This window comes from Nyctereutes procyonoides, unplaced genomic scaffold (genome assembly GCF_905146905.1).
Source record: "Nyctereutes procyonoides isolate TBG_1078 unplaced genomic scaffold, NYPRO_anot_genome, whole genome shotgun sequence".
Classification (NCBI taxonomy): Eukaryota; Metazoa; Chordata; class Mammalia; order Carnivora; family Canidae; genus Nyctereutes; species Nyctereutes procyonoides.
Window position 1 is genome coordinate 37,988,182 of NW_026575131.1, and position 72,089 is coordinate 38,060,270.

Below are 72,089 nucleotides of genomic sequence, written 5' to 3' on the forward strand. Positions count from 1 at the left end.
CTCAACTCAAAGAAGACAACAAGCGTGGTACAAATGGCACTGAGATGGGAGATGAGATGGTAGGGAGATGGGGGGCCAGTCCAGGGCCATTTTCTCAGTTAAGTGTATAGTAGCATCATCATTTGAAGTCAAAAGATAAAGAAGAAAGACTGCTCAATTGAGGAGAGAAGAAAGAATGTGAGATCTTCAAGTCAAAAAGCAAATTTACAGAGAAGTATTTTGAGAAGTCATAATACCACAGCTATCTGTGGTCCTGAATATGAATCAAAGCCATGCAGTATGATGATTTGTTTTTCTTCAAGGAAATTTAGCTCTTTGGTGCAGGATGAAGGAGGTGAAAGGTTAGGCTCATACAAAGGTGGAGGAAGGGCCAAAGGTGGTAAAATTGTAAGAATCCTCAACAGAGAATGCAATCTGAGCTGGGGACAAGGGTAGCACAACACTGGTAAGGTCAGTCTTTGGGAAGTCCTAATTAGAACTGGATAGATGCAGAAGGATCAATGATTCTAACACAGAGGTTGACAAACTTTCTTCTGTAAAAGGGTCAGATTGTATTTTAGGATTGATGTCAATACAGTCCTTGTCATGACCACTCGCCTGCAGGCCATAGTTTTCTCACCTCTGCCCTAAAGCATAGAAAGCAAAAGTCAGAGTCCAAAGTGATTGAAATCAGTATTATTGTTGCTATGGTCAGTTATGACATGAACCAGGGCAATGCCACCTGAAGTATGGTGAGCATTTGTTACCACTGAGATTAAGCACAAAGATTGAGATTAAGCACTTAGAAATGTGTATATCAAATTGAAATAGCAATTTTATGTGTGTTCAATCTAACCATTAAAAGCAAACTTTATATTCTGTATATCTTTTCTACTTATTTTTCAAATTCATTTTTATTTTTGTACAAAAGAATTGGTCTATAATGGACTGGAGATTTAAAAAAAGGTACTTCCTTACAGGCAGCTTGAAAAGCAATAATCTCTGATGCAGTTATAAGACTGGGTGATTCAGGTAGGATGGAAGTGAAAATCACTGGAGGTGAGAGGCAGGGGGCTTTGGAGTGTCATCCAGGCAATGTTGAAGGTACTAAGCATGATATCACACATAGGGTGGCAGTGATAGCAGTGAGAGCCCTATTTGTGTTTTGGCACCCTGGAGAAGCTGGTCCTAAGGATGGAGGCCGAGCCGAGTTTCCTTAAGATCATAATGTATGCTATTTCCCAAAGAAAACAGTATCCAAATTAGCACAAAACTTGCAAAACCTCGTGCCCAGTCACCACTAAGGCCAGTGTCCCGAGCATTCTCTGGGCTGTACTCCTCCCAAGAGAGCCAACCAAATGTCTTACTTCTAAATAGAGAGCCAGTGAGTGCAAGCCCCAGCTGGCCTGCAACAGCAGGCTGTCAGAGCATGGATTCAGAAGCAACTCTCATAAGAGGAGGTCCCCAGAGTTTTTGGGAATAAAAAGCCGCCCTCCTTACCACCCAGACAACTGGAAGTTCAGGAGACAAGAATGGTGTCAGTGCCATGGAATGGGAGACTTGGCTCTGGATGTGTGAGGACAACCTCAAGTGGCAGTTTCTAATTTGGATAGAGTCAGGGGTGTATGGCCACTGTCAGTCCAAAACAGGGGTCATACGCACTAAGGAATGGGAGTCGAGGGTGGGATATCTGTCTTTCCCTACATAGAAGAGGGACGGCAGGTTCTTGGGGTCTTTGTGGTATGGGAGTCACTGAGACACACAAAACCTGGTCAGACATTTATTGGGGCAGTGGAGCCAGTTCTCCACCCTATAGTACTTTTAGACTGATAGGATTTCAATGTGGAACTCGGGCAGGTTGGGAACGACTTCATATTGTTCCTGTAGACTATCACTGGTGCGGAAGGTCTGGAAGGTGAAGCAGCCTTCTGGGGCCTGGAGGATGCAGAGAGCGTTGCACATGCGGCAGTAACGTCGATGGCACTGCCACATGCGAACCCAGGACTGGAGCTTGACTGCCGCCTCCTCTTGGATTACATAGATCTTCAACAGGTCCTGCCGCCACTTCAGAACCCGCCTCCACAGGACTGTTCTCCACCAGATCTGAATCATCCAGGCCCTGAGGGCAGCCACCAGCAGGGTGCGACGCACCAGGGTGCCGCGCCACCAGGCCTGGATCTTCCCAGCCGCCTTGGCTCTTGCTCTGCGGCGTTTTTCATGAAGCCGCTAACCAAGCAAAGCAGAGGACACCACGTGAATTTGTCACAGACAACCACAGTCTGGTGCCTGCCACAAAGGAGCTCTGATCTTCTCTCTTAACAACCAGCCTTTCCCCCTGGTGGTTCTGAGGACCCAGGAGTCCAGGGTGGGGTTTTGCCTCTACTATCTTGTCTGTGGCCACAGACACACGGGCTCATCCTCTGAGTCCTGGGTCCTCATCTACAAAATGGGGAAATCCTTGCCCTCTGGTCTTCACAAGTTCGTGGAAATCAATGGAAACACCTTCTGATCCAGAAGACTTGGCATGGGTGTGAGGCGCCAAAGGGTGCTCCGAGGATGAACCTCTGCAATTATGGCCTGTGTCTCAGCCCACATCCCAGCCTGTGATGTTGCCTCCTGATGCTCCACAGCGTGCCATGACCCCTTGAGGCCTTTCCCTTACCTCATTTCTTTTGATTTCCACCACTACCTCTCAGCTACCCCCCATATCCTGCTTATCCTGGGCCACTCCTTCTCCAGCTCTGAGGTGCCCACTGCTATGCCCCAACTTCCAGGGACCTGTTCACATCCCAATTCCTCACCTCTCTGCTGTCTCTCCATACTTAACACAGCTCACTCAGAGGAGGGAGGGGGTTTATGGGGACAGGAGAGCAACACTGAGTTGACTCCTCAGCTGTGGAACCAGAGATGGATCCTCTACTTCCAAGAACTTTGTGGTGGACAATCAGTGATCTCTGGTTGTCTCGTGCTCCTGGGCCCCACCTACCTTCAGTTTCTCTTTCTCTTGTGCATCCTTATCTGGACCAGACTTCTGCAGTCAGAATAGAGGGAGAAAGCATGAGTGAGGGCCAGCTTCTGTGCCAAGTCCTCACAGCCCTACCTCCCCATTCTTTCCGACTCCTTTGAAGTCATCTGGTGCTTCCTTCTGCCCTGGACCAGCTCCCCATCCCCAGGGAAAGGGTGTCTGTCTTACACAGCATTTACTGCCCATTGTTTGGGGGCAGTGTTTCTGGTGTTCACACCCCCTCTGGTTGCTGCTCCATTGGCCCTGGCAGAGGCAGGAAGGGTAGGAGAAGAGGAGTTAGCCATGATGTCACAAGGGCAACTATGACCCAAGGGCCCGGTAGCCTTCTACAGGCTCAAAGTTGTTGGATAATGAGGAAACATCTGCCCACTTCCCTCTTGCCAAGGGTGGACAAATGGCCTTGGTGAAACCACAGCCCTTGTGAATCTGCCCTGTTCCAAGGATGATCTCTACTCGGCCCACCCACAGGACCCTCCCGTTGTCAGCCCCTGAGGAGGGCAGCTTACACAGCACAGAGGAAGGCGTACGGGCTCAGTCTGCTCCCTGTATCCTGCCTTCTCTGCCACCATACCCTTCCTCAGTGTGTGGGGAAGTCTTTTTAATGACCATCACTGGGAGTATGGAGGGTGAGCCAAGGAAGGGTCAGGATGGAGGTACCTCAGTCAATTTCTACTTCCTCCAGCTGCTGTAACCGCCTGTCCTCCTGGAGCTGTTTGGTCCCTAGCAGACCAATAGATGTTTCTTAAAACAAAACAAGCCCTTCCAATTCTGTGTCTGAAACTTAGCAGGCTGGAGGAATTTTCCAAACATGAGTCATTATGTAGAAGAGTGTCCCCCAATATAGTCTCCTCTGGTGGTAGCAGTGGTCCTATTTTAAAGGGTCACTTAGTTATTCAGGCTTGCTTCCAAGACCAGCTGCCTTTGGCTGTCCCCACTCCCATCTCTCAGCCATGCTCACTTCTCTTAACCGACCCTAGATAGCACTCCCTCCAGACCTCAGTAACATGCTGACATGGTCTCTGTCATTTCAAGGTATCAGCTCCCCACCAAAAAAAGATAGGATGTGGCTTTCTGCTCCATCCCAGACAACCCCACTCTTTCTCCCTGCGTCATCTCAGTTAGGTCACTTGCAGTTTAGGTCCCCACTCACAGATTAGTATTTATATTATTGTGACTCTGTGAGTTCCACTGACCACTGTGCTACAGAGCACAACTCTGCTTCCCTACACTTTCCTGCACAACTTCACAAAAAGCTTTTTATCATGAAAACGTTTCAATATATACAAGATTTGACAACAGATCATGAACTCCCCGTGTACTCATGACCCAGCATAACCTGTTCTCCTCTTTGCTCCGCTGCTGAGTCACTCCAGCGGTTCTCTACAGCAGACAGTCCTGTGAGAGGAGCATCTTCCTGCATCTCTGTAGAGCCACGGAAGGCTTTCTCCTGGGGACACACACTAGTGTGACTTGCTGAGTCGCGGGACAGGTGGCTCCTCCATGCTACTATGTGCTGACAGATTGCTCTCCACAGTGGCAGTACCAGTCCAACTTCTGTCAATCACCTCCTAATTTCTGCCAAACTGAAGGATGTGAACTGATGTCACCTTGTTGTTTTAATTTACATTTCTCTGACTAGGTACTCGCGCAGAGCATGAGCTTCAGGGTGGGTAACTTGGCTCCAATCTGGACACAGACGTTTTCTGGCTGTGTGAACTGGAGCAACTCTTTCAGTGGTGTCTGTTTCCTCCTGGGCAAAGTGGAGAGAACAATACAGTGCCTCCTTTAAGGAAATGTGGAAATCCACGCAGGTAGCATCTTAGGAATGACACCTGGCCCTAGTACGGCCGTGCCTTTCAGCTCTCAGGGTTATCTCATCTTGGCCTTCTGTCACCTCTGTGTAGTTGCCTGATCTAGTCCTTGGCCTCTTTTCCCACTGGAATCCCATCATCCTCTTGTATGACTTCTGTGGACAACCCTTTGCTGGATGGAAATGTTGCAAATATCTTCTCCCACACGATCATCTGCCTGGTGACTTTTTTCACATTCCCATCAACACCTGTCTTATTAATTTTCACCATTCTCATCAGTGTGAAGTGGTATCTCATTGTGGTATTTATTTATTTATTTATTTATTTATTTATTTATTTATTTTAAATTTATTTTTTATTGGTGTTCAATTTGCCAACATACAGAATAACACCCAGTGCTCATCCCGTCAAGTGCCCCCCTCAGTGCCCGCCACCCAGTCACCCCCACCCACTGCCCTCCTCCCCTTCCACCACCCCTAGTTCATTGTGGTTTTGATTTGTATTTCCCTGATGTCAAGTGATACAGAGCATTTTTTCATGGCCATATGTATCATACATATGTTGGCCATATGTATGTCTTCTTTGGTGAAATTTCTGTTCATGTCTTTTGCCCATTTCATGATTGGATTGTCTAGAAGAATGGAACTAGACCATTCTCTTACACCATACACAAAGATAAACTCAAAATGGATGAAAGATCTATAGGTGAAACAAGAATCAATCTATGAAGGCAAGGGAAACAAAAGCAAAAATGAACTATTGGGACTTAAGATAAAAAGCTTCTGCACAGCAAAAGAAACAGTCAACAAAACTAAAAGACAACCTACAGAATGGGAGAAGATATTTGCAAATGACATATCAGATAAAGGGTTAGTAGCCAAGATCAATAAAGAACTTATTAAACTCAACACCCAAAAAACAAACAACCCAGTCAAGAAATGGGCAGAAGACATGACATGGTCTCTTTCATTTCAAGGCATCATCTCCCCACCAAAAAAGACATACAAACACATGGCCAACAGACACATGAAAACAGGTTCAACATCACTTGGCATCAGGGAAATACAAATCAAAACCACAATGATATAGTACCTTGCACCAGTCAGAATGGCTAAAATTAACAACTCAGGAAGCAACATATGTTAATGAGTAAGGGGGACACTCTTATACTGTTGATGGGAATGCAAGCTGGTGCAGCCACTCTGGAAAACAGTATGGAGGTTCCTCAAAAAGTTAAAGAGAGAACCACCCTATCACCCAGCAATTGCACTACTGGATATTTACCCCAAAGATACAGATGCAGTGAAACGCCAGGACACCTGCACCCCAGTGTTTATAGCAGCAATGTCCACAATAGCCAAACTTCAGAAGGAATCTCGGTGTCCATTGAAAGATGAATGGACAAAGAAGATGTGGTCTATACATACAATGGAATATTACTCAGCCATTAGAAACAATGAATACCCACCATTTTCTTTGACGTGGATGGAACTGGAGGGTATTATGCTGAGTGAAGTAAGTCAATCGGAGAAGGACAATCATTATATGGTTTCACTCATATGGGGAATATAAGAGATAGTGAAAGGGATTATAGGGGAAAGGAAAGAAAATGAGTGGGAAAAATTAGGGTGACAAAAAACATGAGAGACTCCTAACTCTGGGAAATGAACAGAGGGTAGTGGAAGGGGAGGCAGGTGGGGGCATGGAGTGACTGAGTGATGGGCACTGAGGGGGGCACTTGAAGGTGTTATACTATATGTTGGCAAATCGAACTCCAATATATATGTGTGTGTGTGTGTGTGTGTGTGTGTGTGTGTATACGTGTGTGTGTGTATAAAAACACCCAAGAAACAAATAAAAATCTTTAAAAAATAAAAAATAACTTCTACCTTTCAATTTTTTCAATTTAATACTTATAGAAATCCTACTAGTCAAATCATAGATTGATCTTCTGATTTTCCAATATTTTCTATACAATTTTATTTTATTAAAAAGATTTTATTTATTTGAGCAAAAGAAAGCACATGAGTGGGGGAGGAGCAGAGAGACAGATACAAGCAGACTCTGTGCTTAGCACAGAGCCTGATGTGGGGCTCAATCCCACAACCTTGAGATTATGACCTGAGCTGAAATCAAGAGTTAGACACTTAATCAACTGAGCTACCAAGGCTCCCCTACACTATTTTCTAACTGTCTTTTTATTATACTTTTTGGAAGATTTTCTCCATTTTTAAGGTCTTAACTTTAAAGAGCTCTTTCTTGTCCTGGGACTATTCTCCTTTTATAGCACACTATTCTTGTTTCATTGATTCATCATCTCTTGTTAGGAATATTAGTTATGATTGTTAGTTTGGTTTTAAACCTTTTTCTTTTGTTGCCAGTATTGTCTCTATTTCTTTTAAACCCCTTTTATTCTGTTTTTGTTTTTATCTCAGTCTCTCATGTTAATGATGCTTGGTTGTCTACTCATGTGTATGAGCATGGCACTAGAATGCCAAAGGGAAGCTCAGCATCCAGGGTGGGGCTTATTAACTGGTGCCACTCAGTATAGGTTAATAAGGCAGAGTCGGATTTTGTCTCAATGGGGGACCCTAAATATAAGCATTCATTTGTTTTATTCTTTGGAGCTTATGGTAGATTGCTTTAGTGGACCTGTATTCATACTTTTTCCCCTGGAACTTTGTACTTTCTTCCCATAAGGGGATATCATGTGCCTTGAGTTTGGCAGTGCAATATGCTTTGGTCAGGAGAATAAGGTGGAATGGTGACATGCAAATTTGGGCTTGGCTTTGAACGTCTTTGCCAATTTATGTTTGCTCTTTTACACTTCTGCCATTGCCAACAAGGAAGTGCTCAGGTAGCCTCCTGGTATGAGGAGAAGTATGAGAAATATGTGGAACAGACTTCCCTAACCAAGTGATCCTACCTAAACACAGCCTAGGTCAACATTCTTACTCTTGCATGCCATTGAGGCTTATGGCAGTCTGCTATGCAGCATTTGTGTAGCAATAATTAACTGATGCCCCTGAAAGGTATCCCAGAACCTCAAGCCAAAGAGTAGAATAAAACCTGGCTGCAAGCCTTCAGGAAGGTGAGTTGGCACAGAGGGCTGGAGGCCTCACTGTCCAGTCTACACACTTTCAATTAATCCCTCCATTTTGGTATGGTGCTTCACCTTTGCCTTCAGCCATGACTGAAATCTCTGCATCTAGATGCTCTCTGGTTCAAGTATGCAGAACTATTGTCCAACCGTACACATGAAGGAGGAAAATGGGGTGAAGGGGAAATACAACAAATCATTATTTAAATTTTTATTCCTCATTTTAGATTCTTAGTAGTTTGTGTCTCAATTGTTATTATTACAGTCTTGTGGTATATTTTAATGTGACTAATTGTACTACCTTATAGTCTCTTTTTTCAAAGTTGCCTTGACTAATTGTGGACACTTATTCAATGTGATTTTTTTTTGTATTGGTTTGTCAAGTTCTTAAAGACAAAATTTTTATAGGAATTGAGTTTAACTTATAGACAAACCTGTAGATAATTGATGACTTTACAATGGTAAGTCATTCTATCAATAACTATATGGTATATTTCTCCTTCTATCCAGTTTTCCTTTATATCCTTTGAGCTGTGGACAAAAGTGCCATGTGTAACTTCAAGGATATGCCCTAAAAGAGAAGGAATATGCTTTGCTCCTCCTCTTTCCATCTTGCTGGATGGATTGTGGATGGGAATATTGAAATTGAAGTAGCTGGGGTGCCTGGATGTCTCAGGTGGTTAGGTTCTTGGTCTCAGCTCAGGTCTTGATCTCAGGGTCATGAGTTCAAGTCTCACATTGGGCTCCACCAACATGGAGCCTAGTTAAAAAAACAAAACAACAAGAAAAAGAAATTGAAGAAGCCATTTACAATCATGAAGTGACCTTGGGCTTAGAAACCATATATAGCAGAGCAACAAGTTAGAAGGGCTAGGATTCCTTCCCTGAGAAGTTCCATCCTGGGCATAGACACCTATTTCTGAACTTCTTTGGGAAAGAGAAATTAACCTCCAATTTATTTGAACCTCTGTTACTTCGGTTGTGCTGACATTCACAGTGACCACATAGTTATGCTCTACCCCAGTGGTTCTCAAAATGGGGTTCCTTAGAACAGGAACAGTAGCCACAGCATCACCTGGAAACTTATTAGAAATACCCATTCTTGGGACCCTCTACTGAATCAGAAGTGCTGGATGGGGCCCAGCAGTCTGCTTTAATGAGCCCTCCACATGATTGTGATGTATGCTAAAGTTTGAAAAGCTTTGTTCTATTTCTTTCCTAGGTCCAACACATCCAGTTAGATGTCCATGGGATGACTGCCTACTTTCTTCACGAGGCAGAACTCAGAAGTTATCCTGGAAGTGAAGGCTACAACACATAGATAGACTTTGTATAAGTTGAGTAGAAGGCAAGAGAAGGACGACTATTTTATTTATTCCAATTGAATAATATTTAATAAAATTCAATATTCCAATTGAATTTTATTTATTCCAATTGAATATTCAATTTTGTAGCAATTGCTATAATTGTTTCATGAATGGCTGATGGTTGCCCATGGCTTCCTCCTGCTGACTTGTTGAACTAGGCCAATTAAAAGACTTCATATTTGGCTCATAGGTGACCAATCCATGATTAGATTCATTTCAGGCCATTCTGATTCTAGATAATTAGAAGATTTACCTATTAATCTACGGCAATTTCCCCTTTCACCACACTACACAGCATTACAAGAATATTCTGGTCCTCTGGGCACATTAAGTGAGAGATAATTCCACACTTACTGTCAAGAATTCCCTAGGCATACCTTATGCCAAGTTTCTAATTCAAAAACTAATTTTTGAAAACTACTTTCTAAAAACCAGCTCACATCAAATTCAATTTCTTTTAAGTGTTTATTAATCTATTGAGATCTTCTATTCTTTTGCTATCTGTCTCAGCAAACTGATTTAAGTGAAAATGAGGGTTTATTGGCTCACAAAATAAATTCCCATAATATAGGCAATGGTAGCCTCAGGCATGGCTGGATCCAGAGAGAGGCCCAAAGGAATCCTCAAGATTTAGTCTCTCTCCTGGCACCTGTTAGATACACTTTCCTCTGTGTCAGCTCCATTCTTAGCTATTTCCATGTGGTGCCCACAGCAGCTCTGGTTTCATAGTCTTTATAACTGGCCATCCTAGTTATCCAAAACAGTACCAGAATGAAGACTCATTGCCCTGGCTTGTGTCATGTGCTCATCCCTGAACCATGTGCATAAAGTATTCTGATATTCCTCTAAGTGTTTGCACATCCTAGGCTGAGCCTGGATTAGGTCAATGCCCTGATCATCCAGCAGCAACCATTGTGCCTCCCTTTCATCTTTGTGAGGCTCTCAGGAATAAGGAGTAAGCAGGGCTTAGAAGAGCAGAACTGTATCTGAGGATTGGCAGGTGAAATATTTATGATCTCTACCAGAAATGTACAGATCCAGAAAATCCAGTGAATTGAAAAAACACAAAGAGACATGACATTATGAAATATAGAGAGAGGAAGGATAAGACTGAGGGGGAAAGATACTGAGGAACATAAACAGATAATTATAGCAAAAGACAAAATTATGGAGGATAGGCAGACAGACACAGAGAGATGAAAACCAATAAAGCAGGATCTGTAGATTAAATGGAAAGACAAGAATAGATTCTCCTTCTACCACCCAGTACACACACACACACGTGCGTGCGCACGCACACACAGAAACATTACCAGAGAGAAATAATAATTCAAAGAGCCCAAGAATAGGGATGCCTAGGTGGCTCAATTGGTAAGTGTCTGCCTTCAGCTCAGGTCATGATCTCAAACCCCGCATTGGGCTCCTGGCTCAGGGCGAAGTCTGCTTCTCCCTCTCCCTCTGCTCCTCTCCTTGCATGTGTTCTATCACATAAATAAAGTCTTTAAAAAAAAAGAGCCCAAGAATAACACATCTATTGGGTATGTATGATCTAGGATGGTTGCCTGAGAGATTCATTCAGGGATGGTGGGACAGGTGTTTCTAGAAAGTAGGATGTGAACCATGGTGAAGCCTGGTAGGATCATGTACTCATTCATTATACATCTGCTGGAACCACAAAAAGACAGCCACAACCTAATGAAAAGTTCAAAAACTAGAACAGACTCCCCCAGTGGTGTGCAAATGACCAAAAAGCATTGAAGATGCCCAACATTGTTTATCATGAAGGAAATGCAAATCATACTGCAGTGAAGTACCACTTCCCACACACTGAGTTGACTAGAATTTGAAAAAAAGAAAATAACAAGTGTCATCAAGATTGTAGAAAAATTGGATCCCTGTACATTGTTGGTGAGAATGTAAAATGGTGTAGATGCTAAATATTCATAGTGGCATCATTCACAGTAGCCAAAAGGCAATCCAAATGTCTATCAAAAAATGAATGGATAAACAAGAGCTGGTTTAGCCATACAATGACCAATCAGCTATAATAAGTAATGAAAAATACAGGACACCTGGGTGGCTCAGTCCGTTAAGTGTCCAACTCTTGATTTTGGCTCAGGCCATGATCTCAGGGTCACGAGACTGAGCCCCATGTTGGGCTTCACATTCATCGGGGAGTCTGCTTGAGATTCTCTCCCTCTGCTATGCCCCATGCCCCCACAATTCTCCCTCTAAAATAATAAGTCTTTAAGAAGTAATGAACTGCTGATGCAAGCTACAGTGTGGATGAACCTCAAAAACATATTAAAACCAGATACAAAAGATTTTATTTCATTTATATGAAAAGTCCACAATAGGTAAATATTTTGGAGATGGGCTGAAGATTGGTGGTAGACATTGACTGGAGGATGGGGTACTGGCAAGTGATGGCTGATGGGCACAGGGTTTTCATTTAGGACTATGAAAATGTTTTAGAACTCAATACAGATGATAGTGGTTGTTTGTGACAGCACTAAATGCCACTGAACTGTTAGTCTTACATTTATGGTTAATATTGTGGTTTATCTAAAAATGGTTATATGAATTTTACTTAAATTAGATCCATGTTTTATGCTATTCTATGTGATGGTCTGTCAGATGTGGTCACAAAAAGAATTGAAGCACAAGAAAACAAAATTTATTATACTCCAAGGTCTGAAAAAAGGGGAGGTCACTACATGTCACCCAGGGTCACAGGGGCAGCATCAGGTTTGTTCAGGAGGCAGAAGACAGGACTAAGAAAACAGTTTTTCCCTGACCATTGTTGGAGTGGGAAAGGGAAGGCAGGGTAGGGTAAACAGTTTGGGATTGGATGGTTTGAGTATTTCTGTGACCTCTAAGCTGTTGTGGAGCCCTCAGATGCCTAGTACCTGACTTGGATGATTAAAGCAGAAGACTATGGCTTTCTGGGGTACAGGACAAACAGAGGTATGGCCTTGCATTGGTTAGTCTACAGATGAAAGGCATGCTCTGGGATGAGTCCTTGCTATCTCTAAGAACTGGCTGGCCCCAGGAAGGGCCTCTCCCAATGCAGAAAGGGATATTTTTAAAGATGACATAATAGCATAATACACAGACCCTAAAATATATATACAATAACATATTGGAAAGGGAGAGAGAGGGAGAAGCAGAGAGAACCTACCAACGTAGGTTCTGGGAACAGCATTGAACCCAGAGTCCTTGCTCTCCTGGAGCTCACCCTCTAATGGGGGCAACAGAAAATAGAACATGAGGTAAGAGAAGCTTGAGAAGCTTGATGGAGACTTTGAAGACAGGAAAGCAGAGTCAGGTACCGGAACATACAGTAGGAGGTGGGGAAGCCATTTCCATGAGGTGGTCAAAGAAGGTCTCCCCGAGGAGAGAGCATGGAGCAGAGACACACGTGAGTGGAGGGGGAGCTCCATCTGGAAAGGCTACCTAAGGGGAGGAGACAGTGAGTACAAAGTGCTGAGATGGGAATGTGTGGGGGAGATTTGAAGAGCAGGCTGTCCAGGAGGGACATGGAGAGGGTGACATGGCCAGGGCCAGACCATGCAGGATTAGGAGTCCACAGGAGGGCTTTTGGAATTGTTCTATATTTAGTGAGAAGACCCTGAAGAATTAAGAGCATCAGGTGACACAACCTCCATGTTGCAGAACTACGGGGGCCCCATTTCCAGAGACCACACTGTGAAAGAGTCTCCCTGGAGTTGGCGGAGTTGGCCGCCCTGCAACCCCAACTCTCCTGCCCGTGGCAGTCATTGCTAATCATTTGCAGGCTCTGCTCATCCAGCCCGGGGTGCTCAGAATCCTTCTCCAGAAGGGACCCCACACAACCCCTGCCACTTCCTCAGAGCTGACTGTTCCATGCCCAGTATCTGCCATCATTTTCCCTGCCCCTTTGCTGACACGAGTACCTCCTGAAGCTCGACCGACAGAGATCAGGTGACACAGAGTTGGGAGCAGACCTGATCAGTTCTTTATTGGGAAGGGGATGCAGTCTGTAATCCGACATATCTGTGACCCCAAAAAAATCTCAAGTTCAAGTCCCAGATGGGTTGCCGTGAGGTCATAGCTGCCATGGAAAAAGCCACGGGTGTGGCAATTATGCCAGCGCCAATACACCTGGATGATGCGGACCGCGTGGAGCAACCGGCAGTATTGCTGGCGAGTGAGCCACATGCGGACCAAGGACTGCAGCTTGACCACTGCCCATTCTTGCTGTGCATAAAACTCTAGGGCTGCTCGTTTTCTCTTCTCCAGCAGCTTTGCCAGCATCACCTTCCACCAGTGCTGAATCATACATGCTCTGAGTGCTGCGTGCAGTAATGTCCTGCGCACCAGAGTGCCCCGCCACCAGGCCTGGATCTTTATGGCTTTCTGCTCTCGGTCAGGGAGCTTCTTTTTCTTTGGGGAGAGAGGTTACAAAGATAAAGAAGCGATTCTCACGGAATGTTCCGCACCCACCTCAGCTCCAGGGCAGGCCAAGAAGAGCTTCCTCAGAAGGTCAGGAGCACTGGGCGGGGAGCCAGTAGACCAGATAGGTGTCCTACCCCTGCCCCTCTCTGCTTAATGGACCTGGTCGCGTCACATTGTCCCCTGCATCTCAGGGTCCTCATCTATAAAATGGAGCATTCTGGCACTAGCTATCACACCATTACATGGACCTGGGTGGCCTGTCTGGAACAAGCTCACCGTGTACCATGTTCCACCTGGGCCTGGCCACCTACCTGGGCTTGCATATTCCTTCCCTTCCACCCCTCCCGGAGGCTGGAGAAGTGGCATCCTTTGTTTGCCTTTCCTGCTTGACTCCCGCTCAACCCCACAACCTGCTGTGTCCTTCCGTCAAGTCACAGTATTAGAAGTTTCCCTGCTCCACGCAGTATGGAGTCCTCATTTACTTCTCATTTTCACTTCTTTTGATTCTCACATCTTAAACTTCAGTTAGCATGCATATGCACACATGCACTCACACACACACACACACACACACACACACACACACACACACTTCTATACTCAGTTTTCCCTGTCCATGGCAATGCCTTCCCCAAACACAGCCTCACCGCTCCACTCCCTAGCTTAGCATGGTCTGATTCCCACTTGCCAGGGGTTCCCCTCCCTACAACCAAGTCTCTGTGCCTCAGTCACCCACCTTTCTCTGACCAAGAAGGAACTAGGAGGAGAGGAGAACCAAGGATGAGTTGGATCCCTATTCATTCCAGCCAGTCTGGATAGGGCAACCATTCATCTTGTTTGGCCTGGGACATTCTTGGTTTATGCTTATTGTTCCTGAGGAATCATTTATAGCACTAATTTTGCTCACAAATGGAACCTGGTTCAGATGCCAGATTCCAGGATCATGCCATGCTATGGGGCCCAGAGTCAGAGATGTTGTGAATAAGAGTCCCCCTCAACCTGAGGGCCTCCATTAACCTACCCTAGGCGGAGGGGGTGGAGTTGGAGTTGGAGGTGTGGATGGAGGCTCTGTTTTCTTTTTCTTTCTCTTCTCTTTCTCTTTCAGCAATGTGGTTTCATCAATCTCTTCTATTACGATTTCACAAAACTGGCCATCTTTCTGTAATCAGAGTTTAGAGGGGAAAGGAATCAGTAGGCGTTCTTTATACAGCTGTGTGCCAAGTCCACCACATACTCCACTTCCTGCCTGGCCCTGAATCCCTAGATGTAGAACCCATATCCTGAGTTAACTTTGTAAATCCACCTTCCCCTGCCTGCAACTGTGGGTGGCTCTCTTACACAACACCGAATGCCCATGAGTTGGATATAGGTGGTTCAAATCCCCTCAGGTCTGTAATTCCCCAAATTCCCCATGGTTAGGAGCTCAATGGTTCCATTGCTCCCAGGTCTGTACTCTCCCAGCCGTGGGCTGGCAGGAAGAGAGGAGGAGGAGACAGGGCTATGATGTCATAAGGGCACCTGTGACTCAGGCACCAGGATGCTTCCAGACAGTTGAGTTCTTTTTGGTGAAATGCAGAAGTCCTTGTCCACTCTTTTCCTCACAATTTGGCTTAAAAGGTAGTATGCTGAAAATACTGCCCATGGACACAAAAGTGTATAGAAACAGTCCTTTCAGGTTGGTTGATAAAAACATAAATTTGAGTCAATTTAAACATTTATTAATAGAAATTCAATTAGATGCATTTCTTTTCAAATAATGGAAACAAATACTGATTAGAAAGAATGAGTTTGCAACAAAATCTTAAATAAGGTCTTCACTAAAGATTTATGAATGCCTAGGAAGCACAGGAAGAGATCCCCAACATCATCAGTCATGAGGGAAAGGAAAATCAGAACCACAATACGATACCCCTGGACACCTTAGAGAATGTCTGACATAAAAAATACTGACAACACCAAATATTGGCAAAGACATACAACAGCTGGATCTCTTCTAACACTGCTGGTCAGAAAGTAAGAAACAAACACTTTGGAAAGTGGTTTGGCAGTTCCTAATGAAGTTCAGCATATATTCACCCTATAACTCAGCAGTTCTATGCCTAGATATTTACATAAGAGAAATGAAAACACATGACGGCAAAAAAGTTGTGCATGTTGGGACGCCTGGGTGACTCAGCGGTTGAGCATCTGCCTTCAGCTTAGAGCGTGATCCCAGGTCCTGGGATAAAGTCCCGCATCAGGCTCCCTGCATGGAGCCTAGTGCTTCTCCCTCTGCCTGTGTCTCTGCCTCTCTCTCTCTGTGTCTCTCATGAATAAATAAATAAAATCTTTTTTTTTAAAGTTGTGCATGCATGTTCATAGCAACTTCATTCAAAGAGATCCACATTGGAAATAAATCAAATGTTTACCAACAGGTGATTAGGCAAAGAAATTGTGGTATATTCATTGAATGAGCTAATACACAGTAATAAAAATGGACAAATGACTGACACCCACAATAACATAGGTGAACCTCAAAAACATGCTAAATGAAAGCAACCACACATCAAAAAGCATTATAGGATGATTCCACTTATATAAAGTTAGAAAATAGGCAAAACAAAACTATAGGTAAAATAGTTCATAAACGGGATAAGGTCTGAGAGGTACTGCCAACTAACAGCACAAAGGGAAATTTGCTATATCTTATTTTGAGTGGTGGTTACCAGGGAATACAGAATTACAAAAACTCATTAAATGTCATTAATAAGCACTTGAGGAAGCCACAAAGAAGGGATATATGGAGACAAGGAGGCTATTTAAGGTTGGAGGGTGTTAGTGGGAAGTTAACAGGGTGAGTGGGTGGGGGAGACAGGAGTTGGCTGGAAGATGGGGGACAAGGTGGTTGGGACACATGAAACAGAGAAGGCATGGAAGCATCTGGAGACATTGGTGTTGGACAATCCCCAAATGCCAGGCCTGCATCTGGATTTCTTTCTTTAGATCATAGCCCAGAATTTTTTTTTACTATATTGTTACTTTTTATTTTATTCAAGCAGAAATTAAAAAAATATTTTGATCAGCTTTTCCAGTTAATATCAGCAAAAGGATTAATCCTAATTACTTAGCACCCTATTATCCCAAATGGAAGTCTCTCCCAGATTATATGTGGTTTTTTTTAAAAGCTGAAGTCCAGTTGACACACACGGTTACACTCTTTTCAGGTGTACAACATAGTGATTTGACAAGCTTAACCCCTGCTACATTTTTATGCAACACTTTGTTTTCAACTTTTCATCACATTTTGTTAAAAAAAAAATACAGGCGTCTTCCCCCAGCATTCTTATATTTATTCAAACTCAAAAATCAAAATGTGATTCTTGTACCACTATGGTAAACAAAGCACATACAATCATGGGCAGACCACAGGTAACGGCAAAGAGCAAACTCCCAGGAAACCCTCTAGAACAACAGTCACCCGTAAAGAATTCTGAAGGCCAAGAGCTTCTAACGAAGGAACGTGTTAAGGCCACACTTCCTTTCCCAGACCAGAGGCAGAGCTCGGTGCAGACAGCCCCGGAACCCGGCTCTAGGCCACTCTCAGCTCAGTCCGTGGTGCAATCTCTGGATTGCAGCGCCTTGTGGTTTCACACCATCCTCCCACCAGACAGTGCTGGGAAGCTTGGTTTCTGTGTGTGCGCTCCGGGAAAGGTGCCGGCACCACAGGCTCCCGAGGCAGCGCATCAGCGCAGGAGGGGAAAGCCACAGGACCGTGGGTGGGAGAGAGACAGAACCAGCTCGCAGAGAATATACTTGGGGTAACATGATTTTTCTCTTTTTTTAAAACAGTATTAAATTCAGACGCACACGGGAACACAGAAACAGTAATCCATTATGTTTTATTATTAATACATCTTGGGTTCTTACTCTGCCCTTTTACCAAGGGTATTGATGTTTTGGAAAAAAATCTAAACAACTGACCTATCAATCAACATAATTCTGCAGAATCTTTCCGAAATCACCCAGAGAAGAATCTGAAATGGTGTTCACTGGTCCCAGTGTACGGAGTCTCTGTGCCTTCCCAGAATTCTAGAAATATCCAGTGCAGCCATATCCTGAGGGGATCAATGCAAAATGTTCAGCAGGTTTCCCCACATATCTCAGACAGCTTTCACCATTTATGTGAAATAATCCCCTTCACCTTACAGAAGAGATCCGCTTCAGATTCGGTATCTAGAGATGGAAAGTCCAGGGTGTGGGGCAAAGGCACCGGACAGTCAGTGAGCCCCAGGGAAAGCAGCCTCTGGAGAGAGAAGCTCCGAGGCAGGGCTGCTGGGCTGGGCTTTAGCAGCCCCATTACCCATCTCTGGAGGGCCAGGGTCAATGCTATCCTGGTCCCACCGGGCTAGGAGTAGATGCATGAAAAAAAATCTCGTGGTGATCTTTCCTCTTTAGAATAGCATCTGGGTCATCACCACCGCTGAGGACCTCCCCATCCCCTCCTTGGTCAGCTCAAAGCACCTGTGGGTGACCTGCTGCTACCTGGCCTCCTCGCTCATCATCAGCAACCTGTGGAGGTATATGCCCCTGGCCTGATCCTCCTGGAAGAATCTTTTCACATCTTTGTATGTTTTTGTGTATTTGTGCTTAACAAGGAGCTCACACCACTGATGGTGAACGGCTGCATCCTACTGGGGGAGGTGGTCTGTCGTCTTGAGGCTTTGCAGAGTTCAGGAGTGCAGAGTCTTTTGCTGCAGGAGATGCTCCAGAAGCAAGACAAGCTGCTCTGGGGGGAACTTTTCAAACATATCCTCAGTCTCCCTTTGTTTCTGTTTTCAGGGTCTCCGGTCACTCCTATTCATTTCTCGACTTCAGTGCTCATTTGCCATGTGAGCCTACACTCTGCAATGGCTCACACCCCAACCCCTGCCCCCATCAAGGTGAGGGGGGAGCAGGCCCAGATGGCAGGAGAGTAGGGGGTTCATGGGGCCCCCAACACCTAAGGTGCAGTGCAGGAGGCCGGTGGCAGGGGTGACAAGATATAAGTGTCTTTTGATCCAGCAAGAAAGTCTGTTTTTTATTTTTTTTTTATTTTTATTTTTTTAAATTTTTATTTATTTATGATAGTCACACACAGAGAGAGAGAGAGAGAGGCAGAGACACAGGCAGAGGGAGAAGCAGGCTCCATGCACCGGGCGCCCGACGTGGGACTCGATCCCGGGTCTCCAGGATCGCGCCCTGGGCCAAAGGCAGGCGCCAAACCGCTGCGCCACCCAGGGATCCCCAGAAAGTCTGTTTTTTAATAGATGAATACTGCAAATTCACATTTATCATGATTTCTAATATGCCTGGATTTACTGTGATATTGTTTTATAGCTTATAGCTTCCATGCCTGGTTTTCCCAGGAAGTGGCCAGCAGAAGGGATGAATGCTTCGTCTCTCAGCTCCTGGGGAGGGAGGCAGCAGGCACAGCTGCTGCTCCTCAGCTCCTGCCCTGGCCTTCCCAGCTGCCTCTGGCTATAGCTAGACTCTGTTGTTCTACCCTGAATGAAAGAGATGCCTGGGCAGGGGATGCTGAAGAATAAAGCCCAAGTCCTATTCTCCCTGGGGACAGGCATTAGAGCAGGTTCCCAGTCCCTATTCGCATCTCAGTGAGTCTGAACCCTAGAGTCTATTTTAGAGAGGAGATGTGCCATATCTGTCATCAGGAGCAGGGCCCTCAGGGGGCCTGGACCCAGGCCCACTCTTCTTTTTTTTTAATTTTTTAATTAATTAATTAATTAATTAATTAATTATTTTCGGGTCCCCTCTTCTATGTAACAGATTTCTCTAAGTGGCCATCAGGTTGACTGAGCCTGAGGATCAGCTAGGGTTTCCTACGTCATGGCATTCTCCATTCAAGCCCTAGCTGGCTTTGCAGGCCACACAGATTATAACAGGAATTCTACCAGGAGGGACCTGGTAACATTGTCTGGGGTCCTGAATCTAGCTGCAGCTACAGGTACATTTGCCCCTTGAAAAACGGGCCTCCAAAAGATAACCATGTCAATTCCCTGGAACCTGGGAACATTATTACCTCATACAATAAAAGATAGGATTAAATGAAGGGTCTTGCAAGGAGTAGCTTATCCCGGATTATCTGGGTAAAACCTAAATGCAATCACACACAGGCCTTATCAGAGAGAGGCTGAGGAAGTTTTGAAAGAGACACAGAAGGAAAAGCAATGTAAAGCTGCAGGCAGATATCACAGCAGAAGCTGGAAGAGGCGAGGAAGGAATTCTCTAGAGCTTCTTGGGGGCGTATGCCTCTCCTGATACCTTGATTTCAGACCCCAGCCTACAGAATTGCAAGAGAACAAATTTCTATTGTTTTAAGCTCCCACGTTTGTGGTGATGTGTGCTAGCAGCCAAATAAACTAACACACCCCCTAACTTTTAAGTAGAGCAGTAAAGTCTCTTTTTTGCTTAAATCAAGTCAGTTTTCTGGCATCTGCAACCGAAAGAGTCCTAATTCAGACAGGAGGTGAGAAGAGAGAGAGGCAAAAGAATAGAGTGTTATGGGAGCAGAATGGAGGAGAGAAGAGGGAAAGCTGAAGAAAGGGGCTGATGAGCTCTGCCAACGCGGTGGCAGGGACACTGTCGCAGGAGGGAAAAGACAGGTGACAGCAGTGTGGCAATGCGGATTTTATCCAGGTCACCATGGTGGAAATACTCATTGATGGGACTGTTATGAGGATCAATTACAACATAGGAAACATCCATGCTATATCTCCAACTGTGTGTGTATATGTGTGTGTGAGAGAGACAGACAGTGATCAGAGAGATGAAGCTAATCTGAGATAAAACCCCAGAAGTGCCAACCTAAGCCTGCCTAAAAACCTAAATGAGGTAGCACCAGCTTTGTAAGAGAAGAGGCGGCAAACAGTGATAAGACAAATTCCAATAACTTATAGAGCAAAACTAGGACTTGTTTGTTTTATGCAAAGACAAAAAGTCCTGGCAACATAATAAGAGGACTCAAGCTAATATGAAGTTGGGGGCAGGGGCTAGAAAAAGAATTTGCCCAAGGAAGGAGAAGGAAAAAAGACGGGAAGTGGTCCCTTCTCAAATCCATGAATTTGCCAAATGTGCAGGGATCCTTTATTGGTACATGCAAGGGCAGATTCAGCCTGGGGGATGCCCAGCCATGAAGGGGGGATGTCCAGCTACTGGCAGCACGTGCAGCCATAGGGAGATGTTTACACATTGGGAGAACATCTCGCTACGGTGGGGATGTCTAGCCCTGGGTGGGAACATTCAGCCATAACGAGGATGTCCAGTCTTGGGTGGGGTGTCCAGGAACAGAAAAGAGGTCCTGCCATGGGGCTGATGCTCAGCTGTGATTAGAGATGTCCAACCATGAATAAAGACGCGTCTCAGAAGCTCAGCTGAGCCAGAGAGAGTTGAGAGCTGACAGGTATCAGAGTAGATGTCCTGGCTGTGACCTTGAGGTCCTCAGGGGAAGAAGACAGGAGAGTACTTGAGGCCATTTGAGCCTAAGCCAGGTGCCCTGGCTGGTCCTTGAGGCTTCATGGGTTTTCTGGCCTGTGTGACTTCTGCTCCCCCAGAAGGCTAATAGCTGGTTACCTGGCAGATGGGCCAGACACAGGGGATTCCGCCACAGTGAGGGAGTTTATTGTCACACCAATTCCACTTTCCTCACCAAAGATGACTGCTAAATTTTTATATTTTTATTTCTCTAATCCTCTCCTTTCGAAAATAATGCCTTTATAACACATACATAGGATATGTACCTAGATAGGGACCATATCGTGCAATTGAATTTGTTTTACTTACATCTTCCAGGTCAGTCCACAGAGAACAAACTCATTCTTTGTGGTTTTGTTAAGCGCTTCTTAATGGGATTTGATGAGTTTTCACAATTCTGTATTCCCTGGTAGCCACCAACTCAAAATAAGATACGGCAAGTTTTTCTGTCTCTGTGCTGTTTGCAGGCAATACCACTTCCACCCCCACCCAGATGTAAACTCTGTTCTGAATTATTTTACCTATAGTTCATTTGGCCTGTTTTCTACCTTTCTATAAATGGAATCATCCTGTATGATTTCATGTCTGGCTTCTTTCGTTTAGCATAACATTTTTGAGATTTGCTTATGCTATTGTGGGTGTCAGTAATTTACTCATTTTTACATTGAATTTTCTATGTCCTATGCATTTGACTCCCTTAGGTACCTCATGTATGTGGAATCATACAGTATTTTTCTTTCTGCGACTGGCTTTTTTTTTAGATTAATTTATTTATTCATGAGAGATACACTGAGAGAGAGGTAGAGACACAGGCAGAGGGAGAAGCAAGCTCCCCTCAAGGAGCCCAATGCGGGACTCGATCCTGGATCCTGGGATCATGCCCTGAGTCGAAGGCAGACGCTTAACCGCTGAGCCACCCAGGCATCCTTGTGACTGGCTTAATTCACTCAGCATAATTTTCTCAAGCCTTATCCATGCTGTAGCGTGCGCCAGAATTTCTTTCCTTTCAAAGGCTGAATAATGTTCCATTGCGTGTATATATACCACATTCTGTTTATTCATACATCCAGCAATGGCTGCTTGGGGAGCTTCCACATTTTAGCTCTTGTGAACAATGCTGCTATGAACATGGGTGTACAAACATTGAGACCTGTTTTCATTTCTTATGGTTATACATCCAGAAGTGGGATTGCTGGATCATATGGTAGTTCCATTTTTCATTTTTGAGGGTCCACCACACTGTTTTCCTCAGTGGCTGCACCATTCTACATTCCCACCAACAATGTATGAGGGTTCCAATTTCTCCACCTTCTCACCAACATTTGTTATTTGCTATTTTAAAAAATAGTATCCATCCTAAAGAGTTATGGTGTGTCTCATTGTAGTTCTGATTTGCTCTTCCCCCATGATCAGTGATGTTGAGCATCTTTACATGGACTTATTGGCCATCTGTATGTCTTCTTTGGAGAAATGCTTGTTCAGATCCTTCACTCTTATTGATTTGATTGATTGATTGATTGATTTGACAGAGAATGAGAGAAAGCATAAAACAGGCAGAGCTTCAGGTAGAGGGAGAGGAAGAAGCAGACCCTTTGCTGAGCAGAAAGCCCGACAAGGGGCTCTATCCCAGGAACCTGAGATCATGACCTGAGCCAAAGGCAGATATTTAAATGACTGAGCCATCCAGGTGCCCCTCTTCACTCATTTTTAAACTGGATTGTTTCTTGTTGAATTTTAGGAGTTCTCTACATATTCTAGATATTAATCTCTTACCAGATACATGCTTTAAATATTTTCTCCCATTCTGTGGGGTGCCTTTTTACTCTGACAATAGTGTCTTTTGATGCACAAAATTGTAGTCCAATTAGTTACTTTTTCTTTTGTTTCCTGTGCCTTTGGTGCCATATCCAAGAAACCACTATCAAGTCCAATGTGCAGCTTTTGACCTATGTTTTCTTCTGAAAGAAAGGTCTTGCACTGAGGTGTTTGATCCACTTTGAATTAAGTTTTTTATATGGTATTAGATAAGGGTCCAATTTCCTTCTTTTGCATGTAGAGATCTAGTCTTTCCAGCACGATTTTTTGAAAGCACTGCCCTTTCCCTATTGAGTGGTCTTGGCATCCTTGTCAAAAATCAGTTGTCCAGGGGGATCCCTGGGTGGCGCAGCGGTTTAGCGCCTGCCTTTGGCCCAGGGCACGATCCTGGAGACCCGGGATCTAATCCCATATCGGGCTCCCGGTGCATGGAGCCTGCTTCTCCCTCTGCCTGTGTCTCTGTCTCTCTCTGTGACTATCATAAATAAATAAATAAATAAAAATTAAAGAAAAAAAATCACTTGTCCATATATGTGAGGACCGTATATGTGGGGTCTCTGTTCTATTCCATTGGTCTGTCTTTATGCCAGTACCAAGGTGCTCTAATTACTGTAACATTGTAGTAACTTAAAAAAAATTGTAGTAACTTTTGAAATCAGAAATCAAGGATGTGTGAGTCCTTCAGCTTTGTTCTTTTTCAAGACTGTCCTGGCTATTCAGAGTTCTTTGAGATTCCATATGTATTTTATTTTATATTTTTATTTATTTTTTCAAACAAAAAGTCTCCCATATTTATCGCCAAACCAACCTACCAGTGCAGAAGCATAGTAAGAGAAAAATCATGTCCCCAATAAAACACATCTATTGTTCAGGTAGTAGTGATGTTTACACGGGACCTTCATTCAGCATGAATATATGTGTGCCATCTCATAGATATATATGTGTGCTCCCTTATAGACCTAGCTTGGTTCTTCTCCAGTGCTTCCTCTTGGAGTTGTACCTGACTTTACTATCCAAATGTTTGTCCAACTTTTCATTCAAATCCACTGGGGAAATGGGATGATTCTGCTTTTGTTTCTTGGCCAAGAATTGCCTGATCCTGAAAGTCTTGTGAGAAGACATGATGAGGAACAGTCAACTGCACCATGATGGTGGAGAAAAGGAGAGAAGATTCTATATGGATTTTAGAATGGATCTTTTCTATTTTTTCTGTGAAAAAAATTTTAGGAAGTTTTTAAAAATATTTTTAAAAATTATTTTGAGAGAGAAAGAAAGAGAGCATGAACAAGGGGGATTGGCAGGCAGTAGGAGAAGGAGAAGCAGATTTCCGGCTGAGCAGGGGGCCTGATGCAGGGCTCAATCCCAGGACCCTGGGATCATAACCTGAGCCAAAGGCAAACGCTTAACCTACTGAGCTGCTGAGGCCTCCTTGTTTTTGGAATTTTGATAGATATTGCATTGAATCTGTAGATTACCTTGGATGGTACTGACAACTTTACATTATTAAGTATTTTAGTCCATGAATGTGGCATGTGTTTCCATCTATTTTTGTCTTCTATAATTATTTTTCACAATGTCTTATAGTTTTCATTGAACAGTTGTCTTTCATTTTCTTGGTTATATTTGTTCCTGTTTTATTCTTTTTTATGCTGTTGCAAATGAATTTTTTAAATAATTTCCTTTTCAGAATATTCATTATTAGTGTATAGGAATACAATAAATTTTTATCATTGGCTTTGCATCCTGCGGCTTTGCATACTGCTACTTTGCTGAAATCTGTTGATTAGTTACAACAGTTATTTAGTGGCATCTTTAAGGTTTTCTGTATATAAGATCCTATCATCTGTGAACAGAGATAATTTTGTTTGCCTTTACAATAAATTTCCTTTATTTCTCTTTCTTTTCTTTTTCTTAAATTTCTCTTTCTTGCCTAATTTCTCTAGCCAACACTATGTTGAAATAGAAGTGGTGAAAACGACATCCCATCTTGTTCCTGACCTTAGAGGAAAAACTTTTAGTCTTTTACTGATGTTCTCTGTGGGTTTTTCACATATGGCTTTTATTATGATGACTTAGTTTCTTTCAATTCTTAGTTTATTGAATGTTTTTGCAATGAAAAGGTATTGAATTTTGTTAAATGCTTTCTCTGCATCAATTGAAATGATCATGTGGGTATTTTCTTCATTCTGTTAATGTTGTGTGTTACATTGATGAGTTCTGTGTACTGAACCATCCTTGCATTTCAGGAATAAATCCTACTTGGTCGTGTGTACAATCCTTTAAATATACTGCTGAATTCAGTTTGCTAGTATTTTTTTTAGGGCTTTTGCATCAATGTTCATAATGGATATTGGTCTGAAGTTTTCTTTTCTTTCTAGTCACTCCTGCACATGCTTTTCATGGTCTGATCCTTTGTCTTTGGGTACTTGATGATGTCCTTCTGTGGTACTTGACAATGTCCCTCTCAGCTAAATCTCGGTGCCACTCAGCAAATATCTCTCCAGCTCTCCTCAGTACTTTATGGACAAACACAGTGTTCCTTTTTATTTTTTAGATACTGTACATGAAGAACACAAAATAACCAAGTGGGTATTGTGGCAAAGTTTATAAAATGCTTGGTCCTTATTACACCTGAGATGGTGCAGGAAACTAGGTACCTGTAGGTTTGTTTTGGTATCTCAGGGCTGATGCCTCCATTTTCTTCTATAGGAAGCTAGACACTTCAAGATTTGCTGTGCCAGCCAGCGTCAGGACAAATTCCACCAGGACTTCCTTCCTGGAAGACCAGCTTCTCCTGGATTTTACCTACCCATCTCTATGGCTGCCATGACACTGGGTCTTGGCTGTGGTGACATGGTCACGAGGAGATTTTACTTTGTTTCCCTTCATGGCTTCCCTTGGGACAAGTACAAGGAAGAAGATATTCTAGAGAATCAAGTAAGGCAATGGTACAAGGGGCACCTGGGTGGCTCAGTTGGTTAAGTGGCTGCCTTTGGCTTGGGTCACGATCTTGTGGTCCTGGGAGGGAGCCCCACATCACACTGGGCTCCCTGATCAGCGAGGACTCCTCTTCTCCTTCTCCCTCTGCCATTTCCCCTGCTTGTGTACTTTCTCTCTCTTAAATAAATAAATAAATAAATAAATAAATAAATAAATAAATAAAATCTTTTAAAAAACAAAAGAAATGGTCATAAAATGGAGCATCTTGAAGATGTGAAGGGAATTCAAGGTAGCTCTGGGGCTCTCAGAACATTGATGGCATTCACTGTGGGCTATACTCTCCAGTTTGGTAACTTTTTATGTTCTAATTTTTCTTGCTACTACCATTTATTCATGATCTTTATTTTCTTTGTTTTCTCTGCCTTGTAACATTGATTACTGCAGAATTTGGCCTTGGCCATAACCACTCATTACCATCACACTTTCCAACTCTCTCTACTTTTTCCGATTCAAACTTCAGGACAGAAGAATGTTTTCTTTTTTATTTTTAAAGATTTAAAAAGTTTTAAGTAATCTCTACACCCAATGTGGAGCTCGAACTCACAACCCCAAGATCAGGAGTCACATATTTCACCAGCTGAGCTAGCTAGGGGGCCCCCAAATTTTTTTTAAAGATTTTATTTACTTATTTGAGAGAGAGAGAGAGAGAGAGAGAGAATGAGCAGGGAGAGGGACAGAGGAAGAGGGAGAAGCAGACTCTGCCCTAGGAGGGAGCCCAGTGTGGGACTCGACCCCAGGACCTTGAGATCATGATCTTGAGTTGAAGGCAGTCACTTAACTGACTGAACCACCCAGTGCCCTGATCCCAGGAATGTTTTCCATTCTTTGTGTGCTTGGAAACAAAGATCCACATATATCCATTAGATATTTCAAATATTTTATTGTCTTTTTTTTGGTTTTCTTAATTCCATGAATCTCTGAGATAGGTATAAGTGTAGAATTTGCTACTTGTCTCTGTAATTCTATCATTTATTTACTTCTATGTTTTGAAGTTATGTTGTTGAATACATACAAATTCCCAGTTATTATGGCTTCTTGTAATAACGTTCCTTTCATTGGTTTAAAACAGAAGCTGCAAAGTTTTTCTGTAAAGAGCCAGATAGTAAATATTTTGTGTTCTGCCAGCTATCCAATCTCTGTAGCAACTATTCAACTCTGCCATTGTAGCTCCAAAGCAGCCACACACAATATGTAAACAAATGAGAGCTACTGTGTTCTAATAAAACATTTTTTATAAAAATAAGCAGTGGGTTGGATTGGCCAGGGGGCCACTGTTTGCTGATCCCAAGTATAAAACACAATATTATTCCGTTTAATGTTTAAATTCCATTTTATGTCCTATTTATTCTATTCTATGTTACAATACCTTTCTTCTGTTGAGAATTTGCCTGATAAATTTTCAATCTATCCTTTTGTTTTCAAACTTCTGTGTTACTTTGTTTTAGCTGTCTCTATTATAAACATTGTGTGGATGCATTTCATGTATTTAATTCCAACTGTGAATCTGCCTTTTAATTGTTGAGCTAATGCATTATTACAATTATGGTGGTTGCTGATATATTAAAACTTCTTTCTGTACCTCAGTCTGAAAGTTCAGATCTGTCCTACTCCTGGCATCAATCTGTTAGCCATCAAACTCAAGACACAATGGACTTTAACCAAGCCCTAGGTTTACTTAACTCTGTAGAAAACACAGGCCAGGAAATCAGCTCACATGTCAATGTGGACCTCCTCAGGAGTCCAGCAGCTACCCATGCCTACAGGTGCTTGGTCTTCTCCACCTGCCACCCACAAGCAGCACCTCGGCACAGAGTGGTACTCTGTCTCTTAGCTTCCTACTGGTCTTTTATATCATTCCAGTCCTTCAGGCACCAGGTCAGCATCCTAACTTACAGCATTTCCAGTCCACAGGATTTAGAATAATGAAGACAGCTAACACATCTCTGCTGCATAGCTATCTGTCAAGCATACATGACAAAGGAAAAGGCCTTGAGGCCATGGCCTGACTTGTCCCATATTGGTAAGGATACAGAGCACCACTTTAGATCCGACAGGTTATTACTCAGGTAGATAGTGAAAGCAAGATTAGCCAAAGTGCCAGGTCCCTGTGGTTCTTGTCCCACACAACACCTGGGCAGACATGAAATCAAAGGGCCAGATGATGGCAGAGCACGTTGTTGCTAAAGAGCCCGATTTAGGCTGCAGCCGAGCAGTTTCATATTCTGCAGCTTTATTTCAGGGGCTGGGGGATGGGGCAAAGAGCCCCACTCCTCATCAGAACCCAGGGGAAGAGAGGAACTATCTCAGGACAGCCTCCCAGGGAAGATAGCAGCTCTTCACAAGCCTCCTGTTCTAGGAGGATCCTAAGGTTTCCGGCCAAGACTCAGATCCACTGTGGTTCAGACTTTGCTTTTGCAACCTATGTGGATATGTGCAAGCTGCCATGGCAAGATCATTCCTCTACTACAGCTCCATCTCCTGGCTTTCATGTATCTACTAAGATCTCTCAGGGGTCCAGGACACTCCATCAGATACCCACATTAGTTGTGCAGATTGAGGCCTGAGCTTCATTTGTCCCAAGGCAGCATTGGATGAGTGATCATAATGTGACTCCTGATCAGGTGATCAGGCCCACTGAGAGTACTGGCTGCAGCCAGGCTCCCCATCTGGAGCCAAGCCAGCTGTGTATGTCATTCATCCAGATGCAACAGAGGTGTTGACAACAGCACGCACCCGACCTCACAGAGCCAGCAGAGAGTCCAGAACAATGCCATTGTCTATCACCAATACCACTAGAAAGATTAGCAAGATTAGCAGCCTGTGAAAGGTATAAAAGAGTCCAACAAAAACAGGATGAAGCTTCAAGGAATCATATCAGTGAACAGAGAGTCAATCTTTTTGTGTTATCTCAGACGAAGGCTGTTCCTTTCTGGAATCAGCAGATGCTGGCAGATTTTGAGAGTTTTCATTTCAAGGTTCTATTGGTCAGCGAAGGTGGTGGTGGCAGCCTGGGTTATGTTGTCAGATGCTCTGCAGATAAGAGCTGAGAGTAATGGTCCCTCCACCCTTGACCCCTGGGGTCTAAAGTGTTCTCTTTTGTGTGTGTGTCGGGGAGGGGGGTGGTGGACAGAGGGAGAGGGAGAGAGGGAATCTTAAGCAGGCTCCATGGCCAGTGTGAAGCATGATGTGAGGCTCGATCTCATGACGCTGAGATCATGACCTAAGCCGAAATCAAGAGTTGGATGCTTAACTGACTGAGCCATCCAGGTATCCCTAAGGTATTCTCTTCTTAATTCAACTTGGTTTAGCAAGAATCTGGCTCTGTGGTCTTCCTTATGTACCATGTGCCAGCCTAGCATGCCTCCCATCTCCTGCTATGTGGGCCACATCATCACCACTTTAGGAGTTGTCGCTTTATAGTTGTGATCAGACTCTTTCAAGGAGATGGTCTCTGACAGGGCATTCTAAAAGTCACCTTTGGAAGCAGAGAAGTCTGTGGGAAAAGCCTGGCTCTTCCTTTGCCCTTGACTCACAAGGTCCTTCCTCATTGCTGGAAGAATCTCAACCAACCTCTCTAGGTATTTCACATCTCTGCAGCACGTCTCCTAAATCTATCTTTCTGACCTCATGCTCCTATCTCTCCCCCTTACTCTGCTTTTGCCACACCAGCATCTATGGTATCCCTCAAACATGCCAGCACATTCCTGCTTCAGGGTCTTGACACTTCTCCACCCCCCAGATGCCTGCAGAGCTTTCTCTCTGCTTCCTTCACCTCGAAGTGACTTCACCTGCTCTCGCCTGCTCTCCGATCACTCATATAAAAGTGAGACTTCCTTTCCATCCACATGCTTTGCTTCCCCTGCCTGACTTTTCTCCATAACAAACATTACTATCCGAACACTCTACATACCTGTTCCATAAGCACAGAAATCGTGCCTGCTTTTTTCACTGTTGTATCCCCGGCCTCTACAACACGGTGGTAGAGAGTGGATGCTCAGTAAATAAGTGGTGAGTGAACATATTCAATCCAAACCAGTTAAATAAATCCCACTGCACACAGGCCACTCAGTCTTGGGTCACAGCCTTCCCTTGGCCACAGGGCCTAGTCATGGGTTCCAAGCAACACTAAGCAAATAAACATTTATTCAAAGATTCATTCATTCATCCATGCAACAATCACTGAACCCCTTCTCTGTGCCAGGTACTATCATAGGTACTTGTTAATGCAAAGAGTAAGAAAGGGAAAGTCCCTACCTGCATAGACGTCACATTCCAGTGAAGAAAACAAACAAATGTGCTTTCCCTAAATTGGGACAGTTGGCCATTTGTGACTGTTGTGCATTGACAAATGGGTTATGGATCACACTGTCTAGTTTTGGTAATGCCAATGCTCACCAGCAAGGGCAATCTGTTAGAAAGTTTCCTGCAAAACCCTAGGCAGAAATGTTACTAACTCACCAGCACAAGCCACAGAAAGAAATACTGAGGCTGAAATTTTTCTAGCCTCTAGAGGGCGCTCCTCATCAGCTAAAATAAGAAGCCATGGCGACCACTTTTAGACAACATATTTTAAAACATTTCCTTTACCTGATTTTGTTGCCAAAAAGTTCACTCATAAAAACCCTTATAGCTGAACACGTAAAAATTTGAAAATATGATTTCCTCATGTACTTATCACTTACTTATCTCCCACCTCCAACCCCCTTAAATTGTATTAGTTGTTAGTGTTCTGGACAAAAGAATTAACTAACAAACTGTTAAAAGTATGAAATGCAGGGAGAAGATGATCATTATTGTAAGAGGTTTCAACATCAGTAGCCAAAACGAAGGACATAGAGGGACTGGATAAATCATAATCAACAAACAAAAGTCATGAGACACATACAGAACTTTATGTTTTTCAAATAATCATTTATTGCATACATCCACAAAATATTTACAAAGGACAGGCATACACTTGGCCAGCAAGAAAAGTTTAATTTATAAGTATAATCAGTGATCATGTCTAGTTATATCAGAAACAAATTAGTTAAAAATGTTTTAAAGTCTCATCTCATCTTGGAAATTGAGAAAAACCTTTGATGGAAGGCAAAACCAAAATAAAATCTCAAACTGCCAAAAGAATGAAAAGAAAAAGAAGACTACTTTTTCATTTTTTCTGGAAAGAGACTACTTCTTAACAAAGCCTGGGCTTGGAGGGACAGTCATAGCCTCAAATGCCTCCCATTATCAGGAAGAAAGACCAAACATGTAGAAATCCAGTACTCATTCCTCAAATGAATATAAAAACAAAAACAGTAGAAGAATCCAAAAGAAATGAGGACAAAAGAGATAATAATAATAATAAAAGTTCAAATTACTGAAACAGAAACCATTTCCCCCTCAAAAAAAAAAAAAATCACAGGAAAGATAAATAAGCCTTAAAGCTGTTATTTGAAAAAGACTAATAAACTAGCTAGACTTCCATTAGTTGGATATTTCTTTTTAAAGAAAGAGGGTAAAATTACACAAGATAGGAAATGAGAGCTGAGGACATGACTACAGATGTGGGGAAAATTAAAATTATTTGGTGAAAATATCCTGTGCAATTTTATCGCTAACTGAATTTGAAAATATTGAGGAAATGGATGATTTCCTAGCAAAATATAAATGATCAAAATCAATCCAAGAAGACTTGAAAACTTGAATAGATCAATTACGACAGAGGATTATATTTATTGTGTATTAAACACTGCCCGGGAACCAGATGGTTTCATGGCTGAGTCTTATTTAACATTTACAGAGGAGACAATTCCAAATCTATTTAAACCATTCCACATAATAGAAAAAAAAAAAAAGAGGGAAAACTCTCCAATTCATTTCATGAAGCCAACTTAACATTAACACTAAACCTGATAAAGATAAGCCCCAAAAAGAAAGCTAGATAGACCAGGGGGTTGGCAAACTTTTCCTGTAAAAGCCAAACAGTCTATATTTAAGGTTTGTGGGCCATACGGTGTCTGTTGCAACTACTCAATTCTGTGCTGGAGCACAAAGGCAGGCACAGACATTATGTAAATAGATGAGTGTGATAGTGTTCCAATAAATCTTTATTATGGACACTGAAATTTGAATTTGATATAACTTTCAATTGTCACAAAATATTATTCTTTTTTTCCCCCTCAACCATTTAAAAATGTGAAGACCATTCTTAGGTTGTGCGTTGTACCAAAATGGGCATAGGGCTGGACTTGGACTGGTGGTGTGGGGGGACAGGGGGAGAGTAGGGGCATAGTAGTTTGCTGACCAATGTAATAGCACAATATCACTAATCAATATAGATGTAAATATGTGAGATAAAACATTACCAAATAGAATCCAGCAATATGTCAAAAGAATAATACAGTAAGATTAAACAGCTTATTCTAGGAATGGCTTGATAACAGGAAGAATTAGCATATGTCCTTAATGGACAATTTAAGGGAAAAATGAACAGCCTCTTGATCAAATCAATATATGCTAAAGGGATGCTTATAAAGTTCAGCAGCTGATCTTAATAACATTCAGGGTAAAACTGTAATAGGAAGAAAGTACTTTAAATTGATGAAAACTCGTTTTATTTTGTTTGAGGCAAATGGCATTCTAAATGGTGGTGGGAAAGGAAACTATTACCAATAAAATCAGGAACCTGACAGGGATGCCTTCTATCATTCCTATTATACATAGGAATATATACACATAGTGTTTTGGTCCCAGCAAATGCAATAGGATGGGAAACTCAGAATAATTTTTGAAAAGGAGGGGCGCCTGGGTGGCTCAGTCAGTTAAGCACCTGCCTTCAGCTTGGGTTGTGATCTCAGGGTCCTGGGATTGAGCCCCATGTCAGGCTCCCTGCCCTGTGGGGAGCCTGCTTCTCCCTCTCCCTCTGCCTGCTGCTCCCCCTGCTTGTGCTCTCTGTCAAATAAATGGATAAAAAAATCTTCTAAAATTTTTTTGAAAAGAAGATAAAAATTATTTCTTTCTGCTGCTGATATGATCATATACCTAGGAATTCCAAGAGAATCTAATGAGAAAAAAACAGTCGATGAGAAATAATAAAAAATTTGGTAGGGGGCCTGATATAAAATAAATATATAGAAATCAGTGGTGTTTCTCTGTATTAATAGTAACCAAATGGAAATTGTGTTCGATAAAACATTCCATCCACAATAACAACAACAAACTATTAAATATTTAAGAATAAATTAAAGCCCAAGGACAAAAATAAATAAGATAGGACAAAGCAATATAGAACCAAAGTTTTTATCTACTATTGAAACTACATTGTATTAATTTGACTAGATTGTGGTAATTTAAGATGCTAATTGTAATCCTCAGAGTGACACCAACAAAAAAAGGTATATAGTAAAGGAAACAAGAAAGGAATCAAGATGGTAAGCTAGAAAATCTAGCATAAAAGAAGGCAGTAAGGGAGGAATTGAAGAAAAAAAAACCAAGGATATGACATATAGAAAACAAACAGCAAAATGGCAGAAGGAAGTTCTTTCTTATCAATGATTACATTAAACAGATTAAAGTCTTCAATCAAAAAGCAGAGGATGGCAGAATAGATTTAAAAATAAAATAAAACAAAACAGGTTGCCTGGGTGGCTCAGTTGGTTAAGTGTCCAACTCTTGATTTCAGCAAAGGTCATGATCTTAGGGTTGTGAGAACGAGCTGCATGTGGGAATGGAGCCTGCATGATTCTCTCCTTCTCCCTCTCTCTCCCACCCTTCTCCCTCTCTAAAATTAAAAACAAACAAACAAAAACAACAACAACACATGGTCCAACTATATTCTGTCTACAAGAAACTCTCTTTGCATCCAGGAACACAAACTAGTTGAAAGTGGAAAGACGGAAAAAGATATCCCAGGCAAACCATACCAAAAGAGATCTGGGTAGATATACTAACATCAAACACAATAGACTTTATGACAAAAATTGTACAAGAGACAAAAAATACATTACACAGAGATAAAAGGTCAACCTATCAAGAATATGTAATAGTTATAAACACATATGCACATGCCAAGAGCTCCAAAATATAGGAAGCACAACCTGACAGAAATCATGGAAGAAATAGAAATTTCAACAATAATAGTTAGAGACTAATCAATAGATCAATTAGACAAAAGATGGACAAAGAAATAGAAGGTGTGGACATTACTATACAGCAATCAGACCTGACAGATCTCTATAGAACACCCCACCCAACAACAGCAGAATACCCGTTCTCCTCGAGGGCATGTTAAACATTCTTCAGGACGTACCATATGTTAGGCCACAAAACAAGTCTCAATAAGTTGAAAAAAAGATTCAAATCATACAGAGTATCTTCTCTGATCAGAATAGTGTGATAATAGAAATATTTATGAATACCATATTATTAATAAAAATTAATCATTAATAATAGAAGTAAATCTGGAAAACTCACCAATTTGTGAAAATCAAAAATACATTTTTAGGGACACTTGGGTGTCTCAGTCAGTTAAGTGTCTGACTCTTGATTTTGGCTCAGGTCATGATCTCAGGGTCATGAGATTGAGTCCTGCAATAAGCTCAGTGCTCAGCTCGGAATCTGCCTGAAGTTCTCTTTCTCTCTCCCTCTGCCCCTCCTCCAGCTTGCACATGTACACATGCTCTCTCTCTTTTTAATAAATAAATAAATAAATAAATAAATAAGATTAAAAAAAAACACACTTTTAAGCAACTAATGTGTCAAAATAAAGTCATAAGAAAAGCTCAAAAATACTCTTAATCTTATTTCCAAAAGATTGAAAACAAAAACACAATATCCAAAAATGGATGGGATACAGTAAGAGCAATACTCAGAGGGAAATATATAGCTGTAAATGCCTCCATTAAAAAAGAAGAAATATCTCAGGGAGCCTGCTGGCTCAGTTGGAAGAGCTTGTGACTCTTGATCTTGGGGTCCTGAGTTCAAGCCCTATGTTCAATGCAGAGATTACTTACATAAGTAAACTCTTATTTTTTTTTTTAAATTTTTTTAATTTTTATTTATTTATGATAGTCACAGAGAGAGAGAGGCAGAGACACAGGCAGAGGGAGAAGCAGGCTCCATGCACCGGGAGCCCGACGTGGGATTCGATCCCGGGTCTCCAGGATCGCGCCCTGGGCCAAAGGCAGGCGCCAAACTGCTGCGCCACCCAGGGATCCCTTTTTTTTTTTTTTTTTTTAATTTTTTTAATTTTTATTAAACATCTTAAAAAAAAATCTCAAATTAATAAACTTCCACTTCAAAAAATAGAAAAAAAGTAAATTAAATGCAAAGGAAGCAGAAGGACAGAAATAATAAAGATTAGAGCTGAAATGAACAAAATAGAAAATAGAAAAACAACAGGGGCACTTACGTGGCTTAGCTGGTTAAGTATCTGACTCTTAAAAAAAAGGTATCTGACTCTTAGTTTAAGCTTGGGTCGTGATCTCAAGGTTATGAGATCTAATCCTACGTTGGTCTCCAAGTTCAGCATGGAGTCTGCTTGGGATTCTCTCTCCTTAAGAGCCTCTTTCCTTCCTGTTCATGGTTTCTCTCTTTCACTCAAATAAATAAATCTTAAAAAGAAAAGAAAAATAACAGATCAATAAAACCAAAAGCTGATTCTCTAAAAAAAAGACCAAGAGAACTGACAAGCCTTTTGCTAGACTGAACAAGTGAAAAAGATAGACTTGAGTTATAAAAATCAGGAATGAAAGTGGGGAACTTACAAAATAACAAAGATCATAAGAGAATCTTAAAAACAATTGTATGCCAGCAAATTAGATAACCCGGGTGAAATAGGGACATCCTTAGACACATACAAAGAACCAAAACTGACTGAAGAAGAAATAGAAAATCCGAATAGGCCTATAACAAGGAAACAGATTGAAGCAGTCATCTTCCACTAAAGAAAAGCCCAGGACCAGGTGACTTCATCAGTGAATTTTATCAAACATTATAGAAGAACTGAGACCATTCATTCTAACATGTTTCCCAAAAGCAGAATAAAAGGGAATGCTTCCTAATTCATTCTTTGAGGCCAATATTGCCATGACACCAATGTCAGACAAAGATACCATAAGAAAAAAAAAAAAACAAACCTTAAAGACCAATACCAATTATGAGTACAAATGCAAAACTTCAACAAAATACTAGAAAATAAAATCCAAGATACACTGTGACCTAATGGGATTTATCCCAGGAATGCAAGCAAGGCAGTGCAACATTAAAAAAAAAAAAATCTACATTAAAAGAATAAAGGGAAGGAAAATCACATCATCATCTTTTTTTTTTTTTTCTTCTGCAAAAAAGCTTTATTGTCTCCATTTGGTCCACGGATTGGGAAAGGGCTCCAGGATGGTTAAAAAGCTGCCTAGTGGCTTCAAGGAAACGTTCAGGCACAAGCCCTGGCACGGGGGAGGGCATGGGGGTGCCAGAGGAGCCCCTCAAAGGCTGCTAGTCTCCAGAGGCTCCTAATCGTGCTTGAGAGTTGAGCCTTTTGAAAAATACTCGCCCAGCCCAGCGTGGGGCGTGGCCAGCCTGCGGAAGTTAGTCAGGTGGTTGCCCATCTTCTTGATGAATTTCACCTCCTCACCTAGGAAGCGGTTCTCCAGGAATCACACAGATGGGGATCTGCGCGGGCAGAACCCAGGGCATGCAGATCCAGAAGGGTCTGGTTCAGGCTCTTCTCCAGAAGCAGGGTGGCTTCCATGGCGTCCAGGGTTTTCCCCCACTCACCTTGGGACGGCTTCTGCACGTCCTGGAAGAGGGTGCGGTGGCGCGCCGCGCTGGTTTTGCATCTTCAAGAAACGCTCAGCGCCCTCGCGCTTCTCCTCAGTCAACTTGTGGAAGAAGTGGCCCACACCCTCCAGAGCCACATCGTCATGGTCGAAATAGAAGCCCAGAGAGAGGTAGGTGTAGGAGGTCGGCAGATGCATGTTGACCAGGTGGTTGGTGGCAGTCTCCACCTCAGTAGAATAATTCTGACGAATCTGGGACAAGGAATTATTCAAACTTGAGTGTTCGCTCTTGGTGGCAGAAGATGGCCAAGAAGATGGCTCCAAAGGTTACGACTGTTAAAAAGATTGGAGGGTGGTCGTTGGCTAGTAGAAGGAGCATCCCTGGGCCTGTTCCGTCCAAACAATGTTGAAGCAAGAGACAGATCCGCAGGACCCCGGAATGCACTGCCAATCATCTCAATTGATACAGAAAAGGAATCTGATAAAACCTAATAGCCTTTCATGATAAAAAAAAAAAATTCAGTAACCTAGGAATAGAAGGAAGTTTCTCAACTTGATAAAGGCCAGCTATGAAAAACCCACAACTGACATACTTAATGGTGAAAGACTGAAAGTTTTTCCTCTAAGATGAGGAACAGACAAAGATATCTGCTTTCATCACTGCTATTCAACATTGTACTGGAAGTTTTAACCAAGGCAATTAAGCAAGAAAGAGAACTAGAATGCATCCAAACTGGAAAAGTAGAAGTAAAACTATCTCTACTTGCAGATGACATGATCTTACATAGATAAAATCCTAAAGAATCCACCAAAAATTATTACAGCTAATAAATGAATTAAGCAAAGTTGCAATCTACAAAATAAAAAGCACAAAAATCATTTGTATTTCTATATGCTACCAATGGAAAATTCAGGAATGAAATTAAGGAAACAATTATATTTATAGTAGCATCAAAAATAATAAAAATACTTAGGAATAAATTTAACCAAGCAAGTGCAGGACTTGTACACTTCAACTTAAACTATAAAATATTGTTTAATTCCTCGAAATTAAAGGAGACCTAAATACATGGGAAGATATCATGTGTTCATGAGTCAGAAGACTTACTATTCCCCAAACTGATTTATAGAGACAGTGCAAGACAGTCTTTCATACTTGCTGCTTTTTTTTTTACAGAAATGGAAAGCTAATTTTCAAGTAATAAGGAATTACAAAGGTCTCAGAATAGCCGAAATAATCTTGAAAAAGATAAAGTTGGAGGACAAAAATGTCTTAATTTGAAAACTTACTGCAAAGCTACAGTAATCAGGATGGTGTGGTATTGGCATAAGGACAGGCATGTATCAATGGATTAGAATCGAAAGACCAGAAATAAACCTATAGATCTATGTTCAACTGATTCAACAAGGCTACCAAGACTCAGGGGAAAGTATAATCTCTCCAACAAATGGTGCCAGGACACCAGGGTAACCCCCAGCAAAAAAAGCATGGAGTTGGACTCTTATCTCACAGCATATACAGATATTAACTCATAATTGACTGAAGTCCTAAAGGTAAGAAATAAAACTATAGAACTCTTAGAAGAAAATACAAGAGTAATACTTCATGACCTTGGATTTGGCAGTGGATTCTTAGCTATGACACCAAAGCACAAGCAACAGAAGAATAATAGATAAATTGGATGTCACCAAAATTAAGAACTGCTGCGCATCAAAAGACATTATGAAGAAAGTGAAAAGACAACCTACAAAATGGGAAAATTATTTTCAAATCATATATCTGATAAGGATCAAGTGTCCATAATATATAAAGAGCTCCTACAACTCAACAACAAAGAGACAAGCCATTTTAAAAGTGGCCAATGCACTTGAATAGGCATTTCTTCAAAGAAAACTATATAAATGCTCAAAGGCACATGAAAAGATGTTCAACATCATTTATCTCAGGAAAATGCAAATCATAACCCCAATGAGATGCCATAATTTTTAAAAGTGGGAAATAACAAGTGTTGGCAAGTGTGCAGAGACTGGAAGGAATGTAAAACAGTCTGGCTACCGTGGAAAACAGTTTGGTGGTTCCTCAAAAAGTTAAACATAGAATTTCCACATGACCCAGCAATGCCACTCATGGGTTTATAACTAAAAGAAACGAAAACAGGTGTTCAAACCAATACTTGTACGATGCTCAGAGCAGTACTATTCAGAACCACCAAAGAGTGAAAACTACTCAGATACCTGCCGATTTATGAATGGATACATAGAATGTGGTCCCTCCAGTCCCACATGGAAGTACTGACACGTGCCATAACATGGATGGACCTTGAGAACATGCTAAGTTAGAGAAGGCAGTCGTAAGAGGCATGTAGTCTCTGATTCCATTTATATGAAACATCTGGAATAGACAAATCCATAGAAACTAAAAGCAGATCTGTAGTTGCTAGGGCTGGGGTGACAGAGGTGATGGGAAGTGACTGGGTAATGGGTACATAGTTTCTTTCTCGGGGGGCAAAATTAGAATTTAAAAAAGTTTCTGATAGAAACCGGAAGCAGATAATGGTGATGGTTTTACAACATGGTACATGCACTACAAACCACTCAATTATACACTTTAAAATGGTTACTAAAACTGTCAATTTTATATTATATGATTTTTACTTCAACTGACTTAAAAAGATACATAAAAAAAACCAAAAAAGTTTTATTTTTCTTTAGGTACATGGATGTATGTGTCTAGAAAGGCATAACTAATTGTCTAGGATGCCCTCTAAGCTGGGAGCAGTAATAACATAAAGAGGATTGCCAGGGGAAATTTTAGCTTGAAATATATGAATTAAAAGTAAAACCTTGGGATGCCCGGGTGGCCCAGCGGTTTAGCGCCTCCCTTCGGCCCAGGCTGCGACCCTGGAGACCCGGGATTGAGTCCCACATTGGGCTCCCTGCAGGGAGCCTGCTTCTCCCTCTGCCTCTCTCGAATAAAGGAATAAAAAAAATTAAAAAAAAAAGTAAAACCTTAAAAGTAAATATAGAAATTATTTTTAATGGAAAATTTAAGCTAGTCTGTGCATGGTATAAATTCTGAAGGAAGAGCTATGGGGGCAAATTTCATAAGAAATTCATTTCCACCATATATGTTTCTGAATTATTTGAAGTTTTAGGAACAGGTATTCCATATTTATAATCAGAACAAGAAACCCAGCAGAAGAAGAGAGCCAGAAGCTGGGGAGGGAAGAACTGATGAAACAGAGGCCAAGGCTTGTGCTCTGTGATTTTACCCCTTGGCCCTGCCTGCTGCCATTTGTGAATACCTGCAAAAGCATGAATATAAAAGAGACTAGCAAGTTTTTCCAGGGACTTCTAAGGAAACAAAGCCAGAATATTCTGGCAACAACCCAACCAGGCCAGAGTTGGGATAGGGGAGAGATCTACAAGGAAGAGTGGGATCTGCATCTTGACTGTGGCAATCTGGCCCAGATGGACTGAGCCTCAGAGCACTGGCCACACCTCCAGCCTGTGGATCCCTTCTGCACAGTCCAGCGGATTAGGCTGCAAGTGGATGGATGCCCCATGCCAGGACCAACAGCTTAGCGCAGAGATGAAGGCCTTGGAGAGGCTGATACCAGCGCTCTGCTCACCCAGCCTGACAGCCATTAAGCGAGGCCATAGGGCCTGATGCTGAGGGCTTTTTAACATGATACAAAGGTCGTTGTGTCGTTGACAATGGGGCCAGAACTAGTGAGATGCCCCAATGGCCAGTGCCACGGCCGTGAAAACCATGAGAATATATAAAAACAGGAGTCACAGACAGTGCAGAGCCCAACAGGCAGTGGGTCCCCAGCAAACCCTCAGGTAGAACAATGAAAGCACACGCACTCTAAAGCCAGAGCCAGAATGGCCTTCCAAGTCCCCAAGGACTCCCAGCATCTCTGCATCACCTGCGTCTGCACTTCCGGTCCTATCTCTGAATCCTAGAAACACAGATTTCTGTAGGCTCCCAGGAGACCTGGCTACACTAGTGCATTCTTACACACGGCAGGGCAGACCTGGGTTTTGTGGCCTGAAGCTTACATAATTTGGAAGGCTGACTCGAAGGAATAGAATACAAAATTGCAGGCTTAAAATTAGGCAAGTGAATATATAGGACAAATAAATAACAACAAATTGTAAATTTTCAAAAGTTGCCAAATACCAAAGCATAACATAATGTTTATATGAGCTCACTGCCCCACCTCTGTCATGTTTTCCAACATTTTTTTTGCAGCATAACCTTTGATTACTTCTTCATGTGACGATCCTTGCAGTATCATTTTTGATTAAAAAAATTGTTTATTATGGATGCTCTGGATGCATACAATGTGATTTTTCATGTCGACTTTCACACTGTGCATAGTTGCTCCCCACTAGCTGCTACCCTGAAACCAGAGATTGTGATCAATTCTCCTTCAAAAAAATTCACCCCAAAATAAGAAAAAAGGATGGTATGTTTATAATTGTCTCACTGTATTATCGAATATATTCTTGACAAGACAGAACTTCAGTTTCCCCCAGGCGTCAGGGAGAAGAGAATCATCCGTTTATGGTTTTATGTGTCTGATAACAGGAAGAACTCTTTACAGACCAGCTTTTGTCTCCATACTTTTCAAACCCCCCTTTTCCTCCCCCGCCCACCTACTTCTGGTGCCAGGCGCTGTAGGACATGTTCATATCACCAAAGCAGCTGGTGTCCTCGCATCTTCACACCATGACACAGGAACTGGGAGGAGCACTCCCGGAAGCCATCTCTAGTGGGATGGCCGGCGAGGATGGATCTATTCCCAGGGGTGACTGTGAACCACAGAAATCTGCCTCATTTAACCCCAAACTAAGTATGCATCTCCTAACTCTGCTGCTCCTTAGTGATAGCCCAGAAGAGGCTGTGGCCTGTTCCATACCACCCTTTAGATGGGCAACAGAGAGTCAGAGACAGGGAGACAGAGGCCTTCTATTGCAGCTAAAAGATCTTGCTTCCACAAATCTTACATGAAATCATGCTAGCCCATGAACGCAGTGCCCGGGGGCCCTCCCATGGCTCTGACACAGAAACTTCTGGAAATCCAAACTGGCTATGGGTATCCCTAAAGGAGAGCCCCTCAGCTGAAGGAAAGTTGTGTGAATCTCTCTTTGCTGCCACCAGCAGGAGCAGAAAGAAGTGACTAGAAGATGTAGAAAGAGCAAGACTTAAGATGCTAGTTAGGTGTGAGAAATATGCTGCAAGCAAGAGATGATGGCAGGCCCCCCAAAAGGACAGGAATCAACAAGTGAGGGGACTGGCCAATCTGTAAGGAGATACGAGCAAGAGAAGAGAGGAGAGAGATGTGGCAAAAATGTGTATGATGGGACCTGCTGAGGGAGAGACTTGTGTGCAGATGGGCGGAGTCTCATGGGGGGGTGACTAACAGTTAAGGGCGGGGCTCCAGACTCAGGTGGCCTGATGGAGGAGTGGACTCTGAAGACCAGGGCCATGGACACACAAAATGTGAGTAAGGCCCACACGGGAGGGGTCTGCCCGGCGGATACTGAGCAGTGACGACAGAGGAGCGGGAGACTGGAAATAAGATGGATGGGCCTGGAAATGAGAGGGCAGGGCCACTTGTCCCAGGCTCCCTTTCTTCCCAGCCCCACAGACAGGGACAGCAAGGAGTACCCCACTGAGCATCTCTGTGTTCTCCCCTCCCCTGATCAGTTAGAGAAGGCAGCCATAAAGATTCAGTCATGGTGGCGTGGCATCATGGTGCGCCGGACGTTACTGCACGCAGCTCTCAGGGCCTGGGTCATCCAGTGCTGGTGGAGGTCGATGCAGGCCAAGATGCTGGAGCAGAGACGGCGCCTGGCACTAAGACTCTACACCTGCCAGGAGTGGGCAGTGGTGAAGGTGCAGGCACAGGTTCGAATGTGGCAGGCCCGCAGACGGTTCCTCCAGGCACGCCAAGCAGCCTGCATCATCCAGTCTCACTGGCGCTGGCATACCAGCCAAACCCGGGGCCTGATCCGGGGCCGCTATGAGGTCAAAGCCAGCCGGCTGGAGCTTGACATCGAAATCCTCTTGACCTAGGGCGCTAGCAGAGCCAAGGAGACTGGATCTCTCTTCCAATAAAAACACTTACTGACCACAGTCTTGCCCTTTGGAAATTAGACCCATAAAAGAGGGATCGTCCCTCGGTAATGGTCTGGAGCCCATCCCAGGGCACGCCACCCTAGGCCGTTGCACCTACTGCAAACCTGAGCCATCCTGCACCCAAAAGAGACCCCAGGGCCCAGGATAGGCTCTGACACCTCAGCCAGCCTGGTCCCAGCTCTCTCCACAAGCAAGGTTAGGTACTGGACTTTATTTTTCTGTACCCCTCCTCAGGCTTCTCCATTTAAGGTAGGACACCAGAGAGTCAGGCTGCAGCCAGAGCCAGCTGGGAAGGCCAGGATTCCACAGCCCTGTGCTGGGCAGGACCCTCAGGGCCAGTGCAGCACTTGGCAGGGAGCCAGGAGGACAGGGCACCCCACTGAGCAACAGTAGGCCAGGCACTGTGCCTCACTTGGGGGATAGTCAGCCAGAGCCAGCCCCTGGGGGAAGGCCAGGGCAGGAGCTGAGGAGCAGCAGCTGTGCCTGCTGCTTCAGCCCTAGGGGCTGAGACAAGGCTTCCCTCCTCTCTGCTGGCTACTTCCTGGGAGAATCAGGCTCAGTGGGGGAGGGGACAGAAAGCCCTGGGAGGTGGGGCTGAGGAAACAAGTAAACAAGTGGAGGGAGCCTAGGGGTGGGCAAGGGGAAGGGCTGTCCTTATGCCACTGGAAGTCATTGGTTTGGGGATACAACCTCTAAATCTTACTGCATCCTTAGAAGCAGCTGTTCTGGCATCCTCTCAAGACTGGGACCTGTATTTGCCCCAATCCCCCTACAGACTGCCATACCCTCTGCAAGGCTGGCCTCAAGAGGGCCGATGGGCCCTTGCTGGCAGAGTCTCCTGTTAACTCAGCATCTGGGCTCAGCCTTCTGTGTACCAGTCTCTCACAGCCTCTGCTTTGGTGCTCAAGGTCCCTCAGATGTTTGTCTCCCAACCTGCCTCCCAGAAGCCTGAGGCACATGACCTTCCTTAGGGGTCTGCGATAGGTGGCCTTGCCAGAGGGGTGGGAGGACCAGTTGGAGAGAGGTACAGAAGTCAGGGGTCCTCATGGGCCTTGCAGCTATGTAAGGCTTTTCTTTCCCTCAGCAGTGTGTGTGGTGTGTGGCTCAGGGAAAGGTGTCTCCAGAACAGCTGTGGCAGGCATGGAGAACCAGAGATTAGTCTGACACCCATCACCTTCAGTAGCTGAAGGTGGCAATGATGCAGCCAGGTGCCTTGCTCTTCCAAAGGAGCCCCTTCAGGAGCTTTGGACACAGCTCTCACCTGCCCACCTTGCAAGAGTGAGTGGTAGACTAGTTAGGTCTACATGCTGAACATGATGGAATTCTGCATGAATATCCCTGCAGGTGCCACCCCTGCAGTGAGAGGTAGTTAAAACCCAGGCTGGCAAGGCTTTAAGTCTCTGATTGTCAACCTACATTGGACATTGGAATCCTCTGAGACACAAAACATACCAATGCCTGGGCCCACCCAGAGATTCTGCTTTAACTGGTCTGGGGAGAGGCCTGGACATTGGAATTCAGTGTGCAGCCATGATTTGGAAACCAGAGTTAGGTAATAAAGTGGCCACTGCGTTCATGTGATGCCACCTGGGGATATTGATGCAGAATCCCAAACTGCTTGCCAGGCTGAAGGTAATTAAGGCTTTCCACTCTGTGATGAGCTAAAAATGCAAAGTTAAAACAGGGATTCAGAGGGAGAGCCACTTTGGTGAAAAACTTTTGAAAGCAGGAAAACACAGGTAGCTGGGGGTTGGGACAGGGAGAGGCTGTTGCGGTAAAACAGGTAAGGTAGGGCCTCTTGTCCCTGGTGACAGGACCCCAGGAATATTGTACTATTCCTGTGTGAGCAATGGAGACTTAGGGGCCAGCCCAAGAAGGCTCATCCAAGGTCTTGGGTTCCCCTCTGATGGCCGGGGGATCTTGTGACCTGGATGTGGTCTGGACCTGTGGGTGTTGGGCCCCAGACAGAGGAAGTGAAGGAGACATAGGATGGGAGTCCACAGAGAGGATCCCCTTTAGCAGCCAGATCTGTAGCTAGAGTTAGCCTGGATAGGTGGAGCCACCTATACGTCCTCAGCAGAGGTGAGGCTGCAGGTGGGGCTTTCAGAGGCAGACCCCTCAGACCCTCACAAACCCTCCCTTCTCTTCCTCACTGTCATTGAGAATTGAGCTACAGAAGTAACTCTCCCTGAGAATACACTGAAACAGTAGAAGTGAGGATGGTGAGAGGTAGGGGAGGTGCAGGGAGGGAGGATGCTTGCAGTCTTGGGGCAGGAGTGGGCATGAGGGCACTCTGGGGCACTCTGTATCCCCATCCTTGCTCCTCCTCCAGGAAACATTGTGTCCCCAAGAGATATGTGACCTAGGCCTGATCAATAAAGAAATATATATATATATATATATATATAATTTTTTTTAATATGATAGTCACACACAGAGAGAGAGGCAGAGACACAGGCAGAGGGAGAAACAGGCTCCATGCACAGGGAGCCCGATGTGGGATTCGATCCCGGGTCTCCAGGATCACGCCCTGGGCCAAAGGCAGGCGCTAAACCGCTGCGCCACCCAGGGATCCCCAACAAAGAAATATATTGACCCTCAGACTGGCCCAGCATACTGGGCCCCTAAGAAGATAGTTGAACAATTGCCCACTTGCTCCCTCTTAAGCCCACCCCACCCTCTTAAGCTCCTCACTTGATACATCTCCAACCTCAGTTCTGATCCCACTATTCAGGGTTTCCATCCTACCTTGTCTTCTGCTTCTCTCTGTCCCACATGGCAAACCCAAAATGAGATGGCACTGCGCAATTTCAAGCTTTACAGTAACACCACAGCAATCAAGACAGTGTGGTATTGTTGAAAGAACAGACAAATAGATCAATGGAACAGAAGAGAGAGACCAGAAATAGACCCACACAAATATAATCAACTGAACTTAGAAAAAGGAGCAAAGTCAAACTTATGGAGAAAGTTTTTTTCAATGAATGATGTTGAAAAAACTGGACATCCACATGCAAAAAACAAGTGAAGCTAGATACAGACCTTACACCTTTCGTAAAAATTAACTCAAACTGTATCACAGAAGTATAATACTCCTAAAGCCATGAAAGAAATAACTGACAAGTTGGACTTCATTAAAATAAAAACTTCTGTTCTGCAAAAGACACAGTTGAGAGAATGAGAACACAAGCCACACAAACTGAAAGTATTTGCAGACACATCTGATAAAGATTTGATATCTAAAAATACAAAGGACCCTGACAACTCAACAATAAGAAAATGAACAACTCATTAAAAAATTAAGAAAAGACCTGCTGAGCAGATATTTCACCTGAAAAGATGTACAGGTGGCAAATTAACTTATGAAAAGAAGTGCACCATCATATGTTATTAGAGAATTGAAAATTAAAAATGAAATAACCCTATACATCTATTAAGAAACACTGACAATGGGCAGCCCAGGTGGCTCAGAGGTTTAGCACTGCCTTCAACCCAGGGTGTGAGCCTGGAAACCTGGGATCGAGTCCCACGTTGAGCTCCCTGCATGGAGCCTGCTTCTCCCTCTGCCTGTATCTCTGCCCCTCCCCCTCTCTGTGTGTCTGTCATGAATAAATAACATCTTTAAAAAACAAAACCAAAACCAAAACAAAAAAGAAACACTGACAGCACCAAATGCTAAGATGTGGAGCAACAGGAATGCTCATTCAGTGCTGGTGGGAATGCAAAATGGCAGAGCCACTTTGGAAAACAGTTTGGCAGTTCAATACAAAACTAAACTAGGCTCCCCATATGATCCAGCAATTGAGCTTCTTCCAATTTACTCAAGTGAGTTGGAAAACATGTCTACACAAATCCTGCATATAAATGTTTACAGCAGTTGTATTCATAATTGCCAAAAATTGAAAGCAACCAGGAAGTCCTTCCAATGGGTAAACTAGTAAACTTATTGCAGTACAACCACACCACAATGGAATATTTAGTGACAAAAAGAAATGACCTCTCAAGCCATGAAAAAGACATGGAGGAAATCTAAATGCATACTGTGAAGTTAAAGTGGTCTGGAAAGGCTACCGATTACATGATTCCAACTATATGACGCTCTGGAAAAGGCAAACTATATAGAGAGTAAATGGCTGGCAGGTGTTTGGTGGGAGGAATGAGGGATGAATAGGCGAAAAACAGAATTTTATGATATTTAAACTATTCTGTATGATATTATAAATGAAGATACACGAAATTATGTATTTGACAAAAATCATAGAACTACATACACAAAGTGACCTCTAATGTAAATTATGGACCTTAGTTAATAATAATATATATTAGTTTGCCAATTGTAATAAATGTACCATATTAATGTGAGATGTTAACAATAAGTTGAACTGTATGCAGCAGGATGGGGAACAGGGAGCCCATGGGCACTCTAGAAAATATTCTGCTCAATTTTCCCATATACCTAAAACCGCTCTAAAATGAAAGTCTATTAATAAAAAATAAAAGGCAAAATGATTAGAACAAAAGTACTAAATGCTGTCTGCATTTTTAAACAGCCTGATTATGTACATAGAAAAGTCATAAAGAATCTACCCCAAAAACTACTTGAATATATGAGTTTAGAACAGTCATGGGATACAGTGTCAATATGCAAAAATCAATTGTCCAAAGAAGATATACTTTCATGGCCAACAGGCACATGAAAAAATGTGCAACATCATTAGTTATTAGGGAAATGCAAATCAAAATGACATATCACTTCATTACCATTAAGATGACTTTCATTAAAAAAACAAACAACAAAAAAACAAAATAACAAATGTTGGCAAGGATGTAGAGAAATTGGAACACTTGTACATTGCTAGTGGGAATGCAAAATGGTACAGCTGTTGTAGAAAAATGGTATGACAATTCTCAAAATATTAAAAATAGAATTACCATCTGACCCAACAAGTCCAATTCTGGATATATACCCGAAAGAAGTGAAAGAAGAAATTCAACAGATACTTGGCACACATGGTCATAGCAACATATCCACAAGAACCAAAAGTGTCCATTGATAGATAAATGCATAATCAATGTAGCACATATAGAATGTTATTCCACCTTCAAAAAGAAGGACATTCTGACATATTTTACAATACGAATGACCCTGAGGACATAATGCCAAATGAAATACGTCAGCCACAAAAGAACAAACACTATGATTCTTCTTATATGAAACTTCTAGAGTAGTCAAATTCATAGAGACAGAAAGTAGAATGGTGTTTGCCAGGGGTAAGGGGAGGAGGGAATAGGAAGTTAGTGTTTACTGAGTACAGAGTCAGATGGAGAAGATGGTGGTGATGGTTATGTAACAATGTTAATGAATTTAACGCCATAGAAATGTACTCTTAAAAACAGTTAAGATGGCAAATTTTATGTCATGTATATTTTACCACAGTAAAAAAGTAAGTTGTATCTTTTTTTAAAGATTTTATTTATTTATTCATGAGAGACACACACAGAGAGAGAGGCACAGACACAGGCAGAGGGTGAAGCAGGCTCCATGCAAGGAGCCCGACGTGGGACTCGATCCTGAGTCTCCAGGATCACACCCTGGGCTGAAGGCAGAGCCAAACCACTGAGCCACCCGGGCTGCCCAAGTAAGTTGTATCTAACAACAAACTGCAAACTAAAATTAAATAAGCATTTCCAATAATATCCAAAAAATCAAATGCAGGGGCAACCTGGATGTCTCAGTTGGTTAAGCATCTGACTTCGGCTCAGATCATGATCTCAGAGTCCGGAGACTGGGCCAGTTATCAGGCTCCATGCTCAACAGAGAGTCTGCTTGTCTCTGTCCCTCTCCCTCTGTCCTCCCCCCCCACTTGTTCTCTTTCTCTCTCTCTTTCAAATAAATAAATAAAATCTTAAAAAAAATAAAATGCGTGGGGTGCCTGGGGGGCTCAGTGGTTGAGCATTTATCTTCAGCTCAAGGCATGATCCTGGAATCCTGGGATCGAGTCGCACATGGAGCTCCCAGAAGGGAGCCTGCTTCTCCCTCTGCCTATATCTCTGCCTCTCTCTCTCTCTGACTCTCTCATGAATAAAGAAAATCTTTTAAAAAAATCAAACAACATAAATAGAAGACTCCTACACTGAAAAGTACACATTGCTGAGAGAAATTAAAGAAGACTGAAATAAATGAAAAGATATGCCATATTCATGAACTTAATGACAATATTGTTAAGATTATAGTTTCCCACAAATTGATCTATATATTCAATGCAATCCCAAATAAAATTCCAGATTGTTTTTGTAAAACTCAAAAAGCTTATTCTAAAACCTATGTTGAAATGCGAAGGACCTAGTACAGCCAAGACAATCTTAAAAAATATAAAATAAAACTGAAGGATTTACCTGACCTGACCTCAAGATTTACTATAAAGCTACAGTAATTAAGACAGTGTGGTGTTTAGTAAGGTACAAAAATAGAAATCAATGAGACAAAATTGAATCCAAGAATAGTCCTGCCTATTTATGGTCAACTAGTTGACCAATTATAGTGGCACCCTGTGAGTGCCAATATAATTCAGTGAGGAAAGTAGAGTTTTTTCAACAAACAGTGCTGGAACAACTGAATAAAGCTAATATTGATTCCTATCTCATATCACATGAAAAACTTAATTCAACAAAGATCTAAGTCCCAATTGTACGAGCTAAAAGTGTAGTTTCTAGAAAAGAAAAAAGCAGGAGTGGAGCAATATCAGTGAAAATGATAAAGCAGGTAGCTCCAGGAGCCCATTTCTCCACAGAAACATAAAAAAATCAAATAAAAACTATTACAACCAACTTTATCAGTACTCTGGAAAAATAGTCAAAAGTTTACAGCAACCAAATGAATGCTGAGTATAGGAAAAAGGCAATTAATTAACTTTTTTTTTTTAAAGTAGGTTCCATGCCATGGAGCCCAACACAAGGCTTGAACTCATAACCCTGAGATCAGGAACTGAGCTGAGATCAAGTGTCAGATCCTTAACCGACCGAGCCTCCCAAGCACCCCAAAGAAAAATACAGTTTAAAACCAGTAGGAAGATTTTGTGGAATTTTTACTTGCCATTGTTCCATTCCCCTGTCTTCAGAATGAGGGCTGTCTTGAAGATGGCAGTCTACATCCTCAGTGTGAGACATGGTTACTGATTCCAGAGCAGAGCAGACCATATTCCCATAGAATTGTGTTTGCTGGTCTAATATGTCCAGGTATTATGAAGATGAATGCAATGCAATTGCTTTTGGTTTGCCTATTTCAGAGCTCATTTGGGGTGGAAAAGCAGTAAGCATTCCTGTAACAGTGTAAGGCAAATGAACAACTTCAGCTGCTTGGGGGGAAAGATTATAGTTTAGGCATACAGGAGAGTGCTAAAAGCCTCACAGGAAAATCAGGGGATAGTTTATTTCAGAGATTAGGACATTCAAAGTGCTTGTGTATACTGGGAGATTTAAAAAGCTGTGTTCTTGACCAGGGCAAGACATATGCTCAGAAAATACCTGCAAAGACCTGAAGCTTTCACGTCTCTCTGATCTCTAAGCTAAGTGCAAGCTGGAAGTGAAGGCTAAGACAGAGTTCTTTTTTTTTTTTAAGACAGAGTTCTAAATGGCATGGCTAAGTGTTGGAGGAGTGTCTGGTGCAGAAAGATTTGCAAAAAAACAGGAGAGTTCTTTTTCCTTTCTTTGTTTCTTCTCTCTCCTGGCATTCAAGAAATTTTCTAATGGATCACTAGCTGAACATAGTTAAAGGAAGACAGACTTTAGAGACCATATATTAAAAAGAACACAGACCCAAAATAATAATTTAGAAAAGTCACTAACCAAACAACTATAGCCCACTATAAGCCACAAAAAGACAACTTGGAGAGAGAGAAGATTCTGATTTCCAGAGTTACCACATTATAATCAAAATGTCTAGTTTTCAATGAAAAAGTTATAAAACATGCACAGAAACAGGAAAGTATGACCCATTCACAGGAAAAATGAATAGAAATTGTCCCTGAGGAAGCACAGACTTGAACCTCCCAGACAAAGACTCTAAATCAACTGTCTTAAATATTCTCAAAGAGCTATAGGACACCACGGACAAAGAGCTAACAGAAACTAGGACAACAATGTGTGAACAAATAGGGAATATTGACAAAGAGAAAGAAATTATAAAAAGGAACCCAACAGAAATTCTGGAGTTGAAATATACAGTAACAAAAATGAAAACTACAAGAGGGTTTCAACAGCAGATTTCAGCAGGCAGAAGAAAGAATCAGTGAACTTGAAGATAGGCCAGTCAAAATTATCCAATCTGAAGAGAAGTAAAAAAGAGAATGGAGAAAAATGAATAGAGCTTAAGAGAATGAGCCATCATCAAAAGTACTAAAACATTCGTAATGGGAATCCCAGATTAAGAGGAGAGAGAAAGGGGGGGCAGACAGAATATGAAGACACAGTGGCTGAAAATTTCCCAAATTTAATAAAATACAATAATCTAAATATCCTAGTTCAATGGTACTCCAAGAAGAATAAACATAAAGAAACCCACACTGAGACACTTTATAATTAAATTGTCTAAGGCCAAAGAAAAAAGAGGATCTTAAAATTAGCAAAAGAAAAATTCATCATGCATAAAAGACCCTTAATAAAATTAGTAGATTCCTCATCAGAAACCAGGGAGACCAGGGACACCTGGGTGGCTCAGTGGTTGAGCATTGGCCTTCAGCTCAGGGCATGATCCCAGGTCCAGGGATTGAGTCCTGCACTGGACTTCCTGCAGGGAGCCTGCTTCTCCCTCTGCTTATGTCTCTGCCTCTTTTTCTGTGTCTCTCATTAATAAATAAATAAGTAAATAAATAAATAAATAAATAAAATTGTAAAAATAAGAAAAGAAAGAAAGAAACAAACAAACAAACCAGGGAGACTAGAAGGAGTGGGATGATAGTTTTAAAGGGCTAAAAGAAAAATCTGTCAACCAAAAATTCCATATTTAGGAATGAAGGAGAAATTAAGACATTCCTAGGAAGCTGAAAGTGTGCGTCACAAATAGACTCTCCTATAAGAAATCTAAAGGTTGTATTTCAGATTGAAATGAAAGGATACTAGACAGTATCTTAAAACCATACCAAGATATAAAGAACTCCAGTAAAAGTAACTACACACTTAAAAATAATAGCTAGTATTATTGTGTGGGCCTTTTTAAAAATTTGTAGCTCTTCTTTTTATTTCCTATATTATTTAAAAGACAAACGTATGAAAGATAATATATTTATGTAAATGAACACAATGCATAAAGATAGAATTTGTGGCAATAACAACTTTGGGGGAATGGAGCTTTTTGGACAAAATATTTGTATGTTACTAAAGCTAAGTTGCTATCAATTCAAGTTAAATTGCTATAGGGGCACCTGGGTGGCTCAGTGGTTGGGTGCCTGCCTTTGGCTCAGGTCATGATCCCGGGATCCAGGATCAAGTCCCACATTAGGTTCCCTGCAAGGAGCCTACCTCTCCTTCTGCCTGTGTCTCTACCTCTCTCTCTCTCAGTCTGTGTCTCTCATGAATGAATGAATGAATGAATCAATCAATCAATCAATAAATAAATCTTTTTAAAAAACAAATTAGATTGTTATAAATTTAGGATGTTAATAGCCATTTCTTCATAACCATTAAGAAAATGTCTTTTTAAGAAAACACCAAAAAATGGGGCACCTGGGTGGCTCGGTTGGTTAAATGTCTGCCTTTGGCTCAGGTCATGATCCCAGGGTCCTAGCATGGAGCCCCAGGTCATGAGGCTCCCTGCTCAGCAGGGAGTCTGCTTTTTCCTCTCTCTTGCCCCTTCACTTCTTGTGCTTATGTTCTCTCTCTCAAATAAATAAAATATTTTTTAAATAAAATATTTTAAAAAATACATAAAAACAAAGGAGAAGGAAATCAGAATAGTACACACACAAAAATCAATTAAATACAAAAGAAAACAATGGAAGAAATGAGAGTAAGAAGGGTATAAGAGATGCAGAAAACACATAACAAGGAAATGTAAGTTATTCCTCATCAGTAAATGTAAATGAATTAAATTCTCCAATTATAAGGCAGATATTGGAAGAATGGATTTCAAAAAACATGATCCATCTATATGCTATCTATAAGAGACTCACTTTAGATTTGAAGACAGAAGAATTGAAAGTAAAAGAATGGAAAGATCAATTCCATCCAGATAGTAAATGAAAAAGCTCCAATGGTCACACTATTACTATTATAAAATGTCTATATTAAAAAGAAATATCTCAAATTAAATAACCGAACTTTAAAAAATAAATAAATAACCTAACTTTACATCTTGTAGGACAAGAAACAGAAAAAACTTGGGCAGCCCTGGTGGCGCAGTGGTTTAGTGCCGCCTGCAGCCCAGGGTGTGATCCTGGAGACACGGCATCGAGTCCCATGTAAGGCTCCCTGCATGGAACCTGCTTCTCCCTCTGCCTGTGTCTCTGCCTCTCTCTCTATTTACTTATTCATGAGAGACATGTGTCTCTCATGAATAAATAAATAAAATCTTAAAAAAAAAAGAAAAAGAAAAAACTAAACCCAAAGATAGCAGAAGGAAGAAAATAATAAAGATAAGAGTGGAGATAAATGAAACAGAGAATAGGAAAATAATAGAATCAATAAAACAAAAAGTGGTTCTTTGAGAAGATTAAAATCGACAAACTATTAGCTAGACTTATCAAGAGAAAAAGATATATGTATCTTTTATATATAGTTATATAGTTATACTATATATATATATATATATATATATATATATATATAACTAAAATTTTAAAAAAGAAAATGAGTCCATTACTACTGACCCTAAAGATAAAGAATTATACCCCAGTGGTGGGCTTGCTGTCACAGACCCATAGCAGTCCCACCCACCAGTGGACCTGGCCGGAGCTCTGCTCACACCCCTGATAGTGGACCCACCACACACCAACACAATAAAGTAGTAGATGTTAATACCCCATTCTCAGTAATAGATAAATCATCCAGACAGAAAATCAATAAGGAAAGAGCAGAACTGAACAATGCTACAGACCAAATGGATATAATAGGCATATGCAAAACATTCCCTTCAATGGCAGCAGCATATTCATTCTCCTAAAATGCACACTGAATATTCTCCAGGATAGATCATATGCTAGGTCACAAAACAAATCTTTTTTTTAAAAAAATTTTTATTTATTTATGATAGTCACAGAGAGAGAGAGAGAGAGAGGCAGAGACACAGGCAGAGGGAGAAGCAGGCTCCATGCACCGGGAGCCCGACGTGGGATTCGATCCCGGGTCTCCAGGATCGCGCCCTGGGCCAAAGGCAGGCGCCAAACCGCTGCGCCACCCAGGGATCCCTACAAAACAGATCTTAATGAACTGGAGAAGACTGAACTCATTCCAAGTATCTTTTCCAATCACAGTACAATGAAAATAGAAATCAACAACAGAAAGAAAAGGGGAAAATTCACCAACACATGGAAATTAAACAATGAACTCTTAACCATTGGACCAAAAAAGAAATTAAAAAAGAAGTTAGAAAATATGTTAAGAGACAAACAAAAGTGAAAAACATCACATACCGTATATTTTATGAGATGTAGCAAAAGCAGTTATAAGAAGAAAAGTTATAGCAATAATGTCTACCTAAAATAGAGGATTTCAAACAACCCAACTTTATAACCCAAGGAACTAGAAAAAGAATAAACTAAACCCATAATTAGTAGAAGGAAGAAAATATGTTAAAGTAGAAATAAATGAAACAGAGAATAGAAAAACAATGTAAAAATTGACGAAACTAAATCTTGTTTTTTTAAAGATAAACAAAATCAACAAATCCTTAGCTAGAATAATTAAGAAAAAAATTAATTCAAATAAATAAAACTATGGGTAAAAGAGGACACTTTACAAATGATGCTATAGAAATGGAATCATAAAGGACTATTATGAAAAATTACATGCCAACAAATTGGACAACCCAGAAGAAATGAAAAAAATTCTAGAAACATAAAATCTATCAAGACTGAACCAAAAAATGGCCTGTACAAACAGGGTGGCTAAAGCAGCAATCAAAAACACTCCAAAAATAAAAGTCCAGAACCAGATAGCTTCATGGGTGGAGTCTACTAACATTTAAATAAAGATTAATAACAATCCTAAACTCTCACAAATTAGTTTCATGAGGTCAACATTACCCTGATACAAAGGTCAAAAACACAAGGAAAAAAAAATTCAGGCCAGTATTCTTGATGAATATAGATGCAAAACTCCTCAGGGCACCTGGGTGGCTCAGCTGGTTAAGTATCTGCTTTTGGCTCAGGTCATGATCCTAGGGTCCTGGGATGGAGTCCTGAGTCCCACATCAGCTCCAGGCTCAGTGGGAAGTCTGCTTCTCCCTTTGCCCATTCCCCCTGCTCATGATCTCTCTCACTTTCTCAAATAAATAAGTAAATATTTATTTAAAACAACTCCTCAAAAAAAAATTAGCAAACCAAGGCACTTGGGTGGCTTAGTCAGCTAAACATCTGACTGGCTCAGGTCATGATTTCAGGGTCCTGGGACTGGGCCCTGCACTAGGCTCCATACTCAGCGGGGAATCTGCCTCTCCTTCTCCCTTTGCTCCTCCCCCTGCTCATGCTTTCTCTCTCTCTCTGTCAAAAAAATAAATAAAATCCTTAAAAAAAATAGCAAGCCTTTTAAAAAAATAGTAGCAAACCGAATTCGGTAGCACATCAAAAGGGTCACACACCATGACCAAGTAGGATTTATCCCTGTATCTTTGAAATGCAAAAATCCCTACACACACAAATCAATCAGTGTGGGACAGCACATTAACAGAATGAAGGATAAAAATCACATGATCACATTTCAAGATGCAGAAAAATATTAGACAAAATTCAGCAACCTTTCATCATTAAAAATAAAAAAACTCTCAATAAATTAGGTATAAGGAACTTACCTCAACACAATAAGGGACGTTTATGAAAAGCCCACAGTTAACGTCATACTCAGGGGTGAAAAGTTGAAAGCCTTTCCCCTAAGATTTGGAACAAGCAATGGATATTCACTCTTCTCTCTTCTAGTCAGCATAGTACCAGAAGTCCTAAACAGATCAGTTAGGCAAGAAAAAAAATAAAAGGACTCTAAATCCAAAAGGAAAAAGTAAAATTATTGTTTACAGATGACATGATCACATACATTAAAAACTCAAAAGACTCCATGTGCACACACACACACATACACATACAACCTTGTAGAACTAATAAACTCAGTAAAGTAGCAGTATATAAAATCAACAAACAAAAATCAGTTGCATTTCTAAATAAACTTTCAAAAGGGGGGAGCACCTGGGTGGCTCAGTGGGTTGAGCATCCAACTCTTGATTTCAGCTCAGGTCATGACCTCAGGATTGTGGGATCAAGCTCCACATTGGGCTCTATGCTCAGCAGGGAGTCTGCATGAGATTTTCTCTCTCCTCCCTCTGCCCCTCCCCTGGTCATGCTCTCTCCCTCACATAAATAAATAAATCTTTTTTAAAAATCAGGCCAGTATTTTTTACACTAACAATATTATACACTAACAATGATCTATCTGAAAAGGAAATTAGGAGAACAATCCCATTTATAACAACATCAAAAAGAAAAAACTATCTTGTCATAAACTTAACCAAAGAGGTGAAAGACATGTACATGTAAAACTATAAAACATTGATGAGATAAATTAAACACATAAATTAACGGAAGAATATCCCATGTTAATGGATTAGAAGAATTAATATTGTCAAAATGTCCTTACGACCCAAAGCGATCTACAGATTCAACTTAATCCTTAGCAAAACACTAATGGCTTTTTTTTTTTTACAGAAATAGCAAAAACAATCCTAAAATTCATTTGGAGCCACAAAAGATCCCAAATAGCCAAAGCAATTTTGAGCAAGAAGGACAAAGCTGGAGCTATCATACTCTCTGATTACAGACTATATTACAAAGCTGCAGTAATCAAAACACAATTGTACTGACATAATAACAGACATTTAAGTCAACAGAACTGAATAGGAAGCTCAGAAATAAACCTACACATATATGATCAACTGGTTTTTGACAAGGGTGCCAAGAATACACAATGCAGAAAAGACGGTCTTTTCAATAAGTGGTGATGGGAAAACTAGATATCCACACAGAATGGTATTAGACCTTTATCTCATAGCACATATAAAAATTACCTCAAAATGGATTAAAGACTAAAATGTAAAAGCTGACACAATAAAACTTTTAGATGAAGACACAGCAACAAATAAAGAAGTACAAAAACAAAGAACTTTAATAGACATTTCAACAGAGAAGACATACAAATGGCCAATAGGTAGATGAAAATGTGTTCAACATCACTCATCATCAGGGAAATGCAAATCAAAACCACAATGAGATATCATCTCACACCTGTCAGAATGGCTAGATTAAAAAAGATAAGGAATAAGTGCTGGCAAGGAAGTGGAGAAGGAACCTTCACACATTGTTGGTGGGAATGTAAATTTGTATAGACACTGTGGAAAACAGTATGCAGGTTCCTAAAAAAAATTAAAAATAGAATTACCATATGATACAGTAATTCCCTACTAAGTATTTACCCAAATATGAAAACACTAATTCAAAAAAATATACGCACTTGTATGTTTGTTGTAGCATTATTTATAATAGCCAGAATACAGAAGCAACTCTAGTGTTCATCAATAGATAAATGGATAAAGAAGATGTGTATATCTGCACAATGGAATATTGCTCAACCATGAAAAAAAGAATGAGATATTGCCATTTGCAACATCATGATTGGACTTAGGGGATATTATACTAAGTGAAACGAGTCAGTCAGAGAAAGACAAGTACCATAGGATTTCACTCACGTGTGGAATTTAAGAAACAAATTTAAAAAAAAAACAAAGAAAAAAAGAGACAGACAAAAAAAAAAAAAGAGAGACAGACAAACTACAAACCTGACTTTTAAATAGAGAGAACAAACTGGTGGTTGTCAGAGGGAAAATGGGAGGTGGTGGTGGGTGAAATAGATAAAAGAGATTAAGAGTACACTTATGATGAGCACTGAGTATTGTATAGAATTGCTGAATCATTGTTGGGGGGTTAGAAAAAATAGAATTGTTGAATCATTATATTGGACACCTGAAAGTAATATAACACTGTATATTAATTATACTTCAATTAAGAAAAAGAAAGAAAATGTGATCTACATCATATCACACACTCACACTGGAATATTATTAGCCATAAAAAGGAAGGAAATCCTGTCACTTGCAACAATATGAATAAACCTGGAGGGCATTATGCTAAGAGAAGCCAGATCCAGTAGGACAAACACTACATGATCCCACTTTTATGAGAAATCTAAAATAGTCAAACTGAAAGAGAATAGAATAATGATTACCAGGGCTGGGAGGAGAGGGAAACAGAAAGGTGTCAGCCAAAGGGTACAGAGTTTCAGTTATGCAAATGAGTAAATTCCAGAGATGTACAGTACAACATAGAGCCTATAATTAGCAATACTGTATTTTATACTTAAAAATTAGCTAAGAAGAGATTTTTTTTTGTCAAGTACTCTTACCACAAAAGAAAAAAAAATTAATTTAATAAAGAAATAAAGAAAATGGAAGGAAGATTTTGGAGCTGATGGATAAGTTTTTGGTCTTGATTTTGGTGATGATCTCATGGGTATATGCTTATCTCCAAATTAATCATATTGTATACATTAAATATGTACAGCTTTCTATACATCAATCATGCCTCAATAAGGTGGCTTTAAAAAGAATTCTAAGAGAATACTATGAACTATATTTCAATTAATTGGATAACACAGATAAAATGGACCAATTCATAGAAGTACACAAATTATCAAAATTGATCCAAGAAAAAATAGAAAATCTGAATAGATTGATAAAAGATTAAATCAGTAATCAAAAATCTCCCAACAATAAAGTTCAGGATCAGATGGCTTTACTGGTGAATTCTACTACACATTTAAAGAATTAACACTGGGATCCCTGGGTGGCTCGGCGGTTTAGGGCCTGACTTCGGCCCAGGGCGGGATCCTTTTTTTTTTTTTCCAGGGCGGGATCCTGGAGACCCGGGATTGAGTCCCACATCAGGTTCCCTGCATGGAGCCTGCTTCTCCCTCTGCTTGTGTCTCTGCCTCTCTCTCTGTGTCTCTCATGAATAAATTAAAAAATATATTTTTTTTAAAAAAAGAATTAACACCAACCTTTCTCAAACTCTTCCAGAAAATAGAAGAGGAGAGAACACCACCTGACTCATCCTATGAGGCCAGTATTATCCTTATACCAAAGCCAGGCAAGTATCACAAGAGAAGAAAACTACAGTTCAATATCCCTTATGAATATAGATGCAAAAATCCTCAACAAAATACTAGTAAAGCAGATCCAAAAGCATATTAAAAAAGATTGTACACAATGACCAAGTGAGCCCCAGAATTTAAGGGTAGTTCAACATACAAAAACTATTCCGTGTGGGCAGCCCCAGTGGCTCAGCGGTTTAGCGCTGCTTTCAGCCCAGGGCGTGATCCCGGAGACCCGGGATCGAGTCCCACGTCGGGCTCCCTGCATGGAGCCTGCTTCTCCCTCTGCCTGTGTCTCTGCCTCTCTCTCCGTGTCTCTCATGAACAAATAAATAAAATCTTAAAAAAAAATTATTCCATGTAATACAACACATGAATAGAACAAAGAGGGAAAATCGTATGATCATCTCCATTGATGCAGTGAAAGCTTTTGATCAAATCCAATATCCTTTCAAGATAAAAATATTCAGAAAACAAGGAATTTAAGATCCTCAACATGATAAAGGACAGTTAGGAAAAACCTGCTAACATCCTACCCAGTGGTAAAAGACTGATACCTTTGTCTCTAAGATTAGAAACAAGACAAGGATGCCCATTTTTCACCAATGCTCAATACTGCACTAGAAGTTCTAACCAGAGCAATTAGGCAAGAAAAAAAAGAAATAAAAGCATCCGGGATCCCTGGGTGGCGCAGCGGTTTGGCGCCTGCCTTTGGCCCAGGGCGCGATCCTGGAGACCTGGGATCGAGTCCCACGTCGGGCTCCCAGTGCATGGAGCCTGCTTCCCGGTGCATGGAGCCTGCTTCTCCCTCTCCCTCTGCCTATGTCTCTGCCTCTCTCTCTCTCTCTGTGACTATCATAAATAAATAAAATTAAAAAAAAATAAAAATAAAAGAAATAAAAGCATCCAAATCGGAAAGTAAAGAGTAAAGCTGTCTCTGTTCACAGGTGACATAATCCTACAAAAGTACATCCCAAAGACTTTTTTTAAAAACTGCTAGAGACAAGAGATGAATTTGCCCAAGTGGCAGTTACAAGACCAACACACAAAAGTCAGTTTTTATTATACACCAGCAATGAACAACCTCAAAATGAAATTAAGAAAACAATTCCACAATTCACAATAGTATCAAAAAGAATAATATATCTAAGACAAAAATCTACTCAGGGAGGTGAAAGACTCATATATGGAAACTACAAAAAAAAAAAAAACTGCCGAAAGAAATTACAGAAGGACCTGAATAAGTAGAAAAACATCCTATGTTCACACATTGGGAGACTTAATAATTTTGTTATGACGTCCATAATTCCCAAAGTGGTCTACAAATCCAACGCAATTTCTATGAAAATTCCAGTGGTCTTATCTACAGAAACAAAAAACATCTTCAAATTCGTATGGAATTGCAATAAATCCTGAAGAGCCAAAACAATCTTGAGGGGGGATAAAAAGAACAAAATCAGAGACTCACATTTCCCAATTTCAAAACTCACTACAAAACTATAGTAATAAAATCAGTGTAGTACCAGCATACAGATAGATGTAGTGCTGCGATAACTGATATCCACTGGCAAAAAATGAAGTTGGGCTCCTATCACTGTATATAAAAAATAATTCAAAATGGATCAATAACCTAAATATAAGAGTGAATGCCATAAAACTCTTAGAAAAGGACAGAAGTAAACCTTCATGACCTTGGATTTGGCAATAGATTTTTAGGTTACACCAAAAGTATGAGCAACAAAAGAGAAAATAAATTACTTCATCAAAATTGAAAGCTTTAGTGCATCAGAGAACATTATCAAGAAAGCAAAAAGACAACCTGCAGAATAGGAGAAAATATTTACAAATCTTACAACTGATAGTGGTCTAGTATCAAACCATCAGCTAAGTGAAAGAGGCCAGATGCACAGGATCACATACGCATGATTCTATTTATATCAATGTCCAGAATAGGAAAATCAATAGAGAGAGAAAGTAGATTGATTGGTGGTTTTGCCACAGACTCTGAAGAGGGAAGAATGGGGAGTAACTGCTTAATGGGTCCAGGGTTTTATTTGGGATTTGGAACTAGAGAGAGGTGTTGATTATGTAACATTATGAACGTACTAAATGCCACTGAATTGCTAATTTTAAAATAGTTTTATGTTATGTTAATTTCACCTCTTTTAAAAAAATACGGACAAAAAAAAAAACACAGGAGAAAATGTTCAAACTTGGGGCAAGCAAAGACTTCTTGGACAGGTCATAAAGGTACTAATCATATTCCAGAGGAAAGTGGGCAGGGGAAGAGACAACATGGGTGAAGGGGAGTGGGAGATACAGGCTTCCAGTTGTGGAATGCATGTCACGGAATAAACGGCACAGCGTAGGGAATATAGTCAATGGTACTATAACAGGGTTGCATATGATATGGAAGGTATAATTGAGGTGAGCATAGCATAACATATAGAGAGGTTGAGTCACTATGTTGTACACTTGAAACTAATGTAACATTCTGTATCAACTATACTAAAAAATTTTAAGGCACTAACTATAAGAAATTGACAAATTGTATTTCAGCAAAATTTCTTTGCTCATTAATGGAATAAGATAATTAAAAGCAAAGCTACAGAATAGAGAAAAGATTCTCAATGCATTTATCCAAAAAAGAACTCATCCAGGATATATAAAGAATTCCTAAAAAAACAATATTAAAAAATAAATCACCCAATAAAAATGGACAAAAGATTTGAAGAAGTGCTTCAAAAAAGAGAACCAGAATAGCCTAAAAGAACACGAGAAAATGCGCAGTATAATTAATAACCAGGGAAACACAAATATAAAGCACAATAAATGCCACTACATACCCACTACAGTTAAAAGGATTTTTTGTTTACAGTAAAGTGGCAAAGAGCACCTGGAATTCTCATATATTGCTTTAAAATGGCACAATCACTTGAGAAAAAAAACACATTTGGAAATTTCTAATAAAGATTAAAAAACACTAACTCGGGGATCCCTGGGTGGCGCAGCGGTTTGGCGCCTGCCTTTGGCCCAGGGCGCGATCCTGGAGACCCGGGATCGAATCCCACGTCGGGCTCCCGGTGCATGGAGCCTGCTTCTGTCTCTGCCTCTCTCTCTCTCTCTCTCTCTCTCTCTCTCTCTCTCTGTGTGTGTGTGACTATCATAAATAAATAAAAATTAAAAAGAAAAACACTAACTCTATGACTCAGCCTTTCTACTCTTAGGCATTTACTAGAGAAAACTGAAAACCTGTGTCCACAAAAGGGTTGTTCAGAAGTGTTCATAGTAGATGTATTTATAACAGCTTTAAAAATTGGAAATGATCTAATATATATCAATAGGAAAGCAGATAACAGAATTACAATATATTTGTACACTGGAATACTACTCAGTGATAGAAAAGATTCAAATATTTGATTCTTACAGCAACATGGATAAATCATATAAACAGATCCAGGGGGACACCTGGGTGGCTCAGTGGTTGAGCGTCTGCCTTTGGCTCAGGTCGTGATCCCAAGGTCCTGGAATCGTGTCCCCTATCAGGCCCTCCGTGGGGAGCCTGCTTCTCCCTCTGTCTATGTCTCTGCCTCTCTGTGTCTCTCATGAATAAATACATAAAATCTAAAACAGTCCCAAAAAACAAATCCTGAGAAAAAAGTCAGACACAAAAGAGTACATACAGTATGACTCCATCGAGTATGACTCCATTGATATAAAACTCGAGAAGAGGCGAAACTAGATAGAAGTGGTGATCAGAATCAAACAATGGGTCTCTCTGTGAGGAGGTGTTAGTTATTGGAAAGGGGCCCGAGGAGGTGGGGGTAGTGCTTTCAGGAGTAACGAGAAAGTTCTACTTCTAGATTTGGGTGATGTTTACATGAGTGTACACATTTGAAAAAAGTCACAGAATTGTGCCCTTAAAATCTGTGCATATTATAGTGTATAGAATACTGCTTAGTATTTGTTTTAAAATTAGACAAGCATCAAACTTCCCTACAGCAACACTCAAGGCTAGAAGACAAGAGAAATGTCCACCAAGTTCTGAGGGAGAATGTGGGCCACAAGGAAGGTGGTCAAAGGTACAAGCTTCCAGTTATAAGGTAAGTGAGAGCTAGGGATAGCTGGCCATGCAGGGTGACTGTAGTTACACTGCGGTATGGCATAGAGGGAAGCTGTTGAGTCTATCCCAAGAGATCTTATCACAAGGAAAACAGGTGTTTATAAGGAAAAAAAGATTCTTTTCCTGGCTTTTTGTTTTTGTTTTGTTTTGTTTTAAGTGGGCTCCATGCCCAGTGCAGAACCCAACACAGGGCTCAATCTCAGACCTGAGCTGAGATCAGGAGTCCCATTCTTAACCAACCAACTGCACCACCCAGGTACCTGCGTTTTCTTTTTACTTTATCTCCATGAGGTAATGGATGCTAACTAACCTCACTGCCAGAATCGTCGTGTAACACAGGTAAGTCAGACCACCCATTGTGCATCTTAGACTTATACAGCGATGTGCGTCCATATCAATAAAACTGGGAGCGGGAGGAGATATATATTTAAAAATCACAAATTAAAAAAAGAGAAGGCTGTCAGGTGGAAATTGGTGGTAGACAGGGAGGGCAGGAGAGAGGGGAGGAAGAAGCAGGCTGATCCAGATTGGTAGGTGGCGGGCTTAATAAGCAAGCGGACTTACTTCCAGGCTCGTCCAGGCTTGTCTCTGCAGGGGAGATCCCTGCAGAACTGGGATCTCAGGCCTTCGCTGTCCAGTCATGAACCCCGTTCAGGAGTTCTCAGCATCACATTGCTGTCTCAAGGGTTGCTCCTCCATGGTGCAATGGTTGGATGGTTGGCGGCGGTGGGTTGGCAGGCTGCATGCACTTTCCACAGCCGGGGCAGGACATGGAGCCTCTGAGCACAGAGCTACATGCTCCCTGCCACCTTCTGCAACAGAGCCTTGGTGGTTATTCCTGGATGCGATCCTGGAACAGGTAAAGGGTATCAGTGGAAGACCAGGAAACTTGAATAAACTATGGATTTTTCGTTAATAAGAAGGTATCAATATTTGCCCAGTCATTGGAACAAATGTACTGCTTGTCACTAATTTACTAATGTAAAATAAAAACAGAGGAATCTGGGCGTGGGGCATGTACATGGAACTATCTGGATTATATTCAAAGTCTTCTTATAAATCAAAAACCATTTTAAAAAACCGTTTTAAAATGTAAAGTACATCAAAATGAAATAATATAGGGATCCCTGGGTGGCGCAGCGGTTTGGCGCCTGCCTTTGGCCCAGGGCGCGATCCTGGAGACCCGGGATCGAATCCCACATCGGGCTCCCGGTGCATGGAGCCTGCTTCTCCCTCTGCCTATGTCTCTCTCTCTCTCTCTCTCTCTCTCTCTCTCTCTGTCTCTCATGAATAAATAAATAAAATCTTCAAAAAAATAAATAAATAATTTTTAAAAAATTTTATATTATTTCTTTTTTTTTAAATTTGTATTTATGATAGTCAGAGAGAGAGAGAGAGAGAGAGAGAGAGAGAGAGGCAGACACAGGCAGAGGGAGAAGTAGGCTCCATGGAGGGAGCCTGACATGGGACTTGATCTCCGGTCTCCAGGATCACGCCCTGGGCCGTAGGCAGGTGCTCAACCGCTGAGCTACCCAGGGATCCCCTAAAAATTTTTTTTAAAAAGAGCGTGGACCCCAATATACTAAAACTAGCCCATTTTTATTCAAATAAAAAAGTCAAAGGGAAAATACCCCCATCACTAATCTGGGGTGATAGTTAAAAGGTGTGCTCACTTTGTGAAAAAATTCATTAAGATTTAGCTCTGTGAATTATACACATTTTTCAATAACTTTTGTTTCATATCTGTATAATGAGTATATTAATAGAATGTACTTAACATTGGATTAACTAAACAATATAAGTACAATATGTACAACATATAGCTCTACAGTATGAGTGTCCAGAACACAGTAAATGCTCAATAAATGTTGTATATTATTTTAACTAAAAGGATAAGAATACATCTCCAAATTTTACATTTAAAAATTCTGAAAGGGAAAAAAAATTCTGAAAGGGATGGGAGGAAAAAAATGGGAGTCTATGTGAAAAATAATGGTCAGAGATTGATAATTCTAAAAGGTAGCTACTGTGTTCATGGAGGCATTCTACTTTTTTGCATGTAAATAAAATTTTTATGACAAAAAGGGGAAGTAATCATTAGAGACGAGGGGATCTTTTTACTAAGAAGAGTTACATTAAAATTTAGTAAAAATAAGTTAATAAAACAAAATCTTAATAATATTCATGGGGCGTGGTGGGGGGAAGGGCTTTGTCAAATATAAAAGAACTCAGAATATGGGGTGCATGAGTCTTCCATGAAAAATAAAAATAAAATAATAAAATTCCAACAGTTAAAAGTAAGTCAAAAGTTGGAACTCAGGCTGAAGTAAGGACAGGCAGTGACCCGTGGATACATTGGATGAAGACTGAATGCAGAATGACTAAGCAAACTCCTTTTACCAAGCAGAATTTGGACATGATCAAACTGGACAGTGTAAAACTACTAGCTAATGCTGATGTTGTCAATTCAACACCGCATCAGTCCGTCCATACAGTCTAGAGTGAAAATGTGGCCACTAAAATCATCACGGTGCTGGAGGGCCAATGGAGTGAGTTTCAGATGTTGCAACCAAGAGGCTGCCCCAGCACCCAGTTTATTCTGCCTTGGAGAAGGGATGCAGTCCAGGGAGCTCAGCCTCCCAGGGCCCTCAGGCTCCCAGACACTGCCTCTCCTGCCACCACACCTGAGCAATGGGAACTGATGTGGGTGCAGAGATGTGAGGGCCAGGCATGCTGTGACTGAACCACAAATGCCACATTAGCAACCTGGCCCCTGTGGACACCTGGCTCAATGCCACAGTGAGACATGGCAGTTTAGACCACAGTCCCCCCTGGACAGGCGCAGGGAGCATCTGGAAGGGCCTGCCCTCCTTTCCTTCCTGGGGCAGGGTCAACCAACCGACCGCGGGCTGGAACTCTCAGATTCCCTGAGATGAAGAGAATGTTTACCTCTAAATGTCACTCTCTCTCTTCAACTCCCAGGCATCTTTCAGGGGGAAAATATCTTGTGTGGTGAAGAAATGTCTGTGAGGTTCAAGAATTCCTTCAGTGTTACTTCAGATGCGTTTTCTTCAATTAGAATCAAGTAAAATTAAATCTTCACTTAAAAAAATAGACATATGGCATGATCCCATTTTTATGAAAGTATTTCTATCCCTCCTCCTATCTGTAAAAATGCATGGAAATATGTCTAGGATGCTGTACCAGAAATGTTAATGATGGTTATATTTGAATGATGCAACTGGAGCTAATACTTTTTTTTTTTTTTACTTTTCTGCAATGCTTAAACTGTCTATAAGGAGCATATATTTTTCCAACAAAAGAATAAAATGCTTTTTTCTTAAACAAACAAAACAACCAACCTCACTTCTTGGCAAGAGCCCTCGGGGTTCAAAGCCCCCATTTTACTTTCTTCCCTCTCTGGCTGCCCCCACTCGTGTTCTCTTCCATTTCTCCCCCTCCCTTTGCCACCTACCCAGCCTTCCAGTCCCCTTTGGCCCCCCACCTTTTCTCTTCCCCTGCTTTCCCCAGATCTAGCCCATCTTCTCCAGGACTGGGAACACCCCATCTTTAGTGCCTAGTGGTCTGCTGGCCCTTGGGAGCAGGGGTGCTGAGCTCCTTTCCTTTTCTGCAGGAGGTTGGGGTGGGGACCTTTTCAGGAAGCTGTGAGACCCTTAGGGACCTCTCCGTGTCCCTCTTCCTCTCATGACCCCCAACACCAGGGAAGGAGGCGAGAGCAGCCTGGGTGAAGTGGGAGGAGTAGAGAGAGAACTCTGGCAGGAACGTAGCTCCCCACAAGACCCAGGGATGTAGAAGAGCTTTCATCTTTTCCCAGGCTCCATGTCATCCCCTTAGCTCTACTTTTTTGTCCCCAACACTCAACAGATTTCAATATCCTATCTCAAGGGTCTCCTCTGGAAAGGGTTCACTCTCCCCTACCCTGTGCCTGGGGGAACAGCAAACAGAGTGGCTTCACCCAAGCCACACAGACTCCTGGTTGAGAGAGAGAGCCAGGTCCCACCCAGACAGGCTGCTGTAGCTTTCCCAGGACCAGCACAAGGGATAGGTGAAAGCGTGGCAGAGGGCAGGGAGGGGCTGTGAGCAAAGCCATGGGAGAGACAACAGTGCCCCACGGTAAACTCGGCTGTCGAAGCAAAGCAGACTGCTGGTTACGCTCCAGGACAGTCAATTCACCATGATGGGTGGCTCCCTCTGGGTGGAGAGAACCCCAAAGGTTTGGCATATCTGCTGTCAGTCCCCAAAAAGGGCCAGACTCTCCTTGGAGGACTCTAAATATCACATAAGCAAGGCCAACCCAGCAGGGACCCCTGAGCCCCCACCCAGTTCCAGGCAGAGATGTCAGGACTTTGTAGGATGTGGATGTGCTACTGAGGAGGAGAGCAGAGACATAAACCCAGGTGGTCAGGACTGGGAGGAGGACTAGGGGTGGGGCAGCTGGAAGGACCTGGCCTGAGCAACATGTGGTAAGGACTGAGAGTTGAGGAATGAAAGCCTGGAGGTTCTCAGCCCACAGCACTGTAGACGTGGGCTGGGCAAGACATGAGTGGTGGTAGAAGGAAAGGAATGTCCTCAGAGGACTGGCCCTTAGAAGCTTTTTACCCACCTCTTGCCCCCAGGTGATAGGTGACAGGGATAGAAGGAGAGTCTTCACTGAATATCCCTTGTACCTCTTTAGCCATGAACCATGTTAATTACTACCTTAAAAATTATAATTATTACATTTTAAGGCAAAGAGCTGACACCATGGAAGGAGGGTTATTTTCCTGGTGCAAAAGCATCAGAGCTCACTTTGGCCTGTCCAGGGGCTGGGAATATGGGCAAATGTTTCCTGGGTCCGAATTGGCAGGAAGACCCAGAAAAGGCCACACTGGAAGCAGAGACCGGCACCACAGATACCATGGGACACTGCCCTGGTGCTTAGCTACTGAGGGCTACATGCAGGCCCGGGGCATTCAAGACCAGAAATCTGGAAAAGAGACACTCCAGTAGGCTCACCAAAATTAGCAAATGAAAATACATGATGCCACACCCCTACACTTCAGGTATCTGCTGGAGAGGAAAAGCCATTCCTACAATTTTTTTTTCAGTTTTCTGTTTATGTTTTTAAAATTGTTAACCCAAATTTCTACAACCTTGCTGGCCTGTAAATGCAAATGAGTTAACTTCAAAATAGCCAATGTCCTTGGCCTGCCAATCTCCTGATCCAGGACCTTGTCCCTCTGTGATACTCCCACCAGAAGTTGCCAGGTTCTGCTCCCCTTTGGGCTGTGTGCCCACTGCCACCTCCGCCACAGGAGGGCAGTGGTTGGTTGAGCACTGTGGCTGAGGCTGTGCCACTGCACCCTCTCCTGGTGAGCCCCAGATGGCAAGTGGGGGGCACCCAAGGGTTCTTGGCTCCGCCCCCCTGCCCCTGGGTGAGAGCTCCTCTAAGACTGGAGAAAGGTCCCTTCTCCCACCTCTCACAAAGTCCAATAGCAGATGGCCTCTCCAGCTGCCCAGCCTCTGTTCTTCCTGCTTCATCGCCTCCCTCCTCATGAGCTCTTTCTGGCTTTGTACAAGCTGCATGAACAGGCAATGTCCAGCTCTGTGTCTGCTCTTGGCTCCCTCCACACCAACACTCAGCCTGGCTCTGTGCTAACCAGTAGCTCCTCCAAGGGGCAGGTTGGCCAGCTGTGGAAAAGCCCACAGCTACCTGTCACAGTCAGGGGCCCTTCCTGCCCCACTGCCCACACCATCCACATCTTCCCCTGGACTGTCACATGAGCCTGTGTCCATTGAAGCCTCCTGCCCTCATCCCACTAGTTCCTTGGCTGCTCTGCAGTGGCTCCTTCTCAGAGAGGATGGCTTTTTCATTCTCTGTCTCTCCATAAAGCAGGGCTGGGTCTGTGTTGCTGGCCACCAGGTCCTAGCATCTGGCACAGAGCAGGCACAGAGCAGAGTCAACAAATACTATTGAAAGGAAGATTAGGAGGCTCTGGAGGGCATGAGGAGTTTCCCTGGGTCAAAGGCAATGAGTGATTTTTTTTTTTAAATAAAGACACTTTATTTACAGATAATACAAAATAAACCACAGGACAAACTACTATGCAGGTAAGGGATGGCCCCCACAAAACCCCCCTCCCCATCCCAGAAGAACTTATGTAAAAAATTAAAAAGGCCCTAGAAGGAAGGAGAGGTGGGGCTGGAAGCACCTTTGCTGATTGGGGATTGGGGCCCACAGTCCTCAGCCATCCTGTTCCAGGGCAGAGTAGACCCTGGCTTGCTTCCTTCGGAGTCCTGGGCCTAGCAAGGAGGGGACATGCTGCAAGGGCAGTTGGTGGCTGTTGCAGAGGCTGCTGGGCCAAGGACCCTGACTTCTGACTCTGAAGGGTTGGAGTAAGTGGGTTTTGGGGATGGGCATGGGGGTGGCATTATTGCAGTGCTCCAGCTGACTTCTTCCTGGCCCTGTATGCGGGTCTGCACCAGGTTCCAGGGAGCAGCTGTGTCGGGGAGGAAAGCAGGGTCCTCAAAGTGACGATGTTGTTGAATCTACCACCTCACGGCCGTTGCAAACGGTGGGGACAAACTGGGAGCCAGATCCTAGGAAAGGAAGCCAGAGATTGGGGCCAACTCTGAGGTCCTTCACAGAGAGGGGGCAGCAGAGGAGGCAGGCTCCTTCCCCCTTCATTCCTCCCTCTCCTGTCCAGCCTCATCTGAGGGGCCCTCCACCTCCAGTCAAGGAATCCCAGCAACCCAAGGAGTGTCCCCCATGCTGAGGAGCTGAGGCAGAGAGAAGACTGCTTAGGATGAGTTGCTGACCTTGGCCGAGGCTGGAGCTGGCCCTGGTGGCGGCGCTGCTGAAGCGGCTGGTGGGTGCACGGTGGCTGACCACATTCTTCTGTGGCTGGAAAAGGATGATGTGCAACTTGGGTGCAAAGAGACAGCCGAGCACCACAGAGCCACTGAGGCTGACTGATACACACATGGTGGTGGTCTGTACCTGGGATGGGTGAAGTCAAGGATGAGTCTGGCCCCAGCATCCCTGCCCAGGCTATGGGGGTAGGGAGTAGGGAAGATGGTAAGCATCCAACACCGGGCCTTGGTCCATTTGCTAAGCCCCAAAGGATTTCTAGGAAGGTGGGCACAGTCCCAGCATCAGCCTGTGGACCACCTTCCCAGGGAGATCAAAATTCCAGCTGAGGGCGTGAACATGCAGGGGTCCAGGGGTGTATGTGTGCATTGGAGTACACGTGCTGGTGTGTGTATGAGTGTGTATCTGCATGCATATGTGTGCAGGTATGTGTGTGTGCATGAGTGTGTGCCTATGTGCACGTGTGCATGTGTGAGTACTGTGTATGTCCAGGTTAGTCTTTAATCACCTATGATTGGCATGCAAATGCAAATCATATGCAAATGCAGGCTGAGTCAGAGCAGATTCCCTCCCCAGCCCTGGCCTCCACCAACCAGGCAGGTGGCCCAGCAGGTGCAACAGCAGCCAAGCCCAGCCGCCCTGGCCCCCAGCACTGCCCACCATACCTCTGTCCTGGGGGAAAGGGCCTTTCCAGGGGCTCTTGTCTCGATTTTCCTGCTCCTTTAATTGTTAAGATTGTCAGTTCAGACCCTGCTCTACACTCCCAAGCTGAGTGACCTTAGGCAAGGGATTGAACCTCCCTGAGTCTCCGTTTCTTCGTCTGTAAAATGGGGAGAGCCACGGAGTTTACTCCAGAGTCGTGAGGACTCACCAAGATGATCCTTTTATTGTTCAGAGCTCAGCTCATTGTCACCTCCTCAAATAAGCCTTCCCTGACCACCCCATCAGAAGCAGCCATTGCCCCCTTGAAGCTAAGGAGACCTACGGAGACACTCAGTGCCAGCTGGAACTTTGCTTGGAAGCCACCAACTGGGGTGCCATTTCCACCTGCTTTATCCTTCCTCAACCCTGTATCTCAGATCTCAAGCTGCTCTGTGCTTCACCTTCTCTGCCTTCCCTGCTTTCTTCTCTCAACCCCAGAGCTGCACAGCTCCAGGGGGGCGCCATGCCACACTGCACAGTTCTGAGAGGCATCAGAATTGTGCCCTTTGGAGCCATATGGCCTGATAGCCTTGCCATTCCCATTCCTGCTTTCCACTCTCACCTCCGCCTACCTTCCACCATCTGTGCCTCCTCTCCTTGAGGGAGGTCAGTGCACACCTTCTGCTCCAGTCAGCCTCTGTATTGACTACCCTCCCCTATCTTCTCCACCCAACTTATCCAAATCTGCCTGTCTTGCAGAGTGCAGTTCAAGGACTCCTCTTCCAAGAAGCCCTCCATGATTCCCTCTAAACACACAGACACACACCATACCACACCACACCACACCACACCACACCTCCCTCTTCTGTGCTCTTTCTAGGACCTTTGGTCAACCTAACCAAATCAGCAACATTTCCTGACTCAATTCTTTAGTTGATCCCCTGATCACCCACCCACTAAACCAGGTGTCCTCTTCTGCAGCTAACCCTTCAGTGGAGCAGGGCAGTTCATTTGGACATATTTCAGCACATGCATCTCCTCAAGCTTAGAGCATGACATCCAAGTCCTGAAATCTCAGCTGTAACTCCTCCACCTCCTTGGCCA

General features: G+C 42.4%; 4 protein-coding genes and 1 pseudogene across 7 annotated transcripts in view; 1 reads left to right on the forward strand and 4 right to left on the reverse strand.

The window, feature by feature from the left end:
• Positions 1-1,800: 1,800 nt before the first annotated feature.
• IQCF3 (IQ motif containing F3) lies at positions 1,801-3,190 on the reverse strand. Its single transcript, XM_055344287.1, has 3 exons — positions 3,173-3,190; positions 2,966-3,010; positions 1,801-2,205 (listed from the first exon to the last, which is right to left on the reverse strand). The coding sequence occupies exons 1-3, from the start codon at positions 3,188-3,190 to the stop codon at positions 1,801-1,803; spliced, it is 468 nt and encodes a 155-aa protein (XP_055200262.1).
• Positions 3,191-13,272: 10,082 nt separating this feature from the next.
• LOC129522134 (IQ domain-containing protein F5-like) lies at positions 13,273-14,042 on the reverse strand. The gene is made up of 2 exons (XM_055344288.1): positions 14,031-14,042; positions 13,273-13,707 (listed from the first exon to the last, which is right to left on the reverse strand). Exons 1-2 carry the CDS (start codon positions 14,040-14,042, stop codon positions 13,273-13,275), a joined length of 447 nt encoding a protein of 148 aa, XP_055200263.1.
• Positions 14,043-36,530: 22,488 nt separating this feature from the next.
• LOC129522135 (ferritin light chain-like) lies at positions 36,531-40,445 on the reverse strand (annotated as a pseudogene).
• A 1,849-nt stretch (positions 40,446-42,294) lies between these two features.
• On the forward strand, positions 42,295-42,885 carry IQCF6 (IQ motif containing F6). The gene is made up of 2 exons (XM_055342872.1): positions 42,295-42,309; positions 42,517-42,885. Exons 1-2 carry the CDS (start codon positions 42,295-42,297, stop codon positions 42,883-42,885), a joined length of 384 nt encoding a protein of 127 aa, XP_055198847.1.
• Positions 42,886-69,542: 26,657 nt separating this feature from the next.
• GRM2 (glutamate metabotropic receptor 2) overlaps positions 69,543-72,089 on the reverse strand; it is an 11,060-nt gene continuing 8,513 nt past the window's right edge. The window contains exons 4-5 of one of the 4 annotated variants that reach the window (XM_055344804.1): positions 70,292-70,376; positions 69,543-70,072 (exon numbers count right to left, since the gene is read on the reverse strand). In XM_055344804.1, the coding sequence (XP_055200779.1) occupies positions 69,999-70,072; positions 70,292-70,376 (159 nt within the window). In that variant the 3' untranslated portion in view covers positions 69,543-69,998. Of the gene's footprint in view, positions 70,073-70,291; positions 71,164-72,089 lie in introns of those variants that run through there. The other 3 variants (XM_055344803.1, XR_008666905.1, XM_055344805.1) reach the window with 3 other exon arrangements.

Excerpts from the sequence above, each read along its gene's own strand:
- IQCF3 (XM_055344287.1), bottom strand. Across the intron at positions 2,206-2,965 it reads AAGAGAAAGAGAAACTGAAG|CGGCTTCATGAAAAACGCCG; the intron begins GTAGGTGGGGCC and ends TTGCTTGGTTAG.